The sequence below is a fragment of the Bidens hawaiensis genome, unplaced genomic scaffold (assembly GCF_021521415.1).
Source record: "Bidens hawaiensis isolate Kalapana, Puna unplaced genomic scaffold, B.hawaiensis_p1.1 tig00026593_1, whole genome shotgun sequence".
NCBI classification, from domain to species: domain Eukaryota; kingdom Viridiplantae; phylum Streptophyta; class Magnoliopsida; order Asterales; family Asteraceae; genus Bidens; species Bidens hawaiensis.
Window position 1 is genome coordinate 12749 of NW_027494269.1, and position 72089 is coordinate 84837.

Consider the following 72089-nt stretch of genomic DNA (forward strand, 5'->3'; position numbering starts at 1 on the left):
CAACTCAGGAAGTGTGAATCTTGTCAAATTCATGCACCTGTCCCAAAAAGCCCCAAGCACGATCTAGTCCCCATCTCCTCGGCTTGGCCATTCCACAAATGGGGAATGGACATCGTCGGTCCATTCCCACCGGCCAAAGAAGGGGTAAAATTTTTGCTAGTAGCCGTCGACTACTTTACCAAGTGGCCTGAAGTCAAACCACTTGCAAAGATAACGGGCAAACAAGTCATCGAATTTGTGTGGGAAAGCATCATTTTCCGCTATGGGTTACCAGGGGTGTTGGTCATGGATAATAGGAAACAATTTGCTGAGAAGCCTTTTAGCACATGGTGCAAAGAATTCAGAATCACTCAAGTGTTCAGCTCAGTCGCATACCCACAATCCAACGGCCAAGTTGAACGAACAAACAGAACAATCGTGGAAGGAATCAAAACAAGGCTGGGAAGGCACAACAACAATTGGCTCGAAGAACTCCCAAATGTTCTATGGGCGATAAGAACAAACGAGGAGACAAGCCACAAACGAACGCCTTACAACCTAGTGTTCGGATGGGAAGCTGTAATCCCAGCCGAAGTCGGAGTTGTGACTCAAAGAACAATCAACATGGACCTCGAATCAAACAACAATGAGACCATGTTGAATTTGCAACTCCTCGAAGAAATTCGTGATCAAGCCGCAATACAAGAGGCTAAGTACAAGCAAAAAATGGAAACTTATTACAATGCAAGAGTGAAACATGAACGTTTCAAGCCTGTTGACCTTGTACTCTGAAACAACGAGGCCAGCAAGAAAGAAAATCAAGGAAAACTCGGCCCAAAGTGGGAAGGACCATACACAATCCTCGAAGCTCACAAGGGTGGATCCTACAAGCTGGCCGACACAGAAGGCAAAAAGCTTCCAAGACACTGGAACGGCAAAACCCTTAAAAGGTTCCATGCATAGTCAAAGTCTAAAAATGTATTTCAAGAGAATTATAATTCCTCTTTTTTTGAACAACAAGCTCTTGAATGAATGATAAAGTTTTTGTCATAACTTGTCTTTACTATCCTACAATCAGGTTGAGAACCTAGCAAGAAACTCCATGGCAAGGGCCATTTAAGGGGATGAGCTCCCGGGCCAAATCGTTCAATAGGTTCAAGGGTTAAATGGACCTATATAAGGGGTGAGTTCCTATATCAATCAAACTCCATGAGACTTAGAAAATTTTTTCAACTAAAACTTGTCTCATAGACAGGTCTGAACAGCCTACACCAATTCGTTCCTTAAGATTTGAAAAACTTTACGAAACAAACATACACTAAGTAGTGATACAAAGGATAGCCAACATGTGTTTTTTATCTAATGAAGCCTTGAAGCTAAAGTGACTGCAACACTAAACTTCTTAAGGAAAGTTAGCTAAAACCACATCAAACTAACAAGACAAGCAACCAAAACACAAATACATAGAACATCACGGTTCATAAACAAGGCCATTTCAAGGCCATAACTGACAACATTCATAATAAGCCAGTAAGGCTAAACAAAGGAAATCACAAGGATTCCCACGAAAATGTTCAAAGGGCTAAAAAGGCCAAACACAACCATAAGAGCAGAAACCTTAAGGGTTTAATGCTGATCCTAAATTGTTTTAAGATTACATAATATTGTTCAAAGAGTGCTAAGAAAGCTATGAATAAAATGTTTCAAACACCAGCAGCAGGCTTTGAAGTACTAGCCTTAACACTTTTACCCTTCTTCGATTTCTTCACTCTTGGGCCACCACAGCAATGGCCGAACCTTTAAGGCTTGCCGCATGAGACCCGTCGCTGCCCCCAGATAAATTTCTTCACTATCACCAGAACGGGAGCGCTTTTTAGACAAGGACTCAAGCATCTCTTTAACAACCTTCTCATCAAGGCCTGCTGGTTTCAAGCCCTGCAAAATGGAAAGAGGCTCACCAAAGCATGACGAAACTTTACCCACATAAGGGTAAGTGAGCCTTTCCATTAACTGAATCTGAGAAGAGCTTGTAAGCTTCACGGTTGAACAGGGGCGACTTCTCCATAGGTTGACCGGACTCGTGATGACTGAAGCCAGCAATAAAGCCCAAATGCTTACCATGGGCCAACAGCTTCGTATACACGTTGCCCAACACCGAGTTGAATTCATTAGAATGAAGCAAGTAAGTCAAAACATGATGATACCTGTGCTCAATCAGCCACTTGTTGTCGTTAGAGGTCTGGGTGACTGAAGCCTTCAAGCCTTCTTTCTCCATCTTGAAGGCTTTCCTCTGCACCTCAAAGGCTTCCCGGTCAGCATCCAACTTAGCCTTATCCGCTTCCATAGCTTTCTTCAACCCTGATACCTCAATCTCATGGCCACGGGACAACTCATCAATCCTTTTCACATAACCCTCTTCCTTCGCCGAAAAACCTTCAACCTCTTTCTTCATGGCCACCATAGAGGCCTTCATCTTTTCCTTCGTCTTCGAAAACTCCTCATACTCTTGCATCCCCTTTCGAAAACGAGTGACACCCTCCGCCAAAAGGGCAGAAAGGTTACAAGAGTTCAAGATCAACCTTGACAACATGGAATCACCCTCCATCTCAGAAATAGTGTTTATGCACTCCTGGAGGAGAAAAATTGGCTAACACATCAGCACAAACCTCGGGATCTTTGAAGCTATCCCCAACCTTCACGTTCCACTATGGAACATAAACTGCATCACCATCCAACCCCTGAACCACCAGCATCGCAACCTTCTTGCCAGTCGATTTCTTTTTCTTAGAAACAACCAAGCCCTGCTCCTTTTCAACCTCCACACCTGGACCTTGATCTTCGACAACTAGAACATCCTCGCTAACCTCAACAGGTTCGTGAGAAGATGATGGGCCAGGGGACTTCAACAAACGTCGTGTGGAACAACGGGTAGAAGCCTTAGGAGCAGAAGCTTTGGTAAACCCTTTGACGTTTGGAACTCCCACATATCCTGAACCTTCGAACCTGCCCTCTTTCCCTCGAACCACAGTATTCTCCCCGCCAGTGGCCTCAACATCCGTAAACCCAACGTCTGAAGTATCATCACTCCTCAAAAATTCCAAAGCCGACATAACTACAACATTAAAGGAAATCTATCAATAAACGCATCAGAAAAACAAAACAATTGCATGATATATAAACGCATACCCTTATCATCTCTCATAAGCACGGGATCCCGATCAGGCCTATCTCATAATTTGCTAATACCTAATAATACGAGAAGATGTTCGGGAAAAGGACGAAGACGTGATGGACACTCCCTAATTCGTTTCAAAAACACATCGTTCAACTCCGATTCAGCCGGCTCCGGCTCGTTTAGAACGACCTCGGGTTGTCTCTAAACGGATTTGAAAGGGAGAATGGAATCGGAAACAAAGAAAAAACGATCCTTCCAAGAACCGAGGGTTGTAACCGTCGAAAAAACCAAACATGTGTCAACTTGTGTGTGTTCGAAAGTATACCCATCGCCGTTTTTCGCTAAGCGAAAGAAACGGCGAAAACTCAACAATGACGGGTCATAACCTAGGGCTCTACATAAAACCTCAAAGTGTAAAACTCTAGCAAGCCCTAAGGGATGAATCTGACCAAACGACACACGATAATATTCCAAAACATTCAAAACAAAGAGTGAAAACGGATGCCGGAGATTCGAAAACTCAAAGTGACGGAAATAAAGGGCAATGAAGCCCGCCGGACAACGATCGATTGAACAATCGACCGGCGGAGCAATCGGTTTATACTTTAACCCTATTCCCCATTCAATACAAAACGACTCAACCTCTTCTTGGGTCAATCGGTAAAAACTAACCGAAAGGTCTTTCTTAGCAACCATAATTTTGAAGGAAAGATGAAGGATCGAGACTAACCTGATAAAGGATTGAAAGAAACTTGAATATTGTGGAACTTTAGAAGAAAAATGAAGGAGAAGGAACAGTTATACTCATTATTAAGGAGCAGTAATTGGGAACCGCACCTGTAGTTACCATCGCATCAACTGTCTTGTCAAAATTTCAAAAAATAACCAAAACTGAACAAAACCTCGAAGCCTACAAGCCGCGAAGCCTTTAAGCAATAAACAAAATGTGTGCAAAAGTTAGAAGCCCTTGAGCTTACCTCTCAAACACCTCTGACTTGGGGGGCTGATGACGAGGGTAGCCCAAGGAATTAGTAAAAAGGCTTCCATACATTAACGCTAAAAAGGTTAAAAGCTTTGTCTCCCGCCCAAACTTATGTAAACAAGTACCCACGTGCTACAGTACAATGTCAACTCAAGACTCACATCACTGTTCCATCCGAGCAAGGGACATGCTCAGATAAAGTATTAATATTTTAATCATGGACCAACGGTCCAAAGCTTCCCGCCCACAAAGGTCAACTCTCTAAGCAAACTGGAGGGGAATTAGTTTGTATGCTGGATAAAAGGCTTGGTCTCTCCTTCTATATAATGAGGACTTAGCCATAAACATAGACGCCAAGATCTGGGCAGATAACATACTCTCCCTGATCTTCTCTTCTTTCTTCTTCCTTGAGAAATATGCTCTTAGCTTATTTCTTTCTTACTTCAATAACTTCATAGCTTCATCAAGAACATCGTCGAACAACCGATTCCAAACATCTCGGTCTTGGATCTCCGGTGAACTATAACAACAAACTAGTGAACCTCCTTCTATGTTTTGCAAACGTAGAGGGATACCACGACCTGCGTTAGGTTAACCTGAACCTTTGAAGCTTGTTAGCCTAACCAGTCCATTCACTATCATTGGTCTTATCTTTGTTGTAGCAACAATATGATTACCAAATAATATATCACTAGAAAAATGATTTTAACTTTCTTTAACAAAGCACTCATTATGTTTAATGCATTTCATTACAGTTTAAAGGACTTCCATTTTGTGTTATACATCAAACACAACCCAAATTGACTCATGTATCCATCCTAACTACAAAATTACAGCCAATAAACCTAAATAGATCTGATACAAATCGCTCGTAATCGTCAATTAATCAAAAACAGTTCAGTAGGAAGAGTAATGGGTACCTTTTGTGTGCTGCTACCTTTTGTGGAAAGTGGAAACTTTTACCTTGTACAAAAACGGTGTTGGTTAAGAGTTGCACGTTTAAAATGTGTCTAAATAAATAGAAGATATTTATTGGATAATTAATATAATTAATATAATATTATTAGTGTGGACGGTGTGGAGAAAAGGATATTCAGGATAGATGACGTGGTCATTTGGTTACTAACGGGAATATTGTCCCGTCCTTTATGGTACCGAGTGAGTTTGATCCCAATCAGAATATTTTGTCTAGCGGTTTAAATAAAAATCTAATCTTTTAAGCAATACAAACACTTCACATGTTTGGTCTATACAAACCAAACCGGTAGATGCACCAACTTAATTTAATGGTTTCAGGTCACAACATTTAAAAAAATAAAATTGTTTTATGTATTAGCTGGGGTGTAACCTTGAGCATGATCCGGTTAAGTTAATGTTGAAATATATCTAAGTTCAATTCGTATAATCAAAATATTTGTGTTTAATCAAAATGGTGTAGGTTTTAATTCTAATTCTTTGTTCTTGTTCTTTAACGAGGGTTGGATAATTGATAAACGGGCTTGGAGTCGGTCTAGTAGCTAATGGGCTTGGACAACAGTTGGTGGGCTTTGTTGGTCTGGAAGTTGGGCTTAAAGATAGCGATTGTTGGGCTTGAAGTTGAAGGCTGGGCTTGAAGTAAAGGCCGATCCAGTATATAAGTTTATATGACTGGATCGTATTTAATATTTGGGGTGGTTTAATTTTTACTCTGGTTCTCTCATAACTTCTATCTTCGTTCTTGTTGAGTCTAGGGTTTCGTGTTGATGATCCTAGTTCTTGATGTTTGTTAGTTTCTTCTGTGATGGTTGATTGTATTTCTAATTTGCGTTGAACTAAGATTCGTATCGTGTTTCTGGTTTTTTGTTCAATTCAATAATTAGATTATAGTTTTCTGACAGTTAACAAAGCTGGACATTGCTATAGGTTCGTTATATATGCTGACTAACACAAGATTTTAGTTTCATGTGATCTTGTTTGCCTTAGAAGTCAAGGTCTTAAAGAAAAAAGATCACAACCTCAGGGCGAGTTCCTAGTTTCTACAACTATCAAACATCAAAATAACGTGATATTAATTAATCGTATACGATCTTATTTGGTGAGATTTAAATGAATGTGGTATTCTTTGTGTAAGTTAACTTGCACGGTGTTAATATAATAGATTTGTGAAACATGTCTTGTTTTGAATTAGATGATATGTTCTTACCTTGTGAGGCATGCATATGGTGTAAATTGTTGTCGTGGGTGAAACATGGAGTGTTCTTGATGTAAGAAGAATACTACTTGAAAGCTAAATCTTCAATTGAAATTGATAAAATATAAAAGGGTGCTTAAGGTAATAAACGGGTGAAACATGGCGGGTGTTAACTTAATCATAAGGTGTTTAATACGGTGTATAAACATTCAATTTGAATGTAAAGGTGTTAACGTAAGCATATGCATTTGTTGATGAAATCTGATAGTATGAAACTATGAATGCATGATTATTTAACGTTATATGCTTTGTATAAGTATGGGTTATGATGTAAACGTATGTAATGGTAGAAGGTTGAAAATGAGTCAAAATGTTAGTGTTTAGACTTTAGATGCTTTTAGTGGTAATAATGAAATATATATAACCGGGGGATGATCACGAAACAACACCGAATTAAGATTCAATGTTTAAAAAATTACGAACCTAAGACTTTTAGTCTAAGATATGAATCACATTTATTAAAGTCGTTCAAAAAATAAGATGTTAATATGAATTCCATACTCAAAATTTGGTCGTTAGTGGAGGGTTCTGTTTTCTGGTATGTTGAAGGACCGTATAGGTGGTCCCACATCTTTTCAACTACCTCCACATCGGTGGTGTTTGCTGCATCATCCGTCCGTTCCTTGCCACACGTATTCAGACATTAGGTTTTGGAGCCTGATGTAAGTGATCTTAATGAACCCCATAAGGACCATAAATAACATTGTCCGTAGTGGACTTTTTGAGAGCCGTTTTAGGTCCAAAATGCTTGGGAACACCGCCCCTCTAGGCATTATGGATGGCATGTTGGTGAATAACTTTGTGGAGAAAACGCCAGAGAACAGGAGTTTATCCAATCATTTTTAGTTTATATGTTTGTTTATATTAAATAATTAAAAAAGTAATAAATGTGTAATGATTGTCAGAGAGTCTTGAATACGCTCATTTTTTACAAGATGTTGAAACACTGACAAAACTCCATATGACGTAAAATTTCCGGATTGCTTAGTTTTAATTACGAATGATTTTATAATGGAGTACCAAAATTTACAAGATGAAAAATGTCAATCATGATTTTCTTCACATAATAAGTCAAAAAAAAGTTGACCCCGTGCGTGCAGGTCACGTGCTCACATCATCAACTTATCATGTGATGTGCCTTCTCCATCTCCCCCAATCATACCTTTCGCCACCTGTATATATATATATATATATATATATATATATATATATATAATAATATTATTAACTCTAGGGTTTGGTTTTCATTCATCATCATCATCATCACTTCAAATTCATGTAACAATTATTATTATTATTTATTTATTAAAAACCCACTTCCAATGGGGTGTTTTCAGTCCAAAACCGCCAATGTCCAATCCCCTGATCAACTCCCTCAATCCAAACCAGATCCAAGTAAGCTAATAATGATAATAATTGTAATAATAATAATAATAATAATAATACTATTTGTTGTTGATTCATTTAATTAGTATTATCAATTAACATTATTAGTTGTTGAATATTATTATTAAGGTGATGGAGAACAACAACAACAATTGGCACAACAGGAACATGCTCTGGATCATCAATCAGTACCTGCATTTAAAGAGTTTGAACTTAACGAGCTTCGGGCAGCTACCAACGGGTTTAGTACTGACCTCATTGTGTCGGAAAGTGGAGAGAAAGCTCCAAATGTCGTCTTTAGAGGAAAGCTTCGGAGTAGTAATAAAATTGTGGCAATTAAGCGCTTCTCCAAGCTCTCCTGGCCCGAACCGCAGCAGTTCGTGGTATGTGTGGTTCGGTGAGGTTTTGGGCTAAAACCGAATTGAAACTAAAGTTTCGGTTTTTTCGGTTTTCGGGTTCAAATGGGATCTTTTGGTTTTGCCATTCGGGTCAGTGATTCCCATGATATTTTGAAATTGGGCCTAATATTATTTTTAAAAAACTAATAATTAATAGAATATTGTAAGTTTTGGCCTAGAATGTTAAGAGCTGATAAATGATTCTTATATTTAAATTGATGATTTACTGTCATCCAAATCGACAAAACATAATCGATTAATGTTAAAATAAGACAAATATCCAAGTTTATAATGATTCAACAAATCCGTTTTTCACAAAACCGAACACCTGGCTTGTAATTCGGTTTGGTTTTTTCGGTTTCGTGCACACCCCTAGTGGTATGTATCAATAATTGTTTAAATATATAATCAATGAATCATATATATATTTTTACATATTGTTGTGTATTAAATTTAGGGATTGTTTTTTTGTGTTTGTTTTTTGTTTGATATAAAAATGATAAGAATTTACCAACAAAAAGATGTTTGAGGAAAGTGATGTGATGATTTATATTCTAATTCGAAGGGAAAAAAAGTGATAAATGAAGTTAGATAAGATTCACTTGGAAAGTTGCTACTTTAGGGACATTAGGTGGCTTTAGGTTAGGACAACCCTTTCTAACTAAACTTATTTTAACCATAATTAAGCTAAATGAAAGAAGTTTATTTATTTAAAATTGCTTATTGTTAATTTAAGTTTGACATTTGAAGTATCTTGAGCATGTAAAAAATTATCTGACTGATAGCCACCTTCCACCTACCCTATAGGTTTGTAAAAATAAATATTTGTTTTGATTATTTTAGAGATTGCTAAGTTAGCTGTTCTTCTTTCTTCCATGTTATATATAGAGTTGATGTCATGATCTATATTTTTTAAATGCCATGTGATTTATTAATCATGTTGTTTTTTAGGCAGAAGCTGCTGGAGTTGGAAAGGTTCGGCATAATAGATTAGTTAACTTAATCGGCTGTTGTGCTGAGGGAGACGAGCGTCTTTTAGTGGCTGAATATATGCCCAATGACACGCTCTCGAAGCATCTATTTCATTGTAAGAAATCAAGGCCCTTGTTTGTTGTATTTATATATAATCATGTATGATGTATGCTATTTTTGTTTAATAAGCTGACTTTTGTACAGGGGATAAACAACCGTTACCATGGGAAATGCGTGTTAGAGTTGCATACCATATTGCACAAGCACTCGAGTATTGCAATTCTGAAAATCGGAAAATATATCATGATTTGAACGCCTACAGGGTTCTCTTTGACGAGGTACATGTTTAGTAGTAAGTCTAATATAAAGAATATTAGTATTCATACTGTGTTTCTTTAAATATACTATTTTTTCGTTATATTTGTGCATTAGGATGGTGACCCACGATTATCTAGTTTTGGTTTGATGAAAAATAGTCGAGACGGGAAAAGTTATAGCACTAATCTTGCTTACACTCCTCCCGAGTTTCTGCGCACGGGTATACTTAAAATCCTAAATAACTTCCATTTGTGTATGTTACTATATATACTTTGAGTTCTCATGCTAAACATATTGCAGGCAGAGTAATTCCAGAGAGTGTGGTTTATAGTTATGGAACTGTCCTGCTTGATCTTTTGAGCGGGAAGCATATCCCTCCGAGCCATGTAATATACACATTTTATATGTATATATTCCTAATCTATAATTTGTATATATTTTTCTTTAGTGACTTTTATCTGTTTATATTCCTGCTATTTGATGTAAAAAGAGAATGTTATAGTTTGCAGTTATCTTTGGTACAAAATATGCCCTGAAGTGTTTTTACTGTTTCTTTTCAGGCTTTGGATCTAATACGAGGGAAAAACGTTTTGTTGCTGATGGATTCATCCTTGGAAGGACAATACGCTGACGAGGATGCAACCGTGATGATTGAACTGGCTTCAAAGTGTCTTCAATACGAGGGTAGAGATCGTCCAGATGTCAAGTCTCTTCTTACAGCAGTTGCACCCCTTCAAAAGCAGAAAGAGGTGAAAACATTTCTCCTTTTTCATTTAAAAAACGGGTCTTGTTCGGGTTGACGTGTCTAATTAAACGGGCCGTGTTCTCGTTGACTTGTTTAGCCCCAGGTGGACCTACTAACCCGTTTAACCCATTTATTTTACAATCCACTAGCTCGATTAACACGTTTACAACATGATAATCACTCAACACGTTTGACACGTTTAGATAAATGAGATGCGTTCGCGTTGTTTTTAAGAGTGCGTCGGTTAGGGTTAGTGCTTTTCACACGAATAAACTTATGGGTCGTATTTGGGTAGAACAACTCAACCCGCAACCTGTCAACTAACCAACCCGTCGCGATTGACACCCCTAGTTATATAAAAATCTAAGTTGACTTGTTTCAATCCTAGCCTGTTGACTTTTTTTATCTAATCGGTTTGACATGTTGCAACTTTTGTGTATGCATGTTTAACATGTGTGACCTTAATTGAAGCTGTTTTGGTGGTCATTTACATCAACAGGTTGCATCCCATGTGTTAATGGGCCTGACAAAAACCCCGGTGGCGGTTCCAACTTTACTTTCCCCTCTTGGTAAAGCATGTGCACGAATGGACCTTACTGCAGTACACGACATTTTGTTAAAAACTGGATATAGAGACGAAGAGGGTGCTGAAAACGAGGTAAGAATAACACCTTTTTTTCTGTATTTTACATAGGCCTGTACATGAACTGAAAAAACACGAATGGAGCATGTTCATTCTCGTTCGTTTAACTTTAACCGAACAAACGATCGAAGATGAACAATTAACTGAACGGAGTTTTTGTGTTCGTGTTTGTTCATTAAGAAAGTGAATGTGTTCACGTTCGTTCGTTAGTAGCACAAACGAATGGTTCACAAATGTAAACCGACGAACGTAACTGAAGGAGAATGTTTGTGTTCGTTTGTTTAACTTTAACAGAACATGCGATCGGACACTATCAATTAAGCAAATGGGGTTTTCTTGTTCCTGTTCGTTCATTAAGAAAATGCGTGTGCTCCTCTTCGTTTATGTTTGTTTGTTAATAGTATAAATAAACAATTCATGAATGTAAACGAACAAACATAGCTGAAGATCAATCAAAAGTGGACATGAATCTGTTGGACCTAAAAAATTGATTGTAATTACAATGATAAAACTAGACTAAACTGTAATGGTCTTAATTATTTTATGTGAATATATAAATGAAAAAAAATGTTAAACAAACATAAATGAACGAATTAAATGATTGCTCGCAAACATAAATAATCGATCAAGACACGTGTTCATGTTCGTTCGTTTAACTAAATGAACAAAATTGCTGTTCATGTTCGTTCATTTGATAAATAAACAAACATAAATAAACTTCCCGCCTAACGGTTCATGAACATTTCACTGAATGTTCAGTTCGTTTACAGGCCTAATTGCCCAAGTTTGCCACTTTTAATTAATTATGGTTATGGTTGTTTGTTGCATTGGTTTTGACCTTATGAAGCTATCATTTCAAGAATGGACCCAACAAGTGCAAGATATGCTAAATACAAAAAAGTTTGGAGATATCGCGTTTAGGGACAAAGATTTCAATGGCGCGGTTGAATATTATTCAAAGGTAATTTCATTTATTCATGTTTCATAAAGTTCATACAAGTTCATACTATTTAGTTTTTTACACAAGTCGTCGTTTGAAATTGCAGTTGGTTTCAATGATGTCGGTCCCATCGGGTACCATCTTCGTGAGGCGGGCCCTATCTTACTTGATGATTGAACAACCGGAACCGGCATTAAGGGATGCAATGCAAGCACAAGTATGTTTGCCAGAGTGGCCAACTGCTTTTTACATGCAGGCTTTAGCTCTCTCAAAGCTTGGTATGGAAACCGATGCTCAAGATATGCTTAATGATGGGTCGTCGTATGAAGCGAAGAGGCAAAACAGCTGGCGTAATATGTGATTAAGGGTTGTTTAATGAGGTAATGTTAATGAAATTACTGTTTTACCCTTGTGTTGTAAACTACAGTTTTCGATATTAGTGATGTATAAATCGCTTCTAAGTTGCTGAAAAATCTACCATATGAGTTAAGAGGTAATATGTTTTAATCTTTTTGTTTTGGAGTATTTTTAAACTTTTTAGCAGTCACTTATGATACTTATTGTCCACTTATTGGTCTTCAATGAGTTGCTCTTTAGTAGACTTCTATTTAAATGGTCAATATCATCTATGTATAAACTATAAACGTATTTTCGAACGTCTCTCAAAGAGAGTAAAAATCGTCACAGCGTCTCCTAATAACATGAAAGGGATTTTATCACATTTTCGCAATTGTTAAAAATATAACTACTTTGTCTTCAATTTAATTGTTATTTTTGGCTCTATGTTGGTGCTCTATTTCAACACGTTCTCTTATGTACATGAGCGGTTAAATTTAAATTCATAAGTGGTTGGATTATTTGTGTCAGTGTTATATGTGTCGGCCGTGCTTGATATGTTGCAACGAGTCCTAACTAAATTTTAATATTTCGTGTCATGTTTGAAATAATGAATAAAATAAGTTATCGTTTTGTATGCAGTAATGATAAAGGAAATGGAATGATTCATTGCATGAGAATGAAAAAAAGTGATGTTTGGTTGATCGATAGAATGAAGTCATCAATTACACATGGATTCCCATTCCATCAAAACTATTCCTTCCCAACCCCTCTTTTTTTTTTCCATTTCATTCCTCTTTCACCATACTTTCTCAACACCACCACCTAGACGTGCACAAAATAACCGGTTCCGGAACCGAACCGGTGGAACCGACCCGGAACCGGTTCTAACCCATACCCGGAACCGGTTCCTGACCGGGTATAGGATTTCTCCTCGGAGCCGGTTCCGGAACCGGAACCGACCCGGAACCGGTGGAAAAAACCCGGAGGAACCGGTCAAAAACCCGAAAAAAACCCGGAGGAACCGGTCAAAACCCGACCCGGAACTGGTCAAAACCCGGTCAAATACCCGACTATACCCGGAACCGGTTCCGGAACCGAACCGGGTTTGACTTTTGTTGACCATACCCGGAACCGGTTCCTACCCGGTTCCGGGTTTTTTAAATACCCGATTTGTGCACCTCTACCACCACCACTACCGTTGCCACCACCACCACCAACATCGTCACCACCCTCGCCGTCGTCGCCACCGTCACCACCTTACCACCAGCGCTACCACCACTACCTTACCACCAGCGCTACCACCGCCACCGTCTGGCCATCACCGCCACCGCCACCACCACTGTCGCTGCCTGACCACCACTGTCATACCCCGACTTAGGGCCTAGGTGTAACACCCGTTAGTTGGTATCTGTTTTGAAAATATATCAGAGTTCCGAGGTTGTTTTAGCGGAAGTATTTAAGATAAAATATTCTTTTATAAAATGCCAGGTTAAAATACCCGTTTAATGTTTACAAAGCATGTTTGAGAAAACGTGTACTTTTCAGCGGAAGTCCTTTAAATAAAATATTTTTATATTGCAAATTTGGGATTTAATACCTGTTTGATAATTAAAATACCTGTCTTTAGAAACATATAATTCTTTAATATACTAACATAAAATACCTGAGCCATCAGCTAGCATCTAATGACTACATATTCAATCCTTTAACATGTCTTTCTTGTCTGTTCTAACTTTTCTGAATTCCTGTAAAATGGGTTGGAAAATATGTTAGCACAAATCTGGTGAAATGATGCTGACTCCGTTATAAAACCTTTTTCAATATCTTTGTGAAATCAACAATAATACCTTTGCAACCACTCATTAGGCACCCAACTCAATTGGGATAAAATTACCCTAAGTACATGTACACTTAATCATATACACAATATCATTTCTCTGAAAAGTCCTGTAGACTTCCAGAGACATGTTGATGCTATGCATGCCATGGGGAAATCCGAGTCACCATGTATGAATGGATCCACACACATGCATAATTTTAATTAGAGTGTCAGTTTCTTATTATTGTAACACAAGGTTTTAAAGATTTGTAGATCCTATAAAAACATTCTGATTCTAAAAGAGTTTGTAAAAGTTTAGAGCGTATTCATCTTTTATGTTTATGATCAGTTTCTGATACTGAATCTGTTTCTGATTGTTACCTCGAACCTATAGTACGAGAATAACCTTTATATAGTTATCTAGATCAACTATCTACCTTCAGATCTTTTAGTCTGTTTTGTATAGCTTTAACATTGATAAAATATTTGTTCATATAAATCATTTGGACCCTTAGTCCCTTTATTTATTTGAAGAAACATGTATACTGAGTTTCTTTCAAGAAGAAACATTAAATTAATTATAACCCGTATATATAAAATATTGTATTTTTAGTCATCAAAGAATATCACTTTAACTATACCTCTTGTATATAAATGCTTATGTTTCTTAATGAAAAGTTATATTATGCTTAACTGTGATCAAGGTTCGGGCTATACCTTCAACTAAGGTCTAAGCCTTTATAATAATAATAACTTAAGCGAAACCCCTACCTTACACGTGTATTCAGAGTTAGACCCTTAAGACTGATCAAGCAGCACTTCTACTCCCTATCGCGTACTAGCGTATAAACCGTCATAACTTTGGAGATTGACATGTAGTCCGAGAATCGGCACGCTTCTCGAGACAAACTATGCGAAAATAATGGGTTTTGGTGTGTGAAGTGAACATGCCGTGAGCCCTTCTATTTATAGCAACTTTTGTGTTACTTCGCGTCGCGCGAAGGAACAAGCATAGATCAGTTCGCGTCGCGTGAACCAACTTGATTTCGGTGAGTTATCGCTAGATCGCCACGTGGCGCCACGCGGTCTGACACGTGATGCCATGTATCCACATGTGTCACACATGCATGACTGTTACTACGTGTAGCGAGAAGTAATCGTGAGTTGATTCTTCGCGTAGGGCGAACCAGTAAATCCTCGTTTTTACCCAAGCTCCTTCACTTAGCGCGAAGAGCCAGATTCTTGTCCGTTCGCATAGCACGAAGGATCAAGAATTCAAAGTTTTCATTTTTAGTCCTTTGTCTTTGATAACTTGTACGTCTTGGTCTTTCTTCCATTTTCCAAAAATACTAAGGCAACTCTCAAGCGGCGATGCGAAGTGCAAAGTGCGCCATCAAAGCGCCATATTGCACCCTCGCCCGTGCCTGTGCGCGTCGGGTGCTTCGCTCCATATGCTAGGACCACTGGGTGCATGCTTGGCATATAAGAATATTACTATGGAAACTCATCTTTTTATAAAGAGCTTCCAAGTTTTTCTTACTTTCCATGTGGGATGAATTTATCTTTCCTATTTCTACCCCATTTTCTTCCTTCTTTCAATGTGGGATGGTTTCATTTTTCCCATTTCGTTAATATGGGACGCTTCCAACTTTATAATATATATATATATATATATATATATATATATATATCTTTATTTAATTTCTTCACCATATTATGAAATTACTTTTGGGTCCTTCGACTTTCAAAATTGTTTATTTAGTCCAAAATAAATATGAGATTTTCCGGGATGTTACATCCTCCTCGCCTTGAAATGAATCTCGTCTCATTGTCTTAAGTGTGAGTGGTTCTTACTTTTCGATTGATGATTATATTATATCTAATTTGGTTCCCGAGTTTTAACTCTGAATACAGAATGACTGAAATTTCCGATTTGTTGTTAACTTACATCCTTAAATGATGTATTCAGTCAATAGTTTGAAATATCATAAGTAAATATAAATTGCTAAACACAGTGATCAGTTGTGTTTAACTATTTACCTTACCGTTTTGTATTCTAAACATTTACTGATGTTAACTAGATTGTTGTTTGGATTCAGTCTGTCGAATTATTCCATCTCTAATCCTGATCATTGATGTTCTTTGTATTCTGACAGTACCTTTGCTTAATCACATATGCTATACTTAGCAAGTGTATTTCTCGAATATCCTCGAGCTCTTTTTCTTTGACTTTTTGATCAACCCTAGTTGGTAGGTAATATAATATTCCATCAGTTATATTTTTTTTAATGTCTTGTGGTTGATCAGAATTTCCTTTTACTAATATTCTTTCTTTGTATATTTGGATATTTTCTAATGTTAGACATATCCTTTCCTTTCTAGTCATCCTTCTAGATGAATATAAGTTAACTCAATGTGTTATTCGTTCTAAGTTTCGGAATTTTTTTTTCAGTGTTTGAACTTCTGATTGTGTATTGACACGATCTGGATGCTAATACTTCATTTATAATTTAGTGAATTAATTACCCTTTTACAAAATTTCTCGTTTTGAAAACGAGTTACAATTAATGTACAAAAGTTAAATAATCTATATGACATTTCTTTGATATGATCTTGTTTGTTCTAGTCTTGATTGTTGTCAGATGTCTCCCATTTTCTTCTAATGCAAATATATTATCATACATTTATCTTGAATAGTTTTTCTTTCGGGTAGTTAGTTTTAAAGTGGCTTCGTTTCTCCGCATATAAAATGTACTCCTAACTTCTTTCGGCATTCTTGTATCGAGGTCCTGCTCTCTTGCAGTAGGCACAATTATTTGTATTTTCTAATCGACTGTTTCCAGTATGTTTTCTACCACAAGTCTTACATGCTGACTTGTGAGTATTTTATTCTTTTTCTATATTTTTGTAATCTTTCGATCTCTTGGTTTCTTTGCCTTTCTTTTCTTCATTCTTATTTTTCTTTTCTTCTTCCTGGTTTCTTATGACGCTATTAATAAAATATCCCGCTACTTCCATGGCTGAGTCAGTTGTTTGAGGCATATGGGATCTTACCAGGTCTCTTATTTATCTTGGTAATCCATATATATATATATATATATATATATATATATATATATATATATATATATATATAACGTGTAACCTTGTTGTATTCTGGAGTGATTAAATGTGGAACCATTCGACAATATTCGAGGAATTTAGTATTATATTTGTTGAGATTTGTACCAACAACCTTGTGATTCCATAACTGAATTTGAATATGATCCATTACATGAATTGTACAAAATTTCTTTAATATAAGACTTTTGAATGTCTCCCAACTTAGATTATACATTGTTTCTCGACCCTTATTTTGAATCAGGGTACTCCACCATTCGAGAGATTCTCCCTTGAACATTTGTAAAGAATACTGGATAGCTTCCTCACTGGTGCATTTGCTTATGTTGAGATTGATTCTTGTTCTTCTAGCCATCTCATAACGGCTATAGCATTCGTGTCTCCATAAAATTCTTCAGGATTGCAGGCCTTAAAGTTTTTAAAATTACATCCTTTTTGAAATTTTAATTTCTTTAGGGTTTTATCCCTTGAATTATTATCAGATGTAGATCTATCATAAGCTTCTCCCTTTCTTGAACGAACCGACTTACTTCGACTTCTCTTGTTAGATTTTGATTGACTATGACTTATAGAGATGTCCTTGATTACGCCAAGAACTGGATTCATAACTTCCTTAATCATCTTTTGGATTCCATTTATATATTGGCCGAGAATTTAACTATTTTTTTAAACGTTTTCTTCATTTCCAGTTTTCTTAGAAGGATTGTTTTGATAGCTTGAGTTTTTTTTCTTGATATACTACAATAAATTTTTAAAAGATAAGTCCAATATAGAGGAATTCAAAACATATATTTTATTCATCATATTGTAGTTACAAGAATGCACAACATTTATTACAACCATACTATTTACAGCTACTAAGATTCTTATTGTCTTATTTGTTCCAGCGAATGATTAATTTCTTGATCTTGCTGTCCTTCTTGGTATTTATGCCCTTCTCCTATTCTTCCATATCTATTTCTTTCAGGAGAATTGTTTTTGTTAATTTGGTAACATCGATCTCATAATGAGTTGAGTTATCCTCAATGTGATACATTCCTTTTAAGGAATTATAATCCGTTTTCAAAAGTTCATTTTGAATATGAGAAAAATAAGAATCTTGAGTTGCCGAAAAATTTAAATATTCTTGTCCCTGGATTATTCTTCCATATAAGTCATTACCTCTTTTCCTTTTATTGGTTTCATGGATCTACTTGATCCTGCTCCGCGCATATTTTGATTTTGAATAATCTAAGCTAGTGGGACGTTAGTATCGAAGGAATTTGAATCTTCATCCATTGTTGTTTGGTATGAATCTTCATCACTGGATACATGAATTGGGAGTAGATATCTCCCAATGAATCCTTTTCTATTCACATGATAAAGGTTGAAATGATCCCTGACTAGAATTTCTGTGGTGATCTAACATCTGTGCAAAGTTAGATTAGGGATAGGAAGGCGCTCCTGTCTTATCCATATTGTTATATCTTATTCGTAACAATTTAATCATTTAATGATTGAAACTTTGATACTTTTAATAATAAAGTATCATATTTTGTTGGAATCAATATCAGTATAATAAGTTTAAAACTTTGCACCCTTCGTCAGGACCACTAGATGCATGTTTGACATATAAGAATATTACCATGAAAAATCATCTCTTTATACAGAGCTTCCAAGTTTTTCTTACTTTTCATGTGGGATGAATCTATCTTTCTTATTTATACCTATGTGAAAGACTTTCATTCTATATCTTATTTGCATGTGGGATGGTTTCGTTTTTCACATTTCCTTAACATGGGATGCTTACAACTATATATATATATATATATATATATATATATATATATATATATATATATATATATCTTTATTTAGTTTCTTCAACATATTATAAAATATTTTTGGGTCCTTCGACTTTTAAAGTTGTCATTTTTAGCCCAAAATAAATATGGGATTTTCCGGGATGTTATGTAACATCCCGAAATTTCTAGAATAATAATAAAATATATTATTTGCGTTAGTAGAATAATAATAATGATAAAATAATAAAGATAGAAGGATAGATGTAATTACTTATGGACTTAAAAAGAAATATAGGCCTAAGGTACATGAGCTTAATGGAGTATAAATACCCCTTAAACCCTAATCCTTTCCATCTCCATCCATTATACACCTTAGCCTCCACCATCAAAAACACACACTTAAGCCAAACACTCTCTACTCTACTATATTAAACGATTCGAGACCAACCGAAGGTAAAAGATCATTTATCTCAGCTGAACCAACATATTAGAACCCGACACCGCAGCCCCGAGATGTTGTACGACCCGTTTGGATCTAGATCTAGCTTATTTCAGGTGCTTAATCAACCAAAAACGAGCTTAAGGACCACCTTAGCTCAGACCTGGACACCCCGAAGCTACCCAGACCATAAATGATCAAACCCCGACCAACCATGGTGGTTAGCGGCGGCTAGGGGCTGCTGCCAGGGGCGCTGCTCCGGACCCCATAGCTAGGGGTTACAATAACCTAGAAATATGATATGGATAGGACTAGTTAGTTGATACATGTAATTGTTATATAGCTAGCCGCCCCCCAAATAAGGAAAGGAGTTACTGTTAACTTGAAAGGAATCACTTACAAATGAGTTTCTAGCCCAATTTCCTTGTTATGTTTTTGGGGCTGTGCGCATACTCGACGTGAATAGTTAATACACTTACCTCTTAAGGTAAGTGTATGCCATATATGATATGTGTGATAGTTATCGAGGTTATGAATGAATGCTTTTCGGTACGTGAACGATCTTCGGATATTGCACGTATCGCCAAGAAAGGTAAGTGTTAGAATATGTAATTGTGTATAAAATATGTATGAATGATAAAGCAAGGTATGTATGAAATCGTATGAATGTATGGTTGTGCGAATGTAGGAACAGACCCTAATAATATATGCGAATGTAGGGAATAGACCCTAATAATATCTGCGAGTGTAGGGAACAAACCCTAATAATGTCTGCGAATGAAGGGAACATACCCTAATAATATCTGCGAATGAAGGGAACAAACCCTAATAATATCTGCGAACGTAGGGAACAAACCCTAATAATATCTGTAAATGTTACAGGGCGAAATGCTCTTAAATATAAGAATATAAGTGTGAAAGAAAGAATGAACAGGCTAAGTAAGAACTATGTATCTCCGGATACGTAACAGTAAGTATGTTGATGTATTGTATGTTACCTGTTTTAACTAGAACTCACTCAATGTAGCTGACTTTTAGTATGTACGCTAGTAAATAAACTGAAGCAGCTAGCTTGAGGGAGACACATGGCAGGAACTGAGGAAGCTGGCATATGAAGATTTGTCATGATGTTTAAATAAGATATTTTTATGTTATGTTTTTAAAGACAAGTTTGAATGCTTTGTAACGAATGACTAAAGTTTTATTATTTCTGTAACATCCCGAAATTTCTGGAATAATATTTAATGTATTATTTACGTTGGGTGAATTAATTGGGTTAGTGGAACAATAGTAATATAATAATAAAAGTGGGTTATGAACTTGGATTAGTAAGAAAGACAATGGGCTTAGACCATGACCCATGATCCATAGTATATAAACCATAATTTTCATTTAATCCCTCATTCTCATCCATTCCATACACCATCCAAAACACACACTTAAGCTCTCTCTCATATTTCTCTCTTTCTCTAGCCGAAACCAAGAAGAAGAACCGATACCGACCCAAGGTAATGATAGTATGATATTGTATGGACCCAAACCCGCTAGATTTAGTCGCGAAACGACGAGCCGACGCCCTTAAACTGTTAAAGTCACGAGATCTGGGAAAAATCGGGTATACAATGGTCAAAAGATGAGCTTAGGGGTCACCCTATCTTAGATCTGGATCGAACTGGACGAAAAACGGTGAAAAACGATGGAAAATAACTGAGATCTCGCTTTTCGGCGAGATCCCAGTTTTTCGGAGATGACGGCGCCGGAAAAGTCAGGTACGAGGTAACAAATGTCAGAGAATGTTTATGACATTCTCTGACCTAACCCTAGTTCGTTAGCGGAGACATAACTATTTAGCAAGCAATTCGTTACGCCCATTCGTTAAAAAGAGATAACGAATTAGAAGCAGTTCGTTAAGCCATTTGTTAAGTAATTCGTTAATGGAGAACTGACGAATGAACCCCCAGTTCGTTATAGGAGCCAGTTCGTTATAAAAATCCAGTTCGTTACAGAAGCAAGTTCGTTTTAAAGGTCCATTCGTTATGGGATAACGAAGGAGTTAATTCGTTAAAGAACTGGATGACGAACTGGATAACAAACTAAAGTTTGAAAGAAAGGGATAACCAATAACGGTGAACATAATTTTTATACAGTTAGCCGTGCGGAACTAAAGAAAGGGATAACCAATAACGGTGAACGTAACCGCATTCAGGTGAGTTTCTAGCTCCATTTCCTTGTTATGTTTTCGGGGCTGTGTGCATACTCAATGTGAAGTGTGAATACACTTACCTTAAGTGGTAAGTGTATGCTATAATGATTGATGTGATAGTAAGTATGAATGTTATGAATGAATGTTTGTCGGTGCGTGAACGATCTTCGGATATTGCGCGTGCCGCCAATGAGAATGATCTCCAAGTGGGTATTAGTGTGTGTAAATGTTATGATGTAACTTGGTTATTATGTAAATGATGTAATGATAGAAAGTGTGTTGTAGATAAGTAGAGGTAGAGTGTGATAGAAGTGGCAAGAGTCTAGTAAGGGTGTTAGTGACATGACAATAGTACGTGGTAGGGTAAGCCTATACGTTCCTTCTTTATTAAAGTGGCATAACGTGATTGCGTGGTAGGGTAAGCCTATACGTGCCTTCGTTATTAAGTGGCATAACGTGAGTGCGTGGGAGGGAAAGCCTCTTTGTGCTTCCGTAATCAAGTGGCTAAGACGTAAGGGGCAGTTAAGTGGTTAAGCGGTAAGGTGAACATATTAGACAGGGGACTACGTGTCTTCGGACACGTATATAACTGCATGTAATGGTTGTATGGTAAGTTGCTTGATTAACTAGAACTCACTCAGCGTAGCTGACTTTTAGTATGCACGCAGGTGAACATGTTGAAAGAGCTAGTATGAGGATGACACATGGCACAGATTGAACGGCTGGAATCTAAAGATGGAAGAAATGATGTTTTAAAATAAGATGTTGTATGTTATGTTTTAAAGAAAAGATCGAATGTTTTGTATCGAATGATTGAAGTTAACGTTTCCGCGAAAAGTTTAAATTAACTCTGATTTGTAAGAACTGTGTTTATGAGTAAATCCGACGCTAAAGTAAGGCACCGGGATCAGGGCCTTAAAATTTCCGTGAAAGTTTTAATTGACTTGCTATTTAGAACTGTGTTTATGAGTAAATCCAACGATAATGTAGGGCACCAGGATTGGGGCCTTACATGTTACATCCACCACCTGACCTCCACCATCGTTGTTGCCACCCTACCATCACCATCACTACATATGCTACCACCGCTTGATCACCGCCACCCCACCACCATTTTCATCACCGGAGCTACCATCATCATGTAACACCCCGAATGTGGGTTAAATGTTGCGTTTTAAATACTAGCTAAAATATAGGGGCTATTCATGTTCAAAATGAAACAAAAACATGTGAATTATAAAATTGGATTAAAACACACACACACATGTATTGTGTGTGTCAATCATCAGGGAGAAGAACAAGAAGGTAGAAGCCCTTGTTCATCAAGTTCCCAAAATTAAAAGGCCAATTATAAAAAAAAACCCTTGCATGTGGGTAAAATTGTGATTATCTTAACTTGATGATCATAAGGTATCTCTTGAAATCATATTTGATTATAGAAGGGAAAGATGACAAGTAGAATACTTGTGAATGGATTGTGAACATATGATAAAATTGATAGTACATAAATGCTTAAATTCATCATGAGTGTTGGAATTGTGAAGTATTTGGCATAAATCACTTGTTTGTTGGTGTCCAAGTCTACTATGAAGTGGGTTTTAACCATATGGTGAAGAACCCCAATTTCATGAACAATAGGAACAATAGGTAGTGTATTAGCTTTGATTTGATTGGCTTTTACATATAAAATGATTGTTTGTGAGATTTGAATGAAATTAGGATTATATGAAGTGGTAGAAAGTTAAGAAATTTAACTAAATGTACAACTTTGAAATCATGCCTACCAGGTGTTTGATGAAATGGTTGAATGAGAAATATGATGTCTAAGGTGTCATAAGGAGGTTGATATGAACTCTTTTGATAATGTTGGCACATGTTAATAAGTAGGATATAAAAAGAAAAGTATCCTCATGAGTAACCAGGTTGTGATTTATAAGCAACTCGACTGATAATCCGGAAGATCGAACCGAATGGGACGCACAACAAAAAGGGAAGCTTTAAGGTACGTGACTTGATGTTGGGTTTTATTATGTTATAAAATTATATCGATTTAGGTATCTTGAATTAATAATTGGAAGAAGGGTAATTATTAGTTTGAATAATAATAAAATAAGTTTTTAAGATTTAAATAAAGGACTTGTCAATATCGACGTGTAAATGACTTATGTAGTTATACAGACGAAGGTGACATCCTAAGTATATGAACATGGCTAAGAGGAATTAAATAATGACGTTGAATTTATTCACAAGTGATGGATATCACAAGAATGAATCGAGCGGGCCGTCTATGGTTTATATGGCCATAAACCAACATTGACAATGAAACCAATGTATAAACGACCATGGCGTCGTAGAGGTCAAGGTGTGATTATATGCCAACCAAATAATTCGGGTTAGAAACCGGAAAAACAAGAATTTGCTAATATTAAAGGGGTGCAAATATGGACACATGATAATATTTTTTTTACTTGAAGTAAATATAATATATTAATGACAGGAATACCCTTAACGGACCAAATAGTTTGGGTTTGAAACCGGAATTAAGAATGGTAAGAAAACAAGAATTTGCTAATGTTAAAGGCTTGCAAATCGGGACACCTACTAATATTGTTTTTACTTGAAGTGAATAGAATACATTAATGATAGAAATACCCTTAACGAGCCAAATAACTCGGGTTAAAATCCGAATAATGAAAGGAAAGAAAACAATAACTTGTTAATATAAGAAGGGTGTAAAACTGGACACCTGCTAATATAAAAGGGGTGTAAAACTAGCACCCACACCTATAAACTTAAGTGGAGTGCAACATAGACGCTTATATAAGATGATAGACACTTGCTTATATAAGAGGTGTGCAAATATGGCCACGTGCTAATATTAGAGAGGTGCAAATCTGGACATGTGCAATCAAATCATGTTACCTGATTGTGAAACAATATCTAAGATGCTTTTTCTGCAACAATTTATAAAAGATCGCACGTGTCTTTTCTTAGATTCCACCGTCAATCGTTGTTATTCTATAGAAAAATGTTTCACTCATACACCCAGTGATGAACCAGATAACTATTTTCATTGCCAATAAAACGTATTAAACAAATAAGCTAGAACAAAAGGCTAACAGTGTTTATATTAAGTTAAATAAATGGTTATAACTAAGTCTCGTTATATAGTTGCCCGTTTATTAACTTCCCCTTTTACAATTATTAAATTTTACCTGGGCCTTCTTAAAATTGGTTTATTAATGGATCTTGGCTTAGTTTTAAAATGGCCCTATCCATCATTATATTAGGTGTTTAGGTCATCACTTCGTCTACCATTGTTTTGCAGAGCCAAAAGACCACCGAATAATATGATATCTTGTTTTAGCCTCTTTTCATCTCAAGTGCTTTTTGTGGGCTGGTTTTGAAGTTCAAGGAGGGGGATTACAAAATATCATTGAGGGTGGGGTGGGGTGGGGGTGGGGGGCGTTCGAGATTTTAACGCATGTATTACACTAAGTATATTTTTTTAAGATGGGCGACTGCCCACCCTTGAAGAAGCATAGGCCCGCCCATGGTTTCACCTATTGATTAATCCCATGTAATTCCATTATGTTAATTAAAAATATTATAAAAGATAATAGATGCCATTTCTAAAAAATTTCAAAAAATTTAAAATCTATTAAAAGAATTTTAATTTCCATTTTGTGACAAGTAATCATAATGGAATTATAAATTAGCTTCGCGACCACACATGTCAATAATTTCCACCATCGACCACTCCTCTCGTTTGACCATTGGCACCATCACAGTCTGTGCCTCTTCCACATCAACACTTATGTGATTGCAACCACTAGTGTCAACACCCCCATAACCCAATGACTTTCCACTGTCGTGCAATTGTACTACAACCCTCAACAATGACGGCGACTAGGTGGTGTTGGTGCTAGTAGAGGCATAGGTACCAAAGGAGGGATCAAGGGTTGTTGCATTGGTGATGGAGGTGGGGTTGTGACATTATGACAACAATGATAGGTAGAGGCAATATCAGTGGTGGGAGTCATGGGGTTGCGACATTGTTGGCACGTGTAACAAAGTAAGCGATAGTTATAAGGTCACAAAATTGGCGACCAAACAATAGGGTGGCGACGGGTGTGGCGGTAGTGCGATAAGAGTGAGTGATCTAAGATATGAATTCCTTAGGTAGAATTCTCGTTTTAGAATGAATGTTTGAGATTCACTTTACAGGATAAAAACTGAGTGATCTAAATCCACCCATAGCTTGCTTAAATTTATTAACAAAATATATTAAGAATGAAAATTAAAATTCCACTTATAACAAATTCCGGAATGAAAATGAAGTTTCTAAACAAAATCAAGGCTAACATAAAGTTAGATCGAATAAAAACAAACAAAAATCCGAAACAAAACAAAATTAAGCCTTTGTTCTAGAAACAAGCCATGTATTCAAGGAGTAGTCAATGCTAAAACAACTTCACCTTCTCCACGTCACTTTCTTTTCCAATCCCACCACACACACACACGCACAACGAAACCCACACCTTTAAAATAATAATACCCTAATTTAACTTAGAGAAAAAAAACTCAAAACATTTATTTCATTTTTAATTTGATCTATACCGCCGTTGGTTTCGTACAAAATTTATTCAATTCGGCTCCAGTAACCAAATCATAGGAATATGGAAAGAAAGGAAATTGGTGATTGGAACTTCTACGTTCGAGGTTTCTGTTTACATTTACTTGTCTTTCGAATTAGGTTTTGTATTTTAGGGTTTCTTTCTGCAGACGATGGTGGTTGTTGGTCGTCATGTTCGGTGGTGGTGATGTGGTTAACCCTTTTGTTTCCCTGCGGTACAGACAAACTTGAGGTTTCATGGCGGCAAATCTGTAGTTTTGTGGAAATGGAGCTAATTTCCCGCAAAAGTCCAAAACTCCCAAAATTTTTTAGAACAATGTTGTTGGTCTTAACCTTGTTAAAATCAAGGTTAAGGCCTAGAGTTCTTACTTCTCAGCATCTCTTATCCACCCCATGGCGTTGGAGTGGTGGTCCGACATGAGGCAATGAAGGATCGAGGCTTTCCGGTGAAGAAGGGGTTAAGGGTGTGGGGTGGGTGTGAGGTGTTGTAGAAAAAATATGAAATTCGGTTTATAATAAAGTAAGAGAGATTTTTTTTACCCCCTCAACTCATAGAAATGACATATTTTGCACCAGATAACTGGGTTAATCTTCATTAGGAAAATGCAAGTCAATAGGTTGAGGGGGAGGGTGTCAATCTAGGGAATTCCTTAAGATGTGATTAATTTCGGCCAGTAGACCAAAGTTTGGATTATTAAAACCCAACATCCCTTTAATAAAACTTCTTTGTGAAACTAAAAAAAATGAAATAAACAACATACATAGATAAATAAAAAAAATAAGTAAAACGACAAACATATAAAAACAAAATCCAAAAACGACAATACATTTTATTCAATGGTATATAATCATCGTTATTCGTTGTCGTCGCATAGGCTTCGTCTTTAGTTTCCAGTTTCGGTGCCTCCGGATTCATTGCCTTCATTTGTTGCTCTCATGGCTTTATAATTTTGGAATCGGTTTGAGTTTGATGAATATGGAACAGGTTCGAGTTAAAATATGCATAACCGGTTCCTAACCATTGGTTTCAGTCGGTTACTAATCGGTTTTAGCTATACTAGCCCAACTTGAACCGCCCCGTTACATGATGTCGGCCCAACTCACCTCATTGATTAAAATTAATCCCAATAGGCCAACAATTAGGTGTTATGATCTCTATAATGAGTTAACACATTTAATAGTTGCATGCTTGCTTGAAAAATCGTAATTAGCTATTATGTTCTCTATATGTTATAATGTCAAAAACTTCTCTCTTAAGTATTCTTTCTCGCATATATTATGCGAAGTTAACCTTCTTTTCCTATCCTTAATTTTCCTCATTTATGCTTCAACCTCACGTATTAGATTAAATGCCATATATTTGTATTATAGCCCAATATATAGCCCATTGGGCCTTAGGGTTTACTAAAGAGGTTGTTCCCTCCGCTATATATATATATATATAATATTGATCTTCTCATCTCTCATCATTGTTTGACATCGTGTACTGCGATTCCATATCTATTTTCAACGGCAGGTATATGTTCTCCTTGGGTAATGGATTCTTTGTTTGATTGCTTCCTCTTTGCTTGTTAAGTTATATTCCATATATTTCTTAACTAAAATCTGTTGGCCTTGTTTCTTTGATATTTAGGGTTACAAAATCTTGTTATTGTTAAAATTCAATTTAGCTTCTTACTGATTCCAGATAAAATGTTTTATTCCTAAATCGTGTTAATTTTGCCCGAATTTGGTTTAACCTTGTTAATTTATTTAGCGTGATGTGATCTAAGCGGTTTTATATGTCGTAAGTTTGCAAAATTACCTGTTGTGTGTTATATAATGAGTTAAGGCTTTTAACGGTTCCGTTCTTGTATAAACACTTAAATTTTTTTTTCATAAAACGTAATTTGCTTCTAACAAACTCTTATCATTTTATTTTTGTAATGGGTGATTAGAAGTTAATATTCATGATTCGATTGACTGAAAAACTGTCAACTAGGATGTTGATAGTGGCTATCTTTATGTGTTTATGGATACAATTAAAAACTGCAAAAACATAGTAGATTCAAGAGAAAAATGTTTTATTTTTTGTTGATTTACAATTTTATTATAGGAAAACATTTGATTTGAGATTGTGCCCTTATTAATTTAATTCAATGAGATCTAATCAGTTTGATTTGGTTTATAAACAATTGTATTTGCTGTTGTATTTAGTAAATTTTAAATCTTGCTTGTTGCATGAAAAAACTATAATTGTTTTCATATTGGGTAACTTTCTGTTGAAAACTATTTACTTTTTTATTTTGTGTGTTATGAATAATAAAGAAAGCTGCAAAAATAGAGCAAAATGTTTTTCAAATTTTACAATTACAGGAACAACTAAGACAAGAAATACAATCAGAAACTTGAATGATAATACAAATGCATGTATTATGCAGGTTTCTATGTTGCTTTCTGATTGGTGTCGGATGCTTGCTTGGTTTGGTGCATGTAATGTAGCTTGTTCTCATTATGTTCAGGAAGTTCATCGATATGTATCATCAAAGTATAATGATACACCAAACTGGTTTTCCCACAATCTCCCGGTGATTTTATAACTCTTTTCCTTTGTCTTTAACCTAAAAAACACATGCCTGTTAAGGTCGATACAACGAAAAAGAACCTATCTTGATTATCACCTGTTATATTATTAAGAAACATCATATAGATATATAAATAGATCTTGTGTTTTCGGTCTTGAAGGCATGGTTGATGGAAAACAAGTTTATATATGCATGGTCAATGTACATTTCATTAACTTGACACATCTTCTATTGTTTTGGCTAGTTAGTAGTTCCATCCTATTTGTTAGTGATAATATTAGTCTAGGGGTTGTATAGTTATTTTAATTATTTGGGCTTGTTATTATTTAGCTTATACACACACACACACACACACACACACACACATAGGGATGAGATCTAGAGAGAACTCCTTTTAAAGAGAGAACTAGAGAACTAGTAAAGAATTGTTTTTAACTATTTTTAAAAAAATATTTTGTGATTTATTTTTCTTTCCTCATTCTAATAAGATGATATAGTTTCTAAAAGAAAAAAACACTTGTCGGTGTAGTACTGTAGTGCATATGTGCACTAATGCCTATTGCATATATACAATAGTGTTTTATTGCATATAATACAACACAATTGCATTATCCAATACACACTATTGAATATATGCAAATACATCACTAATAATTGTATGCAAAACACATTATCGCATATATATAATATAACACTAATGCACATATGCACTACATCGATTTTTTTTAATTTTTGTATATAATATAACACTATTGCAAATATACAATACAAACAACTATATATATGCTATTCAACACTATTTAAAATATCAAAATTCACACTATTGCACATATGCATTATAAAAAAAGTCGGTGTATTGCATATATGCATTACTCGTTAAATTTTTTATTTTATTTTTATTTTTTTATTTTTATATTTTTTTGTGGTGAAGAATAACAACATATAAGAAGGATGAAAGAAAAAAAAATTTAAAAATTTTTTTTTTTAATTAAATTAAAAATATTTCATTATTAGTTCTCTAGTTCTCTTTATAAAATGGAGTTCTCTCATGATCCTCTCCCTATATATATATATATATAGGAAGTATATTGTAATGTTCAGTTATTAGGAGAATAAAGAGTTATAAGAGTTGCTTGTCTGTCTGGATTTAATATTCCATATAAAAGAGTTATCTTTCAAAACTGTAACACTGAGTGCACCATTAGAAAGAAGGTAACTTTGACATAATATATATAGTATAAGGATCTAAAGTATTTTACTCATTGGAAATGACACAACTTACAGGACCAAGCAGCGAAAGAAGCATGGGAGAGTGAAGGCAATACAGATGTTTGGACCAAAAAGAGGGAGTCTGCACTGTCAACGGCTTATCAGGATGTTGATCAAGTTTGCATAAATGACTTTTCATCCGGATCAACAGGAGTTGTTGTGCTTATTTCACCTTGCCAAATCTTTGCTGCAAACTGTGGTGATAGCAGGTTGGTTTTCTATCGCAGGTCCTACCACGCGCTAACTAAAGATCATAAAGTCTCCTTCAGCCCTCCTAGCTTGTCTTAAATTTCAATTCAGTTTGTGTTTAATAACAAATATGAAACCATCGAACGTTTAAAAATTATGATTATTGGTAATTTCACTATTTTGTCGCGTGACGTTGATGTGGCACTCAAGTGTTATAGGAAGGTTAGCTTAGGTCATCACCTTAAATCACATTTATTTATGTTTTTTGTTTTGGTTTTATGGTATGAAACTAGTTAGTTAATTGAAACAAAATGATCAAATTTTAAATAAACACAATGCTTTACATTTACTAAGTGTTTCGATTATTAAGATATACTTGTATCAGTCAGGTAGATAATCACACATGATACTATTCTTGTTCTCTCTTTCTATTCTTTGTATATATGCATTGAGTCATTAATAACATGATTAATCGAATTTGGGTTTCATGGAAGCTTGAATATAATTTACAAGCAAGCTACCCCAAATTAAGTTTTTCCGTGCATGAGAAAATGATCTTTATTTCAACGAGTCAAGTGTGAATTGAGGATTGAGTAGAAATGACACCTTTTTTGTTAAAGTTACTTGATCCATATAGGCTTTCAGTGGTACTGGCACTAGTTGGTGCCAAACTAGCCACCATATCATTTGCAAAAAAATGCTTATATGACAAAACTGATAAATTAAAGTTATTTACAAGTTTAAAAATGTTATATGTTCAAAACTAATATTTGAAACTAATTAGTAAAGGGTACCTTTCTGTATATCACATGAGTTTCCCTGAGAAACATTTATGTATATTTGATGACAAATAATATGTCAAATTAGTAATTATTGTATTTTTTATGACATAAATACTAAAACTAGTTGCTTACGTGAATTATTCATTACATGAGCAGATATGTCTTCAAGAGATGGTATAACATAACTAAAATTCAGATCTTGCTAGACCATGCTTCATCATCTAAAGGTCACATGGGCTCACCAAGCACGTCTCATGTTGCTGTACGTGAAAGAAAAGAAAAGATGAAAGTGTTGTAGCTTGCGCGCATTATGTTCAAGTTCATCAAAACATTTTGACATAATCTGATGATATGCCAGGAGTTTGCCGCAAAAACAGCTTGGCATATCATCAAATTTTGACAACATGTTTCGATGAACTTCTTGAACATAATGAGCACAAGTTGCATCACTTGCACAACAATAGGCATGTATCCTGCACCCAAAAAAGTTGCTATTACAAGTTATGTTAGAGCTATTTGGAGTCAAGGCTAGAGTAGTCAAGATAGTTTACGAGTCATCAGGATGGTTCCTAATTATCTGGCATTGCTTAGTTTGATTCTGTTGAGTCTTTGTTTATCATTTCAGTTTTTCTTTTTATGATGTAATGCTAATTATATTGTGCACTTATTGAGTATGTAATGCGGGTCATGGTCTAAAAACCTTGTTTGTCAACCTTGGATTTAGGTGAGAATAATTGTCATTGTCATCTCTTTTATATGCCATTTGGTGTCTTTTTGTATTGTACCATACGCTCCAAAATAATTAACTAACTTGTAGTCTGAAGACTACTTTCTTCTCTGTTAAGATCCGTTAGCTTTTAGCAATTGATTTGTATTTAACCTTTTCAAAAAAAAAGTGAACTTTTCTCACATAAGAAAGTTAATTATACAACTGTCATCTTAAATTTTATTAATTATTATTATTATTATTTTTATTAATATTATTGATACATGAACGAAATATCTAATATGTGGTCAACAGAGTATCAATATAGGCAATGACAAAAGAAATAAGATAAGCATTATGATAACGTACAACCCTCATCAAGATAGCGATAACATAGTTCTTATTACCCAGTTTAACTTTCAAGGTCAAACAAACAAATTTCCGACTCTTAATAATGTGAAATGATTGATTCACAACAACAAAGATGATATTATTTCTGAATGAACCCAAAGGGGAGTTCTGACAATCCATCCAACCATTTCACACATCGTTTCACCAACATAAAAACTCAAGTTTCCTTGATCAAAAGTATGAGTTTCTCCCCAAATTAGAATCCAACTACAACTTGGAGTCTTATCCATTCTCAACCTTCTAATCTTTAACCTAATCCGAGAATCATCCTTCCACATGCCTCGAGAATTATATATACAACACAATGCAATATAATTACTAGTATATGCAGGCTCCATTGCAAACAGATGACTCACTGCTATTTCACCTGGCTTATTATTCTTATGCACCTTATGCACCGAAGAGCCTGCAAGAGATACACCAGCTGGTGGGACCATTTTGACTTTTTTCATACTATTCATCAACTTTAGTGCGTCTTCAAAGCATCCAACACGACTCAAAAGATCCACCAAACTCGCGTAGTGGTCCACTCTGGGTTCAAAACCGTATGAAGATCTTATTGAGTTCAAAATCTTTTTATCTTCATTTACAAGGTCCGAATGGCTATAACTAGCTAGGATTGCAGCAAGTGTGACACTATTCGATTTGAATTCCGAGTCTTTCATTTTCTCAAACAAATTAGAGCTTCATATCCCTTACCATGTACTCCAAAGCAGGATATAATGTCATCCACGTCATGAAGTTGAGATTTTTCATTCTGCAAAATATCTTTTTGGCGTCACACAGGCACCCACACTTTGAATACATATCAAGAAGCGAATTATTAATAGTAGTATCGTTATACAACACTGTTTTTTTTAACACCTGCCCGTGAATCTCTCTTCCTTTCGTAACATCTCCTAGCTTCCCCCAAGTGTTCAGAAGGATCCGGAGTGTCATAGAATCATTCCTGGCTTTGTTTCCAAGCATGTTTCTAAAACAACTCAAAGCTTCCAAATGCAAACCGGCTGTAGGGCCCTGTTTTGTACATTAGTATTTTGTATTTACTCGTTCTATTAATGTTTGTATCTTAGTTAGCTTGTCGGTTTGTTCCTTGTATGTTTGGGCCCGAGGCCATGTAAACAAAAGCCCATTAGACTGTAATAATGTAAGAATAGTACATGGAGCTTGCAATATAAAAGGTGCAAGCCTCCATGAATAACAAAACCTTTGGACAAGAATATTATCATATCCTTTCCCCTACTCTTGTAACAACTCGGGTTTTTCTGATTTTTATATAATATCCATTATCCGACCCGTTTTTGTTTCCGGGTAGTTTTAATCAACAAAACATTTCGTTTACGAGTTAATAATATTTTATTATTGTTATTTATTATATTTAATTTATATAACTTTCAATTATTTACAAATTTACCCCTAACCTTACTTTAATCTCTTTATGTTTCCACCTTTAAAGCCTACGGACTAAAATGCAAGATCAGAAAATTTTTATACTCAAACCCATTAAACGAAACCCATTGACCCGTATTTGGGTTCCAATCCGTAGAACCATTTGATTTCTTGAACCATAATTCACGTGATAAACTTGGAATTGATTTTAGAAAATCGTTTCAGTTGAACCCAACGACCTCACTGACGTAACAAATTAGAAACAAGATCATTGTGATTTGTATTGTATTATTATCGAACTGTCCTTAAACAAACTATAGATACACTACCTACATGTGAAACTAACTCAATTATTCTCGTCTGCATTATCTCTATAACCTCGCAAACAATAACCCTAACACCAATTGCAATATACCAGTACCATACACATTCGTTTTTATGCCGGCAGTTTGTGGTCATCTTGCATCATCAATTTGTAGGCCCCGGTCCCGGTGCCCTACTTTAGCGTAGGATTTACTCATAAACACATTTCTAAATATCAGAGTTAATTAAAACTTTTCAAGGAATATAAAACTAACCATATATTACATAATCATTAAAATCTTTTCATAACAACCAAAATTTTGTCTTTTACATAATATAAAAAGTCATATTTAAACATCATAACATTCTTATAAAGATGTCAGCCTCTTCAGTCCAATGCCATATGTCTTCATTCAAGCGAGCTACGTGAATACTAAAAGTCAGTTACGCTAAGTGAGTTCTAGTTAAAACATGCAACATACAATACATTCGCATACTTCATTATACGTATCCATAGATACATATTACATACTTAACCTATCTACCTTTCTCTAATACATGCGTCATACATTCCTTCTTCCTTTCATACTTTCATTCTTTTAGCCTGTGCATTACATACATAACTATCTCTTCGTTTTAAAGAGCATTTCGCCTTATAACCATAATTCGCAGATATTATTATGGTATGCAACCCTTTAACCATCACAGATATTATTAGGGCATGCAACCCTTTAACCTTCGTAGATATTATTAGGGTCTGCAACCCTTTAACCTTCGTAGATATTATTTGGGTCTGCAACCCTGCAACCTTCGCAGATATTATTAGGGTCTGCAACCATTTAACCTTCGCATATATTATTAGGGTCTGCAACCCTTTAGGCATACCACCATACAACCATACATTATCTTCTTTATGTTTATATTTATGCACCTTCACACATATACTTAATCTTTTCTATAACTTTCATATATCATTCATACATCATTCATAAAACAATCACATATCATACACTTACCACTTAAGGTAAGTGTATTAACTAATCACATCGAGTATGCACACAACCCCGAAAACATAACAAGAAAATGGGGCTAGAAACTCACATGGGTCCTGTTCTTCTCTGAGCTAATGGTAGCACCCTTCCTTAGCTGTGCACAAATAATTGTTTAATAAGTTTAAGTGTTAGTTAACTAATTGCTAACTTTATCATACTTCTATGTTAGAGAAACCCCTAGGTACGGGGTCCGGGGCAGCGCCCCATGCAGCGGGGTCTAGGGGCAGCAACCCATAGCAGGTCGAGCTGATTCTAATAAAAAAAAATTATTTTCATTAACTGTTCTTTACTAAAAAGTTCAACAGAAAAACTTAAGTCTGAACTAATCACGAGAAGGCGTGTGCTAAGAATCAACATGCCTTCATTCCTTTTGCTTATGATACATTTGGGTCCCTTGCCCCCGAGGCTCCTAATTTTTAAAAAGAGTTCAGCGGGTCGTGCACAGTAACTCAACGACGCTGAAGAACGATAACTTTATTTTCAGTAGGATCGATTTTGCCATTCAAAAGGGGGTGGCGGTACAGCTTGTTGCCCGCTTACCTGCCATATTGTAATTGGATCCTTTTTGTATTTATATTTTATTAGTGATGCTTTCATTAAACAAACTTAAAAAAAAAACTAATCTAATCGAATTCTAATTCTAATCGAATTCTAATTCTAATCGAATGGCGATTTCTAATCGAATGGTTGTTTCTAATCGAATGGTTGTTCTAATCGAATGGCCATTCGATTCGATTACTTTTTTCACAGATTCACTTCGATTACATTTCCACAGATTCGATTCGATTACTTTTCCACACATTCGAATCGATTACTTTTCAACCGGATTCGATTACAATATCCATTCACATCAATTATGCTTCCCTTCGTTTACACTTTTCATTCGATCACTTTTCTATTCGAATACTTTCCTATTCGATTAGATAACTTTGCCGAATCAAGTTTTTTTAAGAATCTGATTCATATGTTTCCATTCTTATCACTTCCTATTCGAATCCCTTTTTATTCGAATACTTTTCATTGTTGCTAGCTGTGGCCTTTTGCTACACCACTGTAGCATATTATTATTATTATTATTATTATTATTATTATTATTATTATTATTATTACTACTTCATATTTTATCATCCTTTATCATATCTACCATTATTCCATCTTCTAATCATTCCCATTTCTACCCTAGACCAAGATCTAGCTTGTTTTGCAATAAAGTTTAAATCTTTATTGATTTTAAAACCCGATCTCGCTAGATGTTAACTAACTAGTTGAATAAGTCCATTTTTAACATCAAGTTTACATTTTTATTGCATAAACATGTCTGATTTGCCTTCGTATCAACCCTTAGGGCAAACGGACCTTAAAAGCGAAATCTTTAAGCTAAAACATACCTTTTAGGTTCACTTCGAGCTACAGGTTAGCTTCAATACGTGAACCTAGACTTGTTTCTTTCTTGAATAATCAAAGATCTATCACGTATCCTTCTTTATTTGGATTCAGATATAAGCGGTAAGGTTAGAGGAGTGTTAGTGTGTGTGTAGGGATGCTATAGGATAAGAATGAGGGTTTTAGGGAGGTTTAAGGGGTTTATATACCCTTAAGGCCCATCGACCTAATGCCCATCACCATCCCTTATTCCAACTTCTATTAACCAAGCCCACACTCTATTATTTATTTAACTTGACTAAATAATAACACACTTTTAAATAACAAAAATTCCTTTTTATTTATTTATCAAAAGTAGGATGTTACACAATTCGTCATCCTTTAAGGTAATCAAACTATGTAACAGGTTCATTTTTGAGTCAATTTCAATAGCCCTATGGTTAATTTATCAAACATAACGGGATTAATCAAGTTAGGATTTAGGGTTCTTGATTGGAAACTGGGATTTAACTATTTATGTATTTAACAATTCGTTTCTATCTTATACGCAACTGGCATAGTAGCACTGATGGCTAGTGTGATTGTATTAAACCTCGTGAATCGGTCGTCCACCCGGGTTCGATCCAGGCAGAGGCGGTTTCGGTTGTTTATAAAAACTTGTTTTAAGTGACTTTTTAATGTAGTTAATATTAATAACAATAAATAATATTTTTGTTGAAATCGACATCTTGGATTTTATATTTCTTGTCAAATCTCATTAAAAGTTTGCGTTTATGTATATATATATGTGTGTGTGTGTATGTATGTGTTATAGTATACATTAATAAATAAACCAACGTTGTTTAATCAAAACCCGGCACTCAATATTGGCATATACTAGCATTTCTTGTCGTTAAAATTTTTATAAACTCATATATATATATATATATATATATATGCACTGTTTTAAAAACCGGTTCAAAGGGTTCGGAGTTCGCACAACACACCGGTATTTTGAGTCCGCTATTTTTGACAGGTTTGCTAGAACATCATACCGACGGTTTTTGTCTAAAATACCGGTTTTTCCGGGCAAACCAGTTTGAACTCCTAGAAATTTTTGAAATTTGCGGCCATATTTTTTCAAAATTACTTTTAACCCAACAATTAACATTCAAACATGTAAACTTTAGAACTTTTATTTTTAAATTGAGTGCTTTTGCATTATTTATTTAATATGGATTAACTTTTGGATTATTTTTTTGTTATAGGAATAATTTAGTTTTGGGTTATTTTTGATTGAAGTTACATTTATAGGAAATTATAAGGTAAACTATTCAAAAGGTTGAATCTCCCAGTGTAACCCGGTTTAACCGGTTGTACATTTTTTAGCCCAATCTGATACAAGTAAAATACCAGTTTTTAAAACATTGTATGTATTGTATAAAAAGTATAACAAAAATGTTAAACGTGTTAAAAGTATTTTTCGTTAAATATTTGAGATAAAATATCTATTTATATGTATTGTTACATATTATGATTTATTTATCTATATAACTGATTTATATTTGTTTAAATATTAATATTATAAGTATAATATATATTATATAATTATTTAAATTAGTTCCTCTTATTTATGTATATTTAACTATATATTTATCTAAACATTCATATTGAATTTATTTATTTAGATTATTTAATTACTTATTCTAACAAGTATAATTTGATGGTATTTTAAAAAGAGAAATTTGCATTTTGTCTCCCTGGTTTATATCGTCGCGTGATGGGTTAACCCCTGAAAAAGATTTTGCGAACTTTGGACCATTGGATTTCTCGGACGGGTATTTTTGACTCCCATCAACCGTCCTTTGACTGTTAATGGTGAAGGGTAAAGTTGTCCTGTCATAATAATAATAATAATAATAATAATAACAACAACAACAATGATAATAATAGAGCAGCACATCTTCTCAATCATAATCATCATCATCATCTTCCCAGTCATCTTCTCAGTTCATCATCATCATCATCATCATCATCATCATTATCATCATCATCTTCTCAACCAATATCATCATCTTCACAGTTCATCATCATCTTCTATATTAACCCCATCTCTTAGCAGATCTACGATTTCTTCCACCTTCAAAATCCCCAATTCAATCCAATTCCAAACCCTAGATAAATAACATCCTCACCGTCTTCTCCGACAACACCGCTGCCATAACAATAACCACAACCCCAACACTCAGTCCCAGAACCTTCATCGTCACCGGCAACGCCATGATTTCAGCGCCGATTATGGTCGTGGACAGGTTCATCATCGCACCCGACATCGATGCTTCGTTAAACTAATTATGGGTGGTGCTCTGTTTCTTGGCGATTAATGGAGTTTTGTCATTGACTGTGATTATGTTGATGCCTTTGTCTTTCTTTTTGCTGGTTTTGAGAGATGGGTGATTGGGTTTATTGGTTGAAGATTGGATTGTCATGATTTTCTGTGTAATTGGACTTTTGGGTTAGTGGTAAAATGAGTGGAAATGGAAGATGAATTATTGCAGGTTAGGTGTTCGATGAAAAGTATATTTTATTAGTGAGATTTTTGACATGATTCATTTCACACTCACAATTCAACACATAATTACACATCACCAGATCTATTCTAATTCCAATTCAATCCTTACTTACTTACTTACTTACTTACAAAAAGATGATTAATACTTATAAGTCTATTACATAATTAAAGTTTCAATTCTAATGGTGAATATATTACATACTGTATAGATTTGTTAAATGTTAGTTCATCTCAAATGGTTGGTGTTATGTGTTATTAAACTGGGGTCGGGGGTTCGAATCCCACCCTTTACACGAAATTTGGATATTTAGTTTTAGGATTAATTATAGGCTCAGGGGCAAAATGGTCATTTCAACGTTTTTTTGTCGGTTAACTCACGGTCAACTGACGGCAAGGAGACAGACTGACCCGCCAAAATTTCACAGTGGTCCAAAGTTCGCAAAATCTTTTTCAGGGGTTAACCCAATATTATATAACCCAGGGAGACAAAATGCAGATTTCTCTTTTAAAAATAATAAAAACAATCATTTTATAAATAAATGATTAACAATAGTATTTGTTTTGCATTAATAATAATAATAGAATTTCATTGATCAATCAATAAATATTCTAATTACAAAAAATAACTCAAATCATGTCAAAACCCAAATCTATTATACATGTTTTGAAATTTACAATTTATTCATATTACATTATTTAATTAGGAATCATTGTTGGTGAATCCCGAAGGGGTTTAACTGCTCACATCCTCACTTGTGTATTGTTCATATAATTAGGTGAGTATCTCACTCCCATCTTTTACTCATTTTCCATTATTTTGGGGACATATGTGCAACTTAGATATTTTCATATTAATATTATCCACATTAGCAACTCTTATCCTTGTTTATATCAGTTTATGCCTAACTTGTTTATTTGCTTACTTACTTTATTTGAACGCATTCGGAGAGGTCCATCGTTATAGTATGATCATATGACTGTCGTAGTGGCCGGCGTCTATTCGCATGAAAATGGTTTCCCGACAACCAATATTTGGTAACCGATGCCCGATTCGCATGGCAACGTTTTAGCCCTTTCTTTATTATTTGTTTGTGTGACATCCCACATCGGTTAGGAATGAGAACTAAGTCTTCTTCATAAGGAGGTGGATACCTTCCCCATCATAACACGTTTTGGGTACTTAATGGTAGTGAATGAGAGGAGAATTCTGCAGTTAAGCATGCTCAGGTGGAAGTAGCATGGGGATGGGTGGACCACCTATTCAACCAAAAGCAAATCAGTGAGGCGATGGTGGTACGTCTCGACCAAAGCAGACAATATTTAGTGACATTTGTCTGTTTATATTCCTGCTATTTGATGTAAAAAGAGAATGCTATAGTTTGTGGTTATCTTTGGTGCAAAATATGCTCTGAAGTGTTTTTACTGTTTCTTTTCAGGCTTTGGATTTAATACGAGGGAAAAACGTTTTGTTGCTAATGGATTCATCCTTGGAAGGACAATACGCTGACGAGGATGCAACCCTGATGATTGAACTGGCTTCAAAGTGTCTTCAATACGAGGGTAGAGATCGTCCAGATGTCAAGTCTCTTCTTACAGCAGTCGCACTCCTTCAAAAGCAGAAAGAGGTGAAAACATTTCTCTTTTTTCATTTAATAAACGGGTCTTGTTCGGGTTGACGTGTCTAATTAAACGGGTCGTGTTCTTGTTTACTTGTTTAGTCCTAGGTGGACCTACTAACCCGTTTAACCCATTTAATTTACAACCCACTAGCACGATTAAAACGTTTACAACATGATAATCACTCAACGTGTTTGACACGCTTAGATAAATGAGATGTGTTCGCATTATATAGTTTTTAAGTGTGCATCGGTTAGGGTTAGTGTTTTTTCACACAATAAACTTATGGGTCGTATTCGGGTAGAACAACTCAACCCGAAACCTGTCAACTAACCAACCCGTCGCGATTGACACTCCTAGTTATATAAAAATCTAAGTTGACTTGTTTCAATCCTAACCTGTTGACGTTTTTTATCTAACCGGTTTGACATGTTGCAACTTTTGTGTATGTATTTTTAACATATGTGACCCTAATTGAAGTTGTTTTGGTGGTAATTTACATCAACAGGTTGCATCCCATGTGTTATTGGGCCTGACAAAAACCCCGGTGGCGGTTCCAACTTTACTTTCCTCTCTTGGTAAATCATGTGCACGGATGGACCTTACTGCAGTACACGACATTTTGTTAAAAACCGGATATAGAGACGAAGAGGGTGCTGAAAACGAGGTAAGAATAACACCTTTTTCTGTGTTCTACCTAGGCCTATATACGATAATTACGAACCAAACAAACACGAATGGAGCATATTCATTTGCGTTCGTTTAACTTTAACCTAACAAATTATTGAGCATGAGCAATTAGCTGAATGGGGTTTCATTGTTTGTGTTTGTTCATGAAGAAAATAAGTGTGTTCACGTTCGTTCGTTAGTAGTATAAACGAACAGTTCAAAATGTAAACAGACGAACATGCCTGAAGGAGCATGTTCGTGTTCGTTTGTTTAACTTTAACAGAACATGCGATCAAACACTATCAGTTAATCAAACGGGGTTTTCTTGTTCCTGTTCGTTCATTAATAAATTGTGTGTGTTCGTTTTCGTTTGTTAATAGTGTAAACAAATGGTTCACGAACGTAAACGAACAAACATAGCTAGACTGCTGAAGATAGATGAGTGAACATAATAAACAAGAATCTGTTGGGCCTAAAAAATTGATTTTAATTACAATTATAAAACTAGACTAAATTGTAACGGTCCTAAATATTTTATGTGAATATGTAAATAAAAAGTTAAACATAAATAACGAACTAAATGTCTAAATGACTGTTCACGATCATTAATGAACGATCAAGACATGCGCCCATGCTCATTCGTTTTAAAGTTTTGTTCATGTTCATTAATTTGATAAATAATAAACATAAATAAATTTCCCGCCTAACTGTTCACGAACTAGTACACTGAATGTTCAGTTCGTTTACAGGCCTAATTGCCCGAGTTTGCCACTTTTTTATCAATCATGGTTATGGTTGTTTGTTGCATTGGTTTTGACCTTATGAAGCTATCATTTCAAGAATGAACCCAAAAAGTGCAAGATATGCTAAATACAAAAAAGTTTGGAGATATCGCGTTTAGGGACAAAGATTTTAATGGCGCGGTTGAATATTATTCGAAGGTAATTTCATTTCTTCATGTCTCATAAAGTTCAGACTATTTAGTTTTAACACAAGTCATTGTTTGAAACTGTAGGAACCGTTCGGTATAAAAATAAATAAAACACTTTTAATACGATTACAATACAAAGAATAAACAAAAAACACCTATCTAGAAAGCATTAAATTATAGTACAATTACAACTGAAATAAATCAAAGTAGAAGTAGAAGTTAGTGACCGAGGATCGTGTTGAATACGGGCCCTTAAAACAAATTCCGAGTCTCTCCTCGTTTTGTTTTCCAGGGTCAACGACCGGAGCAGTATGTACCGCCGGAGTTGACTAGGCACTCGAATTGGATCGGTTCGTACCTTCTTGGTTGTGTTGAAGAAGATGAAGAAATGTTGGAGAATTTGCAAGCTCTTCAAGTTGCAAAATGGTGTGTCTCAAACCCAAGCCTAGCCTTGGTATTTATAGTGGAGCTAGGATCAAAGACTCAAAACTAAAATTAAATTGCATTAAACGTCTTTAATGCTTTTTATTTTGATTTTGAATTCAATCTGTAACCCCCGTTGAAAAATAAATTGCATTAAACGTCTTTAATGCTTTTTATTCTTATTTTGATTTTCCAACCACTCATCTTTGAGCTTCGATATCTCATTCATCTTAGCTCGGTTTTGGACATGGTTTGACTCGTTGTGATGCTCTCATATAAAGGATAACAAACCCGTAAATAATTATTTATAATACGCAAATATAAATATAATTATTAATGTCCAAAAATTAGCAACCTCATTTTTTTCTAACATTTTTCCAACAATCCCCCACATGAATGGAAATTGAACCGCTCATGCAAGTTTCAAACGATGCAATTCAGCGGTTGAATGTTGCAGGAAAGGTAGGTGTTACCCTTTGAACCCTCCTTTGTGAAGTATACTTAGCCTCATGGCGGTGTGTAGACACGATGTCTTTGAACATACCCCCGTTAGTGTAGACGACAATACACTTCACACAACATTGTCCCTGGTTTAGTCAACCCCTCACTGTCGTGTCCTATTATGGTCCTGGAACACTAGCCTGGTTCCGCGAGAGCTCTAGGATTTTTGCCCCAAAATCCATTCGAAGAGACCCTACTTCTCTCTCACGTAGGTGATTCCCGCTCGAATCTTTGAAAGCCATAGGTTATTCTTGATTTCTACAAGTCATTAACCTTTGTTATGCTTATCCTTGTTTCATGTCACTGATTAGAATGGACTAGGACGCATGCATGCGCAACGCCCTTATAAGTTTGGTTTGGGGTACTCCCACAATGACTACCCTTGGTTTCATGATTAAGTTTTCCTGTTGAACTTAGATCTTGGGATCTCCAGTCAACTAAGTTAGGTTTCCCTCATATCCCCTTATTCCATGGGCTTCAGTCCCATTCCTCTTGATGACTTATAAACTAACTCTTTGCTTAAGCCTTTGGTTAACGGGTCCGCAATGTTATCTTTTGACTTCACATAGTCAATTGTGATAACACCCTTTGAGAGTAGTTGTCGTACCGCATTATGTCTTCGTCGAATATGCCTTGATTTGCCATTATACATTACGCTATGGGATCTACCAATTGCTGAGTGACTGTCACAGTGTATGCAAATGGCCGACAACGGCTGTGGCCATATTGGAATATATTCCATAAATTGACGAAGCCATTCCGCCTATTCGCCACACTTATCTAAGGCGATAAACTCCGATTCCATCGTGGATCTAACTATAATTGTTTGCTTAGACGACTTCTAAGAAATAGCCGCACCACCAAGTGTGAACACGTACCCACTTGTTGATTTGGAATCTTTTATATCCGAAATCCAATTCGCATCACTGTATCGTTAAATTACAGCCGAATCACGGTTATAATGGAGTCCATAGTCTCTCGTGTATCTCAAGTATCTTAGCAACCGCGTGATACTTTACCAATGTTCCTCGCTTGGATTACTAGTGTATCTACTTAGCCGACTCACGATATAAGCTAGATCGGGTCTAGTACATGTCATAAGATACAATATACTACCAATTATTCTTGAGTACTCACGTTGAGCAACCCCTCGCCTCTATTTTTAAATAGATGGTGGGTCGTATCAATTGGTGTTGACGCGACACGCGTGTCATCCTTATTGAATTTCTCAAGAATCTTTTCCACGTAGTGAGATTGACTCAAAACAAGACCGTTTTGGTTTCTAGTGATTTGTACCCCAAGAATCACGTCTGCGAGACCCAAGTCTTTCATGTCAAACCTCGCTTTCAACATGTCTTTTGTTGATCTGATAATGTTATCATTACTCCCAATGATAAGCATATCGTCTACATAAAGATATAATATCACATATCCTCCCGGCGTCTCTTTTACATAGACACATTTGTCACACTCGTTTATTTTGAAACCATTGTCAAGCTACATGATCAAACTTTAAGTGCCATTGTTTTGGAGATTGCTTCAAACCATATAAGGACTTGACAAGTTTACATACCTTGCCCTCTTTTCCTGGGGGGCAGAGAAACCCTCGGGTTGCTCCATGTAAATCACTTCATCTAAATCACCATTTAGAAATGCGGTTTTTACATCCATTTGGTGAACTTCCAAATTGCATAAAGCCGCGATAGCAAGAACCAATCTTATGGAAGTTATTCGCGTGATAGGCGAGTAAGTGTTAAAGTAATCTAGACACTCCTTTTGTCTATACCCTTTGATTACTAATCTTGCCTTGTACTTATCAATACTTCCATCAGCTTTCATCTTCCTTTTGAATATCCAATGATATCCAAGTGGTTTACAACCCGGCAGAAGATCTACTAACTCCCAAGTATGATTTTGCAATATAGAATCTATCTCATTCTTAATTGCTTCTTTCCATTGAGGTGCTTCCGAGGATGTTACCGCCTCGCGGTAGGTATTGGGCTCACCCTCCACCATATAGCTCATGAAATCCGAACCGAAAGACTTTTCAATCCTTGGTCGTTTACATCCTCTAAGCTCACCCTCGTTTTCCTCGGGTTGTTCATGTCTATCATGAACCATATCATCAAACGCTCTTGATGTACTTGCTTCATCAACCGATTTTAATGAAGTTGGGTGTGTTTGTCTTAAACAAGGAAACACATTTTCAAAGAAGTCAGCGGTCCTCCATTCCACGATAGTGCCTTCATGTACATTGGGATTCTTGGACTCATGTACAATAAACCGATGCACATTACTATGGTGTGCATATCCAATGAATATGCAATCCACAGTTTTGGGTCCTATTGTCAATGCCTTTGGTGATGGAACTGTCAACTTGGCTAGGTACCCCCACACTTTCAAGTATTTATATGATGGTTTCTTACCCATCCATAACTCATATGGAGTCTCACTTATTTTCTTGCGGGGTATCATATTCAAGACATAGTTGGCCGAGAGAATAGCCTCCCCCCACAGGTCATATCTCACTCCCGAGCTAATCAACATGGCGTTCATCATCTCTTTCAAAGTGCGATTCTTACGTTCAGCAACGCCATTTGATTTTGGAGAATATGGTGGGGTTCGCTCATGTATTATGCCACTTTGCGCACATAATTCCGCGAAAGGTGAAACATATTCACCGCCCCTATAACTACGCACAACTTTTTTGGATTTTGAATTGATTTTAAACTTTGGAATGCTATTTAAATTGATTAAGCGAGGAACTGAATTAAAATTTACATGTCCTAGTCTACCATGCCAAACACAAGAATTTGAAAACTCAAGCATGTAAATAGAAGTAGTAGTTTTATTCATTGAATTCTTAGCAACAGTTACATTCAATTTAAACATAGCATTGTCAGCATAACCCTTGCCAACATACATTCCTTTCTTAGACAAAATAACTTTGTCCGATTCAATCACCAAACGAAATCCAAACTTGTTGAGCATCCATCCCGAGACAAGATTCTTACGAAACTCAGGAACCTAGAGGGTGTTGGACAGTGTGAGCTCCTTCTCAGAAGTCCGTTTCAAGACCACATCGCCTTCTCCCATGATATTCGCAGTCGCATTATTCCCCATATAAAGCTTTTGGTCACCCGCCGCCTCATTAAAATTCTTAAAGAATTGTTTGTCGGCGCAAACATGGCGGGTTGCGCCGGTGTCAACATACCACCCTTTGGGAGCGCTCCCCACAATGTTGACTTCCTCGATGGAAGTTGCTTCCTCGGTTATCATCGCCACGAGAGGAGTGCCATCCTCGTCTACCATATGAGCACGCGAGCGCTTTGGTTCCTTGCATTGGTTGGCACGGTGCCCCACGCCATTGCAGTTGTAACATGTCCGTTGGAAAGGCGGAGGCTTCTTTTTCACAGCCCCTTTCTTTACGCCAAGGTCCATTTTTGCTTTCCCTTTACCGCCATTACCTTTACCCTGTTACCCCCTTTGGAGGATTGTCCATGCTCAACTAAGTTTGCCTTGGCGGAAGCATCCACCATGGTAACTTTTTGAGCCACCTTATTGTCCTCCTCAATACGAAGACGAACAATAAGATCCTCCATGGACATCTCCTTTCGTTTGTTTTTAAGATAATTCTTAAACTCAATCCAACTTGGGGGTAATTTCTCAATCACCGCTGCCACTTGAAATGTCTCACTAAGTGTCATTCCCTCGGCATGGATATCATGAAGTATAACTTGCAACTCTTGGACTTGGTTTATCACAGTCTTGGAGTCAACCATTTTGCAATCCAAGAAACGAGAGACAACAAATTTCTTTGTTCCCGGATCCTCCGTTTTGTACTTCTTCTCTAAAGACTCCCACAATTCTTTGGCGGTCTTTATTGAAGCGTACACATTATACAACGAATCCATTCTGAATGCTTCCACGCATCTACCACTCTCAATGCTTGAACGTCGGTCTCCCCTTCGGCTTTCGTAGCCGGGGGAGCGGATTCTTTCAAGAACCGTGCTAGGTTCAAGGTGGTCAAATAGAAAAACATCTTTTGTTGCCACCGTTTAAAGTGCAGACCCGAGAACTTCTCGGGTTTTTCAGCGTGATTAGCCACGCTCCCACCACGGTGTTCAAAGGGGTACCGGTAACTGTTTCGCTTGACGGTGTTGCCATTTTTCCTGAGAAAAATAAACTTCACCCCGTTAATAATTCAGAATAGTATATAGTGGACGCTCCCACTTTAATTAAAAGTTACTCAAAACTTTTATTACAATTCTTGAATTACTCAAACGAAGGTGTTCTAAGTCCAACTTTGAAGGACCAACGATTAGTTTTCCTTGAAAAAAATAAAGTTAATTGTAACCGGATTTCGGGTTTACCAAAGTACTCCTTTGAATAAAACCAAAAAAATATTGTTTTTTTTTCTAAACCCGAACGGTGTTTTAAAAAATTTGTTTTAATATTGTAGGAATCGTTTTGTATAAAAATAAATAAAATATTTTTAATACGATTACAATACAAAGAATAAACAAAAAAACGCGTATCTAGAAAGCATTAAATTACAGTACAATTACAACTGAAATAAATCAAAGTACAAAGAATCGGGTAGAAGTAGAAGTTGGTGACCGAGGATCGTGTTGAACACGGGCCCTTTAAAACAAATTCCGAGTCTCTCCTCGTTTTGTTTCCCAGGGTACAACGGTCGGAGCAGTATGTACTGCCGGAGTTGACTAGGCACCCGAATTGGATCAGTTCGTACCTTCTTGGTTGTGTTGGAGAAGATGAAGAAATGTTGGAGAATTTGCAAGCTCTTCAAGTTGCAAAATGGTGTGTCTCAAACCCAAGCCTAGCCTTGATATTTATAGTGGAGCTAGGATCAAAGACTCAAAACTAAAATTAAATTGCATTAAACGTCTTTAATGCTTTTTATTTTGATTTTGAATTCAATCCGTAACTCCTGTTGAAAAATAAATTGCATTAAACGTCTTTAATGCTTTTTATTCTTATTTTGATTTTCCAACCACTCATCTTTGAGCTTCGATATCTCATTCATCTTAGCTCGGTTTTGGACATGGTTTGACTCGTTGTGATGCTCTCACATAAAGGATAACAAACCCGTAAATAATTATTTATAATACGCAAATATAAATATAATTATTAATGTCCAAAAATTAGCAACCTCATTTTTTGCTAACATTTTTCCAACAGAAACTGTAGTTGGTTTCAATGATGTCGGTCCCATGGGGTACTATCTTTGTGAGGCGGGCCTTATCTTACTTAATGATTGAACAACCGGAACCGGCATTAAGGGATGGCATGCAAGCACAAGTATGTTTGCCAAAGTGGCTAACTGCCTTTTACATGCAGGCTTTAGCTCTCTCAAAGCTTGGTATGGAAAGTTGGAAACCGATGCTTAAGATATGCTTAATGATGGGTCGTCGTATGAGACGAAGAGGCAAAACAGCTGGCGTAATATGTGATTAAGGGTTGTTTAATGAGGTAATGTTAATGAAATTACTGCTTTTCCCTTGTGTTGTAAACTACAGTTTTTGATATTAGTGATGTATAAATCACTTTTAAGTTGCTGAAAATTCTACCATATGAGTTAGAGGTAATATCTTTTAATCTTTTTCTTTGGAGTATTTTTAAACTTTTTAGCAGTCACACTTATGATACTTTTTTTTATAGAAAAATTTCACATATTTTTACATATAGGATTTAAATATAGTAGTTATGATTTGTTGTAGTTATATAGTTATGTTTCTTTTAGTAGTATATATTTATGGTTTTTTAAAAACCACCATAATAAAATCAAGCAAGCTTAAAACCTGAAAAAATTGGGACGACTTTTGGTTATAGGTGATACCCGACCAGGTTACTTAGATTATTTGCAACAGACATACCCATTTGCCTGAACCTTACATGTAAACATTTTTATTCTAACAGTCCTCGATTCACACCGTTGAAAGTTGAAACTGTTGCATCACTTGTCGTGGTGGTTGGAATGTTGGATGTGCCAGTGATAGGTGGTGTGTCATGATGGTGATAAGAGTTTGATTTTCTAGATTTTATGGTGTTAGGTACTTGTATTTGCTGGTGAAAGAATTTGATTGTGTAGTTTTTATGGGGGAAGGATTTCGGGTTGTTATTTGTTAATGTTAGCGGTAGGAGGTGGCTTATGGTGCTGGTAGGGTGGTGACTGGTGGTTTGTGATGGTGGTGAAGATCTTCAGGAACACCTTTATTATCAGTTTTTGTGTTTGCTTAAGTAATAAATGCAAACCAAATAACTATATACTCCATTCTCACTTTGGAATCCCTGTGTATAATATTTAGCTGTTAAAAAAAATAATCATTATATACTAATAGATAATTATTTCAAAAACTATAAGGCATGTGAAAAGATTTTAAAAGGTTATAGTTACCAATAGGATTAGAATTTTTTTTATAAAGTGAGTTGCACAAGAAAGTTTTTAAAACTGAAATGATGTTAAAAATTCCTTTCAAAGGTTTATGTAAAAACATTAAATTGGATGTATATAAGTGCTTACAATTACAAACGATTTTACAAAGTTTGTTATCAGGTTTTGTGTTTGCTTGTGAATTATGATAAACAAAGATATGAGCAAAGAGAGAAGTATATCATCGTCACATGTACAAGGGATATATACTTACTGTCCACTTCTTGGTCTTCAATGAATTGCTCTTTAGTAGACTTCTATCCAAATGGTAAATATCATCTATGTATAAACGTGTTTTCGAACGTCTCTCAAAGAGAGTAAAAATCGTCACAGCGTCTCCTAATAACATGAAATGGATTTTATCACATTTTCGCAATTGCTAAAAATCTAACGACCTTGTCTTCAATTTAATTGTTATTTTTGGCTCTATGTTGGTGCTCTATTTCAACACGTTCTCTTTTGGTAAGGTGCGTTCTCCTTGTGCCTATTTTGGAATCACCGGAATATCCAAGTTTATTTTTGGAATTATGCATCACGGCCATCTGCTCGGTCACTCAAAAGTGTTGCCGCCTCCCTATAAGTACAACAGTACAACGGTTCTTGATGGAATGACATACAACAATCAAACAATGTAGTCACATGAACAGAGTTTCATTCCATTGTCTTCTTCATTTTATAATTTGTATGATTATGTTTTAGTTTGATTATTGGAAATAATGAAAGCCTTTGATTACATGTTTCTGCAATTGTTGTGAATGAATACAACAATTTCTTTCATGAGAGTTTGATTTCAAGGTATATATCAGTCAGTCATTTCATAATGTATTTGTGCTATTATGAAGTTAGTAGCATGTGAGAGTTGAATCAAAGCGTGGGAATGGTTGATGTTTATGTACATGAACGGTTAAATTTAAAATTCATTAGTAGTTGGATTAATTATTTGTGTCAGTGTTATATGTGTCGGTCGTGCTTCATTTGTAACAATTCTCTCTTGCGTATTTTCTAGTTGTTGCAACGAGTCCTAACTAAATTTTAATATTTCATATCATGTTTGAAATAATGAATAAAATAAGCTATCGTTTAATATGCATTAATGACAAAGGGAATAAAATGATTCATTACGTGAGAATGAAAAAATTGGTGTTTGTTTGCTTAATCGAATAGAATCATTCATTACAAATGGAATCCCATTCCATCAAAACTATTCCTTCCCACCTTTTTTTTCCTCATTCACCCTGCTTTCTCAACAACACCACCGCTTAACGACAACAACCACCACCACTACCATTGCCACCACCAACAACAACATCGTCACCACCGCCGCCGCCGTCGCCACCATCACCACCTTACCACCATCACTACCACCAGCACCTTACCACCGGCGCTACCTCCGCCTCCGCCTCGCCATCACTGCCACCGGCACCACCACTGCCATACCCCGACTTAGGGCCTAGGTGTAACACCCGTTAGTTGGTATCTGTTTTGAAATTATATCAGAGTTGCGGGTTTGTTTTAGTGGAAGTCTTTAAGATAAAATATTCTTTTATAAAATGCCAGGTTAAAATACCCGTTTAATGTTTACAAAGCATGTTTGAGAAAAAATGTACTTTTCAGCGGAAGTCCTTTGAATATAATATTTTTATATTGCAAATTTGGGATTTAATACCTGTTTGATAATTAAAATACCTGTCTTTAGAAACATGTAATTCTTTAATATACTAACATAAAATACCTGAGCCATCAGCTAGCATCTAATGACTACATCTTCAATCCTTTAACATGTCTTTCTTGTCTGTTCTAACTTTTTGAATTCCTGTAAAATGGGTTGGAAAGTACGTTAGCACATAGCTGGCGAATGATACTAACTCCGTTATAAAATCTTTTTCAATATCATTGTAAAATCAACAATAATACCTTTGCAACCACTCATTAGGCACCCACATCAATTGGGATAAAATTACCCTAAGTACATGTACACTTAATCATATACACAATATCATTTCTCTAAACAGTCCCGTAGACTTCCAGAGACATGTTGATGATATGCATGCCACGGGGAATTCCGAGTCACCATGTATGAATGGATCCACACATACTTTTAATCAAAGTGTCAGTTTCTTATTATTGTAACGCAAGGTTTTAATGATTCGTAGATCCTATACAAACATTCTGACTTTAAAAGAGTTTGTAAAAGTTTAGAGCGTATTCACCTTTTATGTTTAATATCAGTTTCTGAGTTTCTGATACTGACGTTGTTTCTGATTGTTACATCGAACCTATAGTACGAGAATAACCTTTGTATAATTATCTAGATCAACTATCTAGCTTCAGATCTTTTAGTCTGTTTTGTATAGCTTTAAACTTGATAAAATATTTGTTCATATAAATCATTTGAACTGTTAGTCTCTTTATTTATTTGAAGAAACATGTATATTGAGTTTCTTTCAAGAAGAAACATTGAATTAATTATACCCCGTATATATAAAATATTGTATTTATTAGTCGTCAAAGAATATCACTTTAACTATACCTCTTGTATATAAATGCTTATGTTTCTTAATGAAAAGTTATATTATGCTTAGCTGTGATCAAGGTTTGGGCTATACCCCGACTATGGTCTAAACCTTTTTAATAATAATAATAATAATAATAATAATAATAATAATAATAATAATAATAATAATAATAACTTAAGCGAAACCCCTACCTTACACGTGTATTTAGAGTTAGACCCCTAAGACTGATCAAGCAGCACTTCTACCCCATTATTGCGTACTAGCATATAAACCGTCAGAACTTCGTAGACTGACACGTAGTCGAGACTCGGCACGCTTCTCGAGACAAACTATGCAAAAATAATGGGTTTTGGTGTGTGAAATGAACATGTCGTGAGCCCTCCTATTTATAGCAACTTTTGTGTTACTTCTCGTCGCGCGAAGGAACAAGCATAGATCAGTTTGCGTCGTGCCAACCAACTTGATTTTGGTGAGTTATCGCTAGATTGCCATGTGGCGCCACACGGTCTGACATGTGATGCCATGTATCCACACGTGTCACAGATGCATGACTGTTACTTCACGTAGCGAGAAGTAATCCTGAGTTGATTCTTCGCGTAACGAGAACCAGTAAATCCTCGTTTTTACCCCAGCTCCTTCACGCAGCGCGATGAGCCAGATTCTTTTCCGTTCGCGTAGCACGAAGGATCAAGAATTCAAAGTTTTCATATTTAGTCCTTTGTCTTAGATCAACTATAACCTTTGTATAATTATCTAGATCAACTATCTAGCTTCAGATCTTTTAGTCTGTTTTGTATAGCTTTAAACTTGATAAAATATTTGTTCATATAAATCATTTGAACTGTTGTCTCTTTATTTATTTGAAGAAACATGTATATTGAGTTTCTTTCAAGAAGAAACATTGAATTAATTATACCCCGTATATATAAAATATTGTATTTATTAGTCGTCAAAGAATATCACTTTAACTATACCTCTTGTATATAAATGCTTATGTTTCTTAATGAAAAGTTATATTATGCTTAGCTGTGATCATGGTTTGGGCTATACCCCGACTATGGTCTAAACCTTTATAATAATAATAATAATAATAATAATAATAATAATAATAATAACAACTTAAGCGAAACCCCTACCTTACACGTGTATTTAGAGTTAGACCCCTAAGACTGATCAAGCAGCACTTCTACCCCCTTATTGCGTACTAGCGTATAAACCGTCAGAACTTCGGAGATTGACACGTAGTCGAGACTCGGCACGCTTTTCGAGACAAACTATGCAAAAATAATGGGTTTTGGTGTGTGAAATGAACATGTCGTGAGCCCTCCTATTTATAGCAACTTTTGTGTTACTTCTCGTCGCGCGAAGGAACAAGCATAGATCAGTTTGCGTCGCGCGAACCAACTTGATTTTTGTGAGTTATCGCTAGATTTCCACGTGGCGCCACGCGGTCTGACACGTGATGCCATGTATCCACACGTGTCACAGATGCATGACTGTTACTTCACGTAGCGAGAAGTAATCCTGAGTTGATTCTTCGCGTAGCGAGAACCAGTAAATCCTCGTTTTTACCCCAGCTCCTTCACGCAGCGCGAAGAGCCAGATTCTTGTCCGTTCGCATAGCACGAAGGATCAAGAATTCAAAGTTTTCATTTTTAGCCCTTTGTCTTAGATAACTTGTACGTCTTGGTCAGTCTTTCATTTTCCAAAAATACTAAGGCGGCTCTCAAGCGGCTATGCGAAGTGCAAAGTGCGCCATCAAAGAGCCACATTGCACCCCTCGCCCGTGCATGTGCGCGTTGGGTGCTTCGCTCCCTCTTCTAGGACCACTGGGTGCATGTTTGGCATCTACGAATATTACTATGCAAACTCATCTTCTTATAAAGAGCTCCCAAGTTTTTCTTACTTTTCATGTGGGATGAATTTATCTTTCCTATTTATAACCATATGAAAGACTTTCATTTTCTTCCTTTTTTCAATGTGGGATAGTTTCATTTTTCCCATTTCGTTAATAGGGGACGTTTCCAACTTTATAATATATATATCTATCTCTTTATTTAATTTCTTCACCATATTATAGAATTACTTTTGGGTCCTTCGACTTTCAAAATTGTCATTTTTAGCCCAAAATAAATATGAGATTTTCCGGGATGTTACATCCTCCACGCCTTGAAATGAATCTCGTCTCATTGTCTTAAGTGCGAGTGGTTCTTACTTTTTCGATTGATGATTATATTATATCTAATTTGGTTCCCGAGTTTGAACTCTGAATACAGAATGACTGAAATTTCTGATTTGTTGTTAACTTACATCCTTAAATGATGTATTCAGTCAATAGTTCAAAATATCATAAGTAAATATAAATTGCTAAACACAGTGATCAGTTGTGTTTAACTATTTACCTTACCGTTTTGTATTCTAAACATTTACTGATGTTAACTAGATTGTTGTTTGGATTCAGTCTGTCAAATTATTCCATCTCTGATCCTGATCATTGATGTTCTTTGTATTCTGACAGTACCTTTGTAACTTTGCTTAATCACATATGCTATACTTAGCAAGTGTATTTCTTGAATACCCTCGAGCTCTTTTTCTTTGACTTTTTGATCAACCCTAGTTGGTAGGTAATATAATATTCCATCAGTCGTATTTTGTTTTATTCTATTTTATTTTTATTTTTTATTTTTTTAATGTCTTGTGGTAGATCAGAATTTTCTTTTACTAATATTCTGTCTTTGTATATTTGGATATTTTCTAATGTTAGACATATCCTTTCCTTTCTATTCATCCTTCTAGATGATAAGTTAACTCAATGTGTTATTCATTCTAAGTTTCGGAAAAAAAAAATAGTGTTTGTACCTTTGATTATCCATTAGAGGCAATGAATATAAGCATTCTTGTGTATTGACACGATCTGGATGCTAATACTTCATTTATAATTTAGGGAATTAAATACCCTTTTACAAAATTTCTCGTTTTGAAAACGAGTTACAATTAATGTACAAAAGCTAAATAATCTATCTGACATTTATTTGATATGATCTTGTTTGTTCTAGTCTTGATTGTTGTCATATGTCTCCGTTTTCTTCAAATGCAAATGTCTTGTCATACATTTATCTTGAATAGATTTTCTTTTCGGGTAGTCAGTTTTAAAGTGGCCCGCTTCTCCCCATATAAAATGTACTCCTAACTTCTTTCGGCATTCTTGTATCGAGGGTCCTGCTCTCTTGCAGTAGGCACAATTATATGTATTTTCTAATCAACATTTTTCAGTATGTTTTCTTCCACAAGTCTTACATGCTGACTTGGAAGTATTTTATTCTTTTTCTATATTTTTGTAATCTTTCGATCTCTTGGTTTCTTTGTATTTCTTTTCTTCATTCTTATTTTTCTTTTCTTCTTCCTGGTTTCTTATGACGCTATTAATCAAATAACCAGCTACTTCCATGGCTGGGTAAGTTGTTTGAGGCATATGGGATCTTACCAGGTCTCTTATTTCTCTTGGTAATCCATATATATATATATATATATATATATATATATATATATATAACGTGTAACCTTGTTGTATTCTCGAGTGATTAAATGTGGAACCATTTGGCAATATTCGAGGAATTTAGTATTATATTCCTTGAGATTTGTACCAACAACCTTGTGATTCCATAGCTGAATTTGAATCTGATCCATTGCATGAATTGTACAAAAAAAAATTAATATAAGACATTTGAATGTCTCCCAACTTAGATTATATATTGTTTCTCGACCCTTATTTTGAATCAGGGTAATCCACCATTCGAGAGCTTATCCCTTGAACATTTGTGAAGAATACTGGATAGCTTCCTCACTGGTGCATTTGCTTATGATGAGATTGATTCTTGTTCTTCTAGCCATCTCATAGCGGCTATAGCATTTATGTCTCCATAAAAGTCTTTAGGATGCAGGCCTTAAAGTTTTTAAAGTTACATCCTTTTTGAAATTTTAATTTCTTTACGGTTTTTTCCCTTGAATTATTATCAAATGTAGATCTATCATAAGCTTCTTCCTTTCTTAAACGAACCAACTTACTTCGACTTCTCTTGTTAGATTTTGATTGACTTTGACTTATAGAGATGTCCTTGATTACGCCAAGAACTGGATTCATAACTTCCTTAATCATCTTTAGGATTCCATTTATATATTGGACGGGAATATAACTATTTTTATTGTCAACGTTTTCTTCATTTCCAGCTTTCTTAGAAGGATTGTTTGATAGCTTGCATTTTTTTCTTGATATACTACAATAAATATTTAAAAGATAAGTCTAATATAGAGGAATTCAAAACATATCTTTTATTCATCATATTGTAGTTACAAGAATGCACTACATTTATTACAACTATACTGTTTACAACTACTAAGATTCTTATTGTCTTATTTCTTCCAGTGAATGATTAATTTCTTGATCTTGTTGTCCTTCTTGGTATTTATGTCCTTCTCATATTCTTCCATATCTATTTATTTTAGGAGAATTGTTTCTACTAATTTGGTAACATCGATCTCAACATGAGTTGAGTTATCCTCAATGTGGTACATTCCTTTTAAGGAATTATAATCCTTTTTCAGAAGTTCATTTTGAATATGAGCAAAATAAGAATCTTGAGTTGCCGAAAATTTATAATATTCTTGTCCTTGGGTTATTCTTCCGGATAAGTCATTACCTCTTTTCCTTTTATTGGTTTCATGGATCTACTTGATCCTGCTCCGCGCATATATTGATTTGGAATAATCACGTTAATATCGAAGGAATTTGAATCTTCCTCCATTGTTGTTTGGTATGAATCTTTATCACTGAATAGATGAATTGGGAGTAGATATGTCCCAATGAGTCCTTTTCCTTTACATGATAAAGGTTGAAATGATCCCTGACTAGAATATCTATGGTGATCTAACATCCGTGCAAAGTTAGATTAGGGTTAGGAAGGCACTCCTATCTTATCCATATTTTTATATCTTATTCATAACAATTTAATCATTTAATGATTGCAATTTTGATACTTTTAATAATCAAGTATCAGATTTTGTTTGAGTATAATAAGTTTAAAGCTTCGCACCCTTCGTCAGGATGACCACTGATGCATGTTTGGCATATAAGAATATTACCATGAAAAATCATCTCCTTATAAATAGCTTCAAAGTTTTTCTTACTTTCCATGTGGGATGGATTTATCTTTTTTATTTATACCCATGTGAAAGACTTTCATTTTATACCTTTTTTGCATGTGGGATGGTTTCGTTTTTCCCATTTCCTTAATATGGGATGCTTCCAACTATATATATATCTTTAGTTAATTTCTTCACCATATTATAAAATATTTTTGGGTCCTTCGACTTTTAAAGTTGTTATTTTTAGCCCAAAATAAATATGGGATTTTCCGGGATGTTATGTAACATCCCGAAATTTCTAGAATAATAATAAAATATATTATTTGCCTTAGTAGAATAATAATAATGATAAAATAATAAAGATAGAAGGATAGATGTAATTAATTATGGACTTATAAAGAAAGATAGGCATAAGATCCATGGGCTTAAGGGAGTGTAAATACCCCTTAAACCCTAATACTTTCCATCTCCATATACACCTTAGCCTCTACCATCAAAAATACACACTTAAGCCAAACACTCTCTACTATACTATATTCAACGATTCCAGACCAACCGAAGGTAAAAGATCATTTATCTCAGCTGAACCAACATGTTAGAACCCGACACCGCAGCCCCGGGATGACGTACGACCCGTTTGGATATAGTTCTAGCTTATTTCCGATGTTTAATCAACCAAAAACAAGCTTAAGGGCCACCTTAGCTCAGATCCGGACACCCCGAAGCTACCCGGACCATAAACGATCAAACCCCGACCAACCATGGTGGTTAACGGCGGCTGACAGCGTCAGAATCGAAGAAAAACCTTAAAACGCGTAATAAAGAGCTGAACAGACTTGTGCGCCGTATAAGTATATGCGTCGTATAAGTCTAAGCGACGCATAAGTGTGTTCAGCCGTATATGTATATGCCACGTATATGTATGCAGCGTGTAAGTATGAATGTAGCGTGTAAGTATGACAACGTGTAAGTATGTATGTAACGTGTAAGTAAGTAACACATAAGTACGCCGTATATGCATATACGCCGTGTATGTATATGCCGTATATGTATGACTTATACGTTGGAACACTTATACGCCAAGGACAGCTTATACGCCCAAACAACTTATACTTTGGGAAGACTTATACGTGAGGACAACTTATACGCCAATAAACTTATACACCGGACATCTTATACGCTTAAAAGTGATTTTCCGAACAAATGAAAGATATACAACGTATACGTACATAAACGATAGATATGGACTTATATGATGGTTAAGATAAGAAAAAGTAAATAATTAATAATGAAATGTAACGTTTAAAAAGAAGATTTGATTTGATTAAATAATTTAACTTCAGTTTTTTGATGAGTTTTTAGTAAAGACTCATTAATGAAAATAAAATTTTTCCAAGCTGACCTGCAGCTTAACCCCAGCTAGGGGTTCTACCCCTTGAACCCTACTTGGGGCTGCTGCCCCTAGAACCCTGCTGCCAGGGGCGCTACCCTGAACCCATAGCTAGGGGTTACAATAACCAAGAAATATGATATGGATAGGACTAGTTAATTGATACATGTAATTGTTATACAGTTAGCTGCCCCAAATAAGGAAAGGAGTTACCATTAACTCTGAAAGGAATCGCTTATAGGTGAGTTTCTAGCCCATTTCCTTGTTATGTTTTTGGGGTTGTGTGCATACTTGATGTGAATAGTTAATACACTTACTTTAAGTGGTAAGTGTATGCCATATATGATATGCGTGATAGTTATCGAGGTTATGAATGAATGCTTGTCGGTGCGTGAACGATCTTTGGATATTGCACGTATCGCCAAAAAAGGTAAGTGTTAGAATATGTAATTGTGTATAAAATATGTATGAATGATAAAGCAGGGTATGTATGAAATCATACGAATGTATGGTTGTGCGAATGTTGGGAACAGACCCTAATAATATCTGCGAATGTAGGAATGGACCCTAATAATATATGTAGGGAACAAACCCTAATAATATCTGTGAATGAAGGGAACATACCCTAATAATGTCTGCGAATGAAGGGAACAAACCCTAAAAATATCTGCGAACGTAGGGAACAGACCTTAATAATATCTGCAAATGTTATAGGGCGAAATGCTCTTAAATATAAGAATATAAGTGTGAAAGAAAGAATGAACATGTTAAGTAAGAAATATGTATCTCCGGATACGTAACAATAAGTATGTTGATGTATTGTATGGTACCTATTTTAACTAAAACTCACTCAACGTAGCTGACTTTTAGTATGCACGTTAGTAAATAAACTGAAGCAGCTAGCTTGAGGGAGACACATGGCAGGAACTAAGGAAGCTGGCATATGAAGATTTGTCATGATGTTTAAATAAGATATTTTTATGTTATGTTTTTAAAGACAAGTTTGAATGTTTTGTAACGAATGATTGAAGTTTTATTATTTCCGCGAAAGTCTTAATTAACTCTGCTATTTAGAACTGTGTTTATGAGTAAAACTAACGACAATGTAGGGCACCAGGATCGGGGCCTTACATGTTGCATCCACCACCTGACCTCCACCATCGTTGTTGCCACCCTACCATCACCATCACTACCAATGCTACCACCGCTTGATCACCGCCACCCCACCACCATTTTCGTCACCAGAGCTACCATCATCATGTAACACCCTGAATGTGGGTTAAATGTTGTGTTTTAAATACTAGCTAAAGTATAGGGGCTATTCATGTTCAAAATGAAACAAAAATATGTGAATTATAAAATTGGATAAAAGCGCACACACACACACATGTGTTGTGTGTGTCGATCATCAGGGAGATGAACAAGAAGGGAGAAGCCCTTGTTCATCAAGTTCCCAAAATTAAAAGGCTAATTATAAAAAAAACCCTTGCATGTGGGTAAAATTGTGATTATCTTAACTTGATGATCATAAGGTATCTCTTGAAATCATATTTGATTATAGCAGGGAAAGATGATAAGTAGAATACTTGGAATTAGTGAATTGATTGTGAACATATGATAAAATTGATAGTACATGAATGCTTAAATTCATCATGAATGTTGAAATTATGAAGTAATTGGCACAAATCACTTGTTTGTTGGTGTTCAAGTCTACTATGAAGTGGGGTTTAACCATATGATTAAGAACCCCAATTTCATGAACAATAGGTAGTGTATTAGCTTTGATTTGATTGGATTTTACCTATAAATTGATTGTTTGTGATATTTGAATGAAATTAGGATTATATGAAGTGGTAGAAAGTTATAAAATTTAACTAAATGTACAATTTATAAATCATTCCTACAGGTGTTTGATGAAATGCTTGAATGAGAAATATGATGTCTAACGTGTCTTAAGGAGGTTGATATGAACTCTTTTGATAATGTTAGAACATGTTAATAAATAGGATATAAAAAGAAAAGTATCCTCATGAGTAACTGTAAGGCCCCGTTACCGGTAGCCCTACTTTCGTGTTGGATTTACTCATAAACGCAGTTCTAAATATCAGAGTTAATTAAAACTTTACGCAGAACATAAAAACTTCAAGCAGAATATATTACATAGCTTTCGAATCTCATCATAATAAACATTCAAAGTCGTTTAAACATAAAACATTGTATTTTAAAATAACATAATACTTCCTTGAGATGCCAGTATCTTCAATTCCATGTCATGTGTTCCCCTCAAGCGAGCTGCCTCATCCCACTCACATGCGTGCATACTAAAAGTCAGCTACGCTGAGTGAGTTCTAGTTAATCATACAACATAAAATCGGTTGACATACTTGCACACACGCCCAAAGGGGTGTACATTATTCATACATTCTTTTCATACATAACTATTCATCCTATTTAAAGAGCCTTCCGCCCTATAACCTCACAGATATTATAAGGGTCTGGTCCCTAACATCACAGATATTATAAAGGGTCTGGTCCCCCACCATCACAGATATTATGAGGGTCTGGTCCTATCCTCACAGATATTATCAGGGTCTGGTCCTATCCTCACAGATATTATTAGGGTCTGGTCCCTTTGCTTCCCGCCATTGTACCCTACTTGTCTCTACATACCTTCCATGACAACACGTGCAATATCCGAAGATCGTTCACGTGCCATCAACATATCATACATACATCATATACATTCATTCATTCATCACATCATATCATATCATGCAAGGCATACACTTACCACTTAAGGTAAGTGTATTAACTATCACATCGAGTATGCACACAGCCCCGAAAACATAACAAGGAAGTGGGGCTAGAAACTCACCTGAATACGGTTACGTTCACCGTTAATGGTAATCTCTTTCCTTAGCTGTGTACGACTAACTGTATAAAAATTACACGTATCAATTTCTATCACTACCATATCGTCTTTCTAGTTTAATTATTACCCTCAATGAACGGGGTCCGGGGGCAGCGCCCCTGGCAGCGGGGTTCTATAGGCGGCAGCCCCTAGCGGGTCCAAGGGGCAGAGCCCCTGGCTGGGGTCGAGCTGGAAAAAATTTATTTCCATTAACTGTCTTAACGTATTTTTCATTAGGATTTTAATTTATTTTCTAATTCGTTAACTCATTCTTCATAACGTATTAAGTCTGATTCGCTATCTGATTCGTTACCGAACTTAACTTAAGCGAACTTAGCTAGTAGCGAACTTAACATCAGCGAACTTGACCGGTAGCGAGGTTATATATTAGCTAACTTAACCAGTGGAGAAGTTGTATATTAGCGAACTTAACCAGCGAAGTTTATACATTAGCGAACTTAACCTTTAAACGAACCTATCCAGCAGCGAACTTGATCAACAGCGGAGTTGATCAGTAGGCGAACTTGCTTGCAAGCGAACTTAAGCTTGCAGGCGAAGTTGTTCAGTTGCAGCTACGGCTCATCCCGAAAACCTCTATAATCATCTCAGTTTTATTTCTTAAGTCTTGGTTATGATTTTAACCAACTCGCGATCATTCCTTTGGTCATTTTTAATAAAGATTCGGCCCGAAACGCATAAAGGTTGGACCTTTAAGCAAAAACGTTCCAAACTAGATCTTAGGGTTTTCTTTTAATCGAGCCGCACAGGTTTAAGGGTTCTTTAGGTTCGTTTTAGCATCAAGTTAAAAAAATTTTAATTTCCACTTTGTGACAAGTAATCATAATGGAATTATAAATTAGCTTCGCGACCACACATGTCAATAATTTCCACCATCGACCACTCCTCTCGTTTGACCATTTGCACCACCACAATCGGTGGCTCTTCCACATCAACACTTATGTGATTGCAACCACTAGTGCCAACACAACCCCATAACCCAATGACTTTCCACTGTTGTGCAATTGTACTACAACCATCAACAATGACGGCGACTATGTGGTGTTGGTGCTAGTAGAGGCATAGGTACCAAAGGAGGGATCAAGGGTTGTTGCATTGGTGATGGAGGTGGGCATTATGACAACAATGACAGGTAGAGGCAATATCAGTGGTGGGAGTCATGGGGTTGCGACATTGTTGGCACGTGTAACAAAGTAAGCAATAGTTATAAGGTCACAAAATTGGTGACCAAACAATAGGGTGGCGACGGGTGTGGCGATAGTGCGATAAGAGTGAGTGATCTAAGATATGAATTCCTTAGGTAGAATTCTCGTTTTAGAATGAACGTTTAGTTATTTTGTACACCCTTAGTACGCTACATTTGAGATTCACTTTACAGGATATGAACTGAGTGATCTAAATCCACCCATAGCTTGCTTAAGTTTATTAACAAAATATATTAAGAATGAAAATTAAATTCCACTCATAACAAATTCCAGAATGAAAATGAAGTTTCTAAACAAAATCAAGGCTAACATAAAGTTAGATCGAATAAAAACAAACAAAAATCCGAAACAAAACAAAACTAAGCCTTTGTTCTAGAAACAAGCCATGTATTCAAGGAGTAGTCAATGTTAAAACAACTTCACCTTCTACGGATCACTTTCTTTTCCAATCCCACCACACACACAACAAAACCCACACCTTTAAATTAATAATACCATAATTTAACTTAGAGAAAAACAAAACTAAAAACATTTATTTCATTTTTAATTCGATCTATACCGCCGTTGGTTTCGCACAAAATTTACTCAATTCGGCTCCAGTATCCAGATCGTAGGAAGATGGCAAGAAAGCAACTTGGTTATTGGAACCTCTACGTTCGAGGTATCTATTTACATTTACTTGTCTTTCGAATTAGGTTTTGTATTTTAGGGTTTCTATTGGTAGACGGTGGTGGTTGTTGGTTGTCATGTTCGGTGGTGGTGATGTGGTTAACCCTTTTGTTGCCGTGTGGTACAGACAAACTCAAGGTTTCATATATGGCGGCGAATCTGTATTATTGTGGAAATGGAGCTAATTTCCCCCAAAAGTCCAAAACTCCAAAAATTTGTTAGAACAACTAGTATTTACACCCCCGCGTTGCGGAGGAGGTGTAAAATATTGTATTTACATATCCACGTACTCCACTCGAAAGCGGGGAGTTAGCACCACCTGCTGCCTTTGTTCGCCATCCTCTCTCCCGCAACCAATAACTAACGTTAACCATTAAGAAAACTGAACAAAAAGTAGACGTAAAAACGTTAAACCACACACGCTCGTTGCATCATGTTAGCACACAAAAATTAGACCGGAACATAAAGTATCGAAAAAAACAACTAAGTCAACTTAACATCTACATGTTGCGATGGGGTTGTTAAACGGGAAAATAGACATAACGTTCAACCACACACATGCGTTATAGCACGTTAACTCGTTAAATTCAAACGTAAACGTTAAACAATAAAAATTGTAAAAGATGAAAAATATGAGGCACCAAAGTTGAAAGTCGAAAATTATTTACAACTAAAACTAAAATGTGACATATTTGTATACTATGAAAAAGTGTATGGACTAAAAGTAAAAAAAAAAAGTTATATTAAAAAAATATTACATTGTACACACTTGGATGCATAATGTACAAAAGATTAAAGCATAATTCTCCTAGTTTTATTATTATATAAATGTTGTTGGTCTTATCCTTGTTTAAACCAAGGTTAAGGCCTAGAGTTCTTACTTCTCAGCATCTCTTATCCACCCCATGGTGTTGGAGTGGTGGTCCGACATGAGGCAATGAGGGATCGAGGCTTTCCGGTGAAGAAGGGGTTAATGGTGTGGGGTGGGTGTGAGGTGTAGAAAAAAAATGAAATTCGGTTTATAATAAATTAACAGAGATTTTTTTTACCCCCTCAACTCATAGAAATGACATATTTTGTCCAGGTTAATCTTCCAAGTCAATAGGGTGAAGGAGGGGGGGGGGTGTCAATCTAGGGAATTCCTTAAGATGTGATTAATTTCAGCCAATAGACCAAAGTTTGGATTATTAAAACCCAACATCCCTTTAATAAAACTTCTTTGTGAAACTAAAAAAAAAAAAAATAAACAACATACATAGATAAATAAAAAAAATAAGTAAAACGGCAAACATATAAAAACAAAATCCAAAAACAACAATACATTTTATTCAATGGTATATAATCATCGTTATTCGTTGTCGTCGAATAGTTCGTACTTAGTTTCCAGTTTCGGTGCCTCCGGATTCATTGCCTTCATTTCTTGCTCTCATGGCTTTATAATTTTGGAATCGGTTTGAGTTTAACGAATATGGAACAGGTTCGAGTTAAAATATGCATAACCGGTTCCTAACCATTGGTTTCAGTCGGTTACTAATCGGTTTTAGCTATACTAGCCCAACTTAAACCGACCCGTTACATGATGTCGGCCCAACTCACCTCATTGATTAAAATTAATCCCAATAGGCCAAAAATTAGGTGTTATGATCTCTATAATGAGTTAACACATTTAATAGTTGCATGCTTGCTTGAAAAATCGTAATTAGCTGTTATGTTCTCTATATGTTATAATGTCAAAAACTTATCTTTTAAGTATTCTTTCTCGCCTATAATATGCGAAGTTAACCTTCTTTTCCTATCCTTAATTTTCCTCATTTGTACTTCAACCTCACGTATTAGATTAAATGCCATATATTTGTATTATAGCCCAATATATAGCCCATTGGGCCTTAGGGTTTACTATAGAAGTTGTTCCCTCCGCTATATATACATAACATTGATCTTCTCATCTCTCATCATTGTTTGACATCGTCACGGCGATTCCATATCCATTTTCAAAGGCAGGTATATCTTCTCCTTGGGTAATGGATTTTTTCTTTGAATATTTCCTCTTTGCTTGTTAAGTTATATTCCATATATTTCTTAATTAAAATTTATTGGACTTGTTTCTTTGATATTTAGGGTTACAAATCTTGTTACTGTTAAAAATTCAATTTAGATTCTTACTGATTCCAGATAAAATGTTTTATTCCTAAATCATGTTAATTTTTGCCCGAATTTGGTTTAACCTTGTTAATTTATTTAGCGTGATGTGATCTAATCGGTTTTATATGTCGTAAGTTTGCAAAATTACATGTTCTGTTTATATAGTGAGTTAACGCTTTTAACGGTTCCGTTCTTGTATAAACACTGTAATTTTTTTCATAAAAGGTAATTTGCTTCTAACAACCTCTTATCATTTTATTTTTGTAAAGGGTGATTAGAAGTTAATATTCATGATTCGATTGACTGAATTTCTGTCAACTAGGATATTGATAGAGGCTATCTTTATGTGTTTATGGATACAATTAAAAACTTCAAAAACATAGTAGATTCAAGAGTAAAATGTTTTATTTTTTGTTAATTTACAATATTATTATTGGAAAACATTTGATTTGAGATTGTGCCCTTATTAATTTAATTAAATGAGATCTAATCAGTTTGATTTGGTTTATAAACAATTGTATTTGATGTTGTATTTAGTAAATTTTAAATATTGCTTGTTGCATGAAAAAACTATAATTGTTTGCATATAGGGTAACTTACTGTTGAAAACTATTTACATTTTTCTTTTATGTGTTATGGATAATAGTGAAAGCTGCAAAAATAGAGCGAAATGTTCTTCAAATTTTACAATTACAGGGACAACTAAGACAAGAAATACAATCAGAAACTTGAATGATAATACAAATGCATGTATTATGCAGGTTTCTATGCTGCTTTCTGATTGGTGTCGGATGCTTGCTTGGTTTGGTGCATGTAATGTAGCTTGTTCTCATTATGTTCAGGAAGTTCATCGATATGTATCACCAAAGTCTAATGATACACCAAGCTGGTTTTCCCGCAATCTCCCCGGTGATTTTATAACTCTTTTCCCTTGTCTTTAACCTCAAAAAACACGTGCCTGTTAAGGTCGATACAAAGAAAAAGAACCTATCTTGATTATCACCTGTTATATTATTAAGAAACATCATATCGATATATAAATAGATCTTATGTTTTCGGTCTTGAAGGCAAGGTTGATGGAAATCAAGTTTATATATGCATGGTCAATGTATATTTCATTAACTTGACACATCTTCTATTGTTTTGGCTAGTTAGTATTTTCATCCTATTTCTTAGTGATAATATTAGTCTAGGGGTTGTATAGTTATTTTAATTATTTGGGTTTGTTATTATTTTGCTTATATACATAAATACACACACACGTGTATATATATATATATGAAGTATATTGTAATGTTCAGTTATTAGGAGAATAAAGAGTTATAAGAGTTGCTTGTATGTCTGGATCTAGTATTCCATATAAAACAGTTATCTTTCAAAATTTGACAAAATATATATTGTATAAGGATCTAAAGTATTTTACTCATTGGAAATGACACAACTCACAGGACCAAGCAGCGAAAGAAGCATGGGAGAGTGAAGGCAATACAGATGTTTGGACCAAAAAGTGGGAGTCTGCACTGTCAATGGCTTATCAGGATGTTGATCAAGCTTGCATAAATGACTTTTCATCCGGATCAACTGCAGTTGTCGTGCTTATCTCACCTTGCCAGATCATTGCTGCAAACTGTGGTGATAGCAGGTTGGTTTTCTATCGCAGGTCCTACCATTCGCTAACTAAAGGTCATAAGGTCTCTTTCAGCCCTCCTAGCTTGTCTTAAGTTTCAATAAAATTTATATTTAATAACAAATATGAAACCATCAAACGTTTAAAAATTATGATTATTGGTAATTTGACTATTTTGTCGACGTGACGTTGACGTGGCACTCAAATGTTACATGGAAACCGGTTTGCTTAGGTCATCACCTTAAATCACATTTATTTATGTTTTTGGTTTTTAGTTTTATGACATGAAACTAGTTAGTTAATTGAAACAAAAAGACCAACTTTTAAATAAACAACACAATGCTTTACATTTGTATTAAGTGTTTAGATTATTAAGATATACTTGTATTATGTCAGGCTGGCAGCTTTAGAAGAGGTCAGAGGACTCATGTAATCAATCCAGAGTCAGGTAGATAATCACACATGATACTATTCTTGTTCTCTCTTTCTGTTCTTTGTATATATGCATTGAGTCATTAATAACATGAATAATCGAATTTGGGTTTCATGGAGGCTTGCATATAATTTACAAGAAAGCTACTCAAAAACAAGTTTTTTTGTGCATGGGGAAATGATCCTTATTTCAACGAGTCATGTGTCAATTGAGGCTTGAGTAGAAATGACACCTTTTTAGTTAAAGTTACTTAGATCCATTTAGGCTTTCAGTGGTACCGGCATTAGTTTAGTTGATGCCAAACTAGCCACCATATCATTTGCAAAAATTGCTTATATGACGAAAAGGTTAAATTAAAGTTATTTACAAGTTTTAAAAATGTTATATGTTCAAAACTTATATTTGAAACTAATTAGTAAAGGGTACCTTTCTAAATATTACATCAGTTGAGAAACATTAACGTATATTTGATGACAAATAATATGTCATATTAGTAATTGTTGTATTTTTTATGCCATAAATACTAAAACTAGTTGCTTACGTGAATTAACCATTACATGAGCAGGCATGTCTTCACGAGATGGTATAACATAACTAAAAATCAGATCTTGCTAGACCATGCTTCATCATCTAAAGGTCACGTGGGCTCACCAAGCACGTCTCATGTTGTCGTACGGGAAATAAAAGAAAAGATGAAAGTGTTGTAGCTTGTGCTCATTATGTTCAAGTTCATCGAAACATTTTGACATAATATGATGATATGCCAGGAGTTTGCCGCAAAAACAGCTTGGCATATCATCAGATTTTGACAACATGTTTCGATGAACTTCTTGAACATAATGAGCACAAGCTGCATCACTTGCACAACGATAGGCGTGTATCCTGCACCCAGAAAAGTTGCTATTACAAGTTATGTTAGTTGTTATGTTGGAGCTATTTGGAGTCAAGGCTAGAGTAGTTGCTGAGCCAGTTTAGTCAAGATAGTTTACGAGTCATCAAGATGGTTCCTGATTTGGCATTGCATAGTTTGATTCTGTTGAGTCTTTGTTAATCATTTCAGATTTTCTTTATATGATGTAATGCTAATTATATTATGCACTTATCGAGTATGTAATGTGGGTCATGGTCTAAAGACCTTGTTTGTCAACCTTGGGTTTAGATGAAAATAATTGTCATTGTCATCTCTTTTATATGCCATTTGGTGTCTTTTTGCATTGTATATTTCTATTGGATGATGAAGGACCTTTTATGTTAAGATCTCTCTTTAGGGTACCATACGCTTCCAGATAATTAACAAACTTGTAGTCTGAAGACAACTTTCTTCTATATTAAGATCTATTAGCTTTTAACATTTGATTTGTATTTAACCATTTCAAAAATAGTGAAATTTTCTCACATAAGAATAGTAAATTATACAACTGCCATCTTAAATTTTATTAATTATTATTATTATTATTATTATTATTATTATTATTATTATTATTATTATTATTATTATTATTATTATTATTATTATTATTACTACATGAAAATTTAAAATGTGGTCAACGAGAGTATCAAAATAGGTAATGGCAATATAAATAAAGATAAGCATTATGATAACGTACAACCCTCATCAAGATAGCGATAACATAGTTGACTTATTACATAAAACACATACTTTAAAATATAAAATAAAAAATCTAAACGGGTTAAACGGGTCAACCCACAAACCCGATGGGCTGATGCGAACACAACCCGTTTAGTTAAACGGGTTAACGGGTCTAGCCAAAACTAACCCAAAACCTATTACACCAAAGCCAAACCTGAGAATCTCTTGTTAGGTTCTTGTAATGCTAGAAATTCACACCCAAATGCTATACCAGAAATAATTCAATATTCAAATCACATTACCCAGTTTAACTTTCGAGGTTAAACAAACAAATTTCCAACTCTTAAATAATGTGAAATGATCGATTCACAACAACAAAGATGATTTTATTTCTGAATGGACCCAAAGGGTGTAGGTTCCCTGCCGGATCTACACGGAATATCTCGTTCTACGTAGGTGCGGAATCCCTACGTAAGACGATACGAGCGTAGAAGACGATACACGTTAATACGATCAAACACACGTTACAATAAACAAAGACACGTTGTATTGCAACTGGAAACATGTGATTCACTGATCACCGATTACACAACTCGTAAACTCGTTACAACTCGATTCTAAACTGCCAACAGCTAAGCCGTAACCTAGCAGTTTATATAACACGACAACTTCGCCTAGCATGTTTAGGCGAAGTTGTCCCTAACTTCGCTTGTTCCACAAGTTCGCCTATATCAGCGAACTTGTGAGAACTTCGCTTACATCCAAAACACAAATCCAACTAACTCGATTACAGACACTATATACTGAACTACTGACATCATGTACCAACAGACTCCCTCTTGGCAGTAGCTTCATATCTCTATCTTCAAGCACATGTCTTGTAATCTTCAACAATCTTGTATCTTTTATCTTCAAGCATGAACTCCTTCTCGTACACAAACTGATACAACTCTTTGATATTTCTTTGCTTCTTCTTTCCAAGCAGAAATATAAAATATCTTTTTCTCGTTCAGCACCTGCAGATCAGCTTGAGACAAATTCACCAAGTGCATTGGATCATACACTCTCAGCAGCTCTTGTTCATCTTCATCCTCCATTACTGCTTCAGCTGTTTCACAATCAACATACCACCACTTCAAATCTTTGAGCATATCCTTGGGCATTTGTTTCATCGGTACTTCTTTTAGACACCGGATCGGCTTATACTTCATGATCATCCAAGGCTTGCCATCTGCTCTCATCCCTCTGTTTTTATCTTCAATAAGCTTTCCTTTCTGTGGTTTCAACAGCTCGAACTTTTTCTCCTTTATACTTTCCTTCCAAACAATCTTTCCAATGACCCTAGCCATGTTATCATCACTCCTGTTTATCAACCCCAACCTGTCTAAGTCCTTCACTTCACACTCAGGCAATGTATTCAACGATCTCAACAGCCTCTTGAAATACTGAACCCCATCATACCTTTTAATCACAAAGAGCCTCAACTGCTCATCATATAACCAGCATATAATCCCCTTTTCGATTCAGCATAACCTCTAATGTTGTAACTTTTCTTGAACATAGTAGGGACCGCCGGTTTCTTCGTTTTTACAAACCACTGAGCGTAGCCTTCTTTCCATCTTGGCTGCTCTTTCCATTCCGTCTCATCGCTTCCCATATCTTGTCTCATATCTGCCTTATCAACTTCCGGAATCTCATGCTCAATGTTCTCCTCTACAATCTCTCCCTCTTCATTCTCATTATCAATAACAATCTCTGCCCCAATCTTCTCTATCTCTTCAACTGGTAACACATCCTCATCACCTATAACATCATCTAACTCCTCTTCAGCATCCACGACCACCACATCATCACCCGAACCGCCAACTGCACTCGTTGACTCCCCCTGAGATGTGGAAGTCCCAAGAGCTTGTTCAGTTCTTGGCAACTCTCCACCTGCACCTTTCGATGCATTGGGATCATCGTCTCGATCATTACGCTTCTTCGTCTTCAGCTCATCACCCTTATAGCTCGTCTCCCCCTGAGATGCCAAGAACTGTTTCAAAGCATCAATTATTTTTCCATGTTCGATCAGCAGGGACGACTGTATCTGATTCTCTGCAACGAGGCGCTGAATAGCATGGGTCTGTATAAGATTTACCCTTGATTGTTCTGCCACGACCCTTTCAAGCGCTGCTATTCTCTCCGAATCGGATAAGGTTGTATCGAAATCAAACCTCAGATGTGATATATCCTGAGCGTACGGAGGAGGGATTCCAAATGTAACCGGCACCTCAGAAATAAGTTGAAACGTAACCACAGGTGGTATCGTATCCGACAACCCTGCAGTAGCTACAACTGTCGACTCAATAAATCTTGGGACGACCTCCGATGAAGTAAGAGTTGGAGGTGGCAAAGATACAATCTCCGGAGTCGAGAGTTGGAATGTAGTGGGTGGTAGGCCGAATGAGGATGAGGTAGCCACCACGGGAACGTCTGTGGCGCTTGTCCCTGTAACATGCAATGATGTAGGGACAATAGTCATACCGGACAGTGCGGGTGGAGTGAAACGAACCACCCTTGAGCTCTCACCAGCTCCCGAACCTGCACCTGTCCGTTCCCTTCTTGATCTACGGACCAACTGATGTAAATCTTCTTCAAAATCTGAATCACTGTCATCATCGTCTCTCTTTCTCTTCCCTTGAACCCTTTCTTGTGTTACCAAAATTCGTCTCGCTTCAGCCACATCATCATCTGACGAACCAGAATCAGCCACCGTCGTAGCTGCCCCAGCAACATCCACACTAATAACCAGGGCTACCGAGACCTGTACATTTTCTTCAGGATCAACACGCTCCATATCAAAAAATCCTTGACCGCCAAACGCTTCATCAAGGTCTACATTTTCCTCCGGTGACATAACAGGAGCAGCAGGTATAGCTTGTTGTACCTCAGGTGGTTGAGGTGCTCCAGCCTGTTGTGGTTGAGGATCCCGAAACTCGTCCCCACGAGCTGGAACATACTCTGGGTTGATCAAGTACCCGAATAATGGAGTATGTCGAGAACGGAGCTTAGGCTTGCTTCTTGCACTGGATGATCTGCACTGGGCGAAGATCCTTTTACTTACACTTTCCACGTATCTAATTGGGCGGCGCTGAGGTAAC

The 72089-nt window shown here is 35.8% G+C and overlaps 3 protein-coding genes across 3 annotated transcripts; 1 reads left to right on the top strand and 2 right to left on the bottom strand.

Moving 5' to 3' along the window:
* The first annotated feature begins 7624 nt into the window (after positions 1-7624).
* On the top strand, positions 7625-12245 carry LOC143573598 (serine/threonine-protein kinase BSK2-like). Its single transcript, XM_077058436.1, has 10 exons — positions 7625-7761; positions 7882-8135; positions 9102-9237; positions 9327-9460; positions 9555-9660; positions 9741-9826; positions 10001-10189; positions 10685-10843; positions 11676-11789; positions 11875-12245. Exons 1-10 carry the CDS (start codon positions 7689-7691, stop codon positions 12127-12129), a joined length of 1506 nt encoding a protein of 501 aa, XP_076914551.1. The 5' UTR covers positions 7625-7688; the 3' UTR covers positions 12130-12245.
* A 19843-nt stretch (positions 12246-32088) lies between these two features.
* LOC143573593 (pentatricopeptide repeat-containing protein At5g44230-like) lies at positions 32089-32694 on the bottom strand. The gene has a single exon (XM_077058432.1). It carries the CDS (start codon positions 32692-32694, stop codon positions 32089-32091), a length of 606 nt encoding a protein of 201 aa, XP_076914547.1.
* An 11273-nt stretch (positions 32695-43967) lies between these two features.
* On the bottom strand, positions 43968-45773 carry LOC143573594 (uncharacterized). Its single transcript, XM_077058433.1, has 2 exons — positions 44855-45773; positions 43968-44293 (listed from the first exon to the last, which is right to left on the bottom strand). The coding sequence occupies exons 1-2, from the start codon at positions 45771-45773 to the stop codon at positions 43968-43970; spliced, it is 1245 nt and encodes a 414-aa protein (XP_076914548.1).
* Between the last annotated feature and the right edge of the window lie 26316 nt (positions 45774-72089).

What these genes read in the sequence shown, in the direction of transcription:
- LOC143573593 (XM_077058432.1), bottom strand. Translation starts at nt 32,694, where the DNA reads ATGAAAGACTCGGAATTCAAATCGAATAGTGTCACACTTGCTGCAATC.
- LOC143573594 (XM_077058433.1), bottom strand. Translation starts at nt 45,773, where the DNA reads ATGTATGTTGGCAAGGGTTATGCTGACAATGCTATGTTTAAATTGAAT. An exon ending in CATGAGCTATATGGTGGAGG is followed by an intron (nt 44,294 to 44,854) that starts GTGAGCCCAATA and finishes TCTATGTAAAAG; the next exon opens with AGACGCCGGGAGGATATGTG.
- LOC143573598 (XM_077058436.1), top strand. Translation starts at nt 7,689, where the DNA reads ATGGGGTGTTTTCAGTCCAAAACCGCCAATGTCCAATCCCCTGATCAA. An exon ending in CTCGAAGCATCTATTTCATT is followed by an intron (nt 9,238 to 9,326) that starts GTAAGAAATCAA and finishes ACTTTTGTACAG; the next exon opens with GGGATAAACAACCGTTACCA. An exon ending in CCCTTCAAAAGCAGAAAGAG is followed by an intron (nt 10,190 to 10,684) that starts GTGAAAACATTT and finishes TTACATCAACAG; the next exon opens with GTTGCATCCCATGTGTTAAT.